We start from the raw sequence: 60,948 nt of genomic DNA on the forward strand, positions 1-60,948 counted from the left end.
TTGGCTTTCAATGAGATCTCATGCCCTAAAGCAGCCTAAAGAAAACAACAGAACAATTAGAAAGGTACAATAATGGACAATTTTATAAGATTTTGTGAATTCAAAACAAGTCTCATTAAAAGTTAACAGAGGCTACCAAATAAAATCCTGAATTTGCATATAATACCCACTTAACTACGTCATCATTATGGAGTTTAATTCTTTGCTTGGAGCAAAGCTCAGAAATGCAGAAAATGCAATAGTATAAACATTTAAAAAGAGAAAGCCAAAAATCTATGTAAGTAGCGACCTTGAGGTGACCAGTAGTACCTGTGGGTCTTTTCCTTTCTTCACGAATCTACGCTGTGTACAGAAACAAAAATAGTTCTGCCATATAAAAATTGCAAGAAATAGAAGAGTTTCCATTTCAAAATGTTAGAAATTCTCAAAACTATAAACACATAATCCAATAAAAATTTCAATACATAATTTTAAATCTAGGTCATTGCATGTTCTGTCACGAATAAATAACAGAGAAAGAAGATGGAGAGAATTTCTAGTATTTCAAGTGCCTTCTTTCATATGGAAAAGAACTATACTTCCTATTGGAACTCCTGTAAAAGTAAAAGTGCCCCAATGGGTCAGAATCAAGTTGCCCCCTGACTACGGCAAGGAATATGGGACAAAGTTTACATTTGTCTTGTATAATACTAGTCTCAAAACATTTTATTTTTTAAAATTAATTATTTTATTTACTAATTTGTTTTTGTTACAGATGTTTCTCATTTTACCCCCATTGACACCCTCCTCCTCTTCCCCCCCTGCCCCATCCCCAGCTTTATTGTCTATGTTCATTGGTCATGCATACATGCATGTAAGTTCAGTGGTTTATCTCCCCCGCACCCCCAAGTCCCCCTCCTCTGAGGCTTGTCAGTCTGTACCCCACCTCTATGTCTCTGGGTTAATTTTGTTCAGCAGTTTTTAGTTCATTATATTCCACAAATAAGTGAGATCATGTGATATTTGTCTTTCTCTGATTGGCTTGTTTCGCTTAGCATAATACTCTCCAGGTCCTTCCATGCCATCTCAAAGGATAAGAGATCTTTCTTTCTTATAGCTGCATTGTATTCCATTGTGTACATGTACCAAAGCTTTTTTAAAAATTTAATTAATTAATTTATTTTTGTTACAGATGTTTCTCCTTTCCCCCACTGATTCCCCCCTCCCCCTCCCTTCCTGCCCTGTCCCCAGCTTTGTTGTCCATGTCCATTGTTCATGCACACATGCATATAAGTTCTGTGGTTTATCTCTCCTCTACTACCCCCTCTTCTGGAGATTGTCAGTCTGTACCTCACTTCCACGTCTCTGGGACTACCTCGTTCCTCAGACTGTTATGTTCATTATATGCAACAAATAAGTGAGATCATATGATACTTGTCTTTCTCTGTTTGGCTTCTTTCACTTAGGATAATACTTTCCAGGTCCCTCCATGTTGTCCCAAAGAATAAAAGATCTTTCTTTCTTACAGCTGCATAGTACTCCACTGTGCATATGTACCACTGCTTTTTTATCCATTCGTCTACTGATGGACATTTGGGCTGTTTCCAGATCTTAGCTATGGTAAATAGTGCTGCTACAAACATGGGGGTATATATATTCTTTCTGATAGGTGTTTCAGGTTTCTTAGGGTATATTCCTAGAAGTGGGATCACTGGGTCAAATGGCAGTTCAATTTTAAACTTTTTGAGGTAATACCATAATGTTTTCCATAGTGACTGCATCAGTCTGCATTCCCACCAGCAGTGTACTAGAGTCCCCTTTTCTCCACACCCTCGCCAACACTTGTTGTTTGATGATTTTTTGATGGTGACCATTCTGACAGGTATGAGGTGATACCTCATTGTTGTTTTAATTTGCATCTCTCTGATTATTAGTGGTGTTGAGCATTTTTTCATATGTCTCTTGGCCATTTGTATGTCCTTTTTGGAGAGGTGTCTATTTAGGTCCTCTGCCCATTTTTTAATTGGGTTCTTTATCTTCTTTTTGTTCAGTTTTATGAGCACTCTATTTTAGAAATTAACCCCTTACTTGATGCATCATTGGCGATTATGGTCTCCCATGTAGTGGGATCCCTTTCTGTTTTGATGGTTGTTTCTTTTGCTGTGCAGAAGCTTTTAAGTTTGATGTAGTCCCGTGTGTTTATTTTTTCCTTTGTGTCTCTTGCCTTAGGTGTTGCATCAGTGAAAATTCTGCTGTGTATGATGTGTGAGATTTTGTTGCCTACATTTTCTTCTAGGATTTTTATGGATTCATGAGTCACATTTAAGTCTTTTATCCATTTTGAGTTTATTCTCATGTATGGTGTAAGTTGGTGTTCTAGCTTCATTTTTTTTTGCAAGTAGCTGTCCAATTTTCCCAACACCATTTATTGAAGAGACTGTCTTGACTCCACTGTATGCTCTTGTCACCTTTGTCAAAACAAAACATTTTAACTGTCTACCTATTAATTCATAAGGCTTCCATAAGTGAAATGTCCATTCACAAATTTATATCATTTTAAAATTCATTTACATTTTCAATCTTTGAGAGTTTTATCTGAATCCCAAACTTGCAGTAGGCTAAAACGATAGTGTTTTCTCTTTCTTTCATGCAAAGATCAACCCAACTCCCCCAGGCCACTATCTTCTATGACATAGAATCTATGTGGTGAGTCACTAATCAAGGAAGTTCAAGTTTGTGACTTTACAATCTCAACATGAAGTCCTCTGTGTGTTACAGCAGAAGGGACAACTGGCAGGTCACACACCAGCTTTTCTGTTTGGGGTAGGAAATGACACACATCACTTCTGCCCAAAGCAAATTGGCCAGAACTAGTCACATAACTCCACCTAACTGGAAGACAGTTTAAATTAAAACATGTAGGGTAGCAGATGAAATGTTTCATGAGCAATAGCTGGTGTCACTTTAACTGCTTTGTCCTCCATTTTCAATGGCATTTCTTTTCATTTATCCTACATTGAGATCCACTATTTACAGTGCCTCATCCCAGGTCTTGTGAGTAATCACCCTCTCTTCACTACTTTAAAGATTTTTATTCTATGTTCCTAAAATTGCAGACATTTTAGTATATACCCCTGGAAAATAGTCAAAAACTTGCTGATTTGAGTTTACAATATCTTCAATAGATCTTTCCTAACTTCCTTTTCTTGATACACAATGATATATACATTCTAGGTTCACCATAACTATGGTATTAAACATGATAAAATAATATGTTCTGTTTTTTCTAATGTCATTTATGATGAAGCTCAAAATTTTATTGAATGTTCTATCTGAAACAAAGCTCCAAGTCTCCACCTATAACACTGTGACCTCATTAGCTTGACTTTCATTCTCTCATTTCAGATTGTATAAATTTTTCCTAAAATACAGTACAAACCCACACTGAAGACATGTTCTACTTTCCTACTTACTCAGCTAGTCTTTTTGGTTTGACCTTCCAGAAAGCAGCCCTGGACTGCACAACAGTAGGCTGGGGATCCTGTACTCTCATTGGAGTAGCCATTGGTGACAAAGGACTGACTATTTCTCCAATAGAGATAATAATGGGCCGAAATATCAACGGAACATCATTCGGTGGTCAGTTGTTTTTTTCTTTTAATTTTCTCTATAGTAGTACTCAAATTCTTATAGTGAAAATTATTGAAAGGAAAGGAATATAACTTGTTTAAATATTGAGTGCCTAGAATACATCTAAAGACTACATAAAAGCAATTCTATTAATTACTCGAAAGTAAACAGAGTTTGAACAGAAGGATAACTGCGATTTGCAATTTGAAGTTCAATTTCTGTGAAAATGAACCAACATAGAGGAACAAAAGGCAACGTGGACCAAACAGAGATAATTTCTTATCTAGAAACAAAAAATAATCTGGAATTTTCCCTATGAAGAAAAATTTTAAAGAAGCATAGAAAATTGAATATGGGAGGGGGTTTAATCTATTTGGAGCAAGCCAGATCTCACCATGTAATTTAATTCCTGCAACAAACACTGATTAAACTACCTGTTCATGTCAAGCCCATGTCTTCATGTAGATTTTTGGCCAAATTACAGGTTGGAAAGGTAGAGATTCTGTACCAAAGCTGGTTACTGATTACAAGAATAAGAAATTCAACCTGGATGCATTGGTGACCCATACCCTGCCTTTTGAGAAAATCAATGAGGCATTTGACCTCATGCATCAAGGAAAAAGGTAAATTACCAAACAGATGGGTAAGTGGTTTGAAAAAGCTTGTTGATGGTTCTATTTTTATTTGATGTTAAAAACAAATCAGTTTTTTTTCTGACCTTTTCCACATCATCAGACATACTTATAGGTACTTAAAAGATGAAGTAGCGGCCATGGGGGGGGGGGGGGGGCGGTAACCAACATCATCTACCTTCCTACTCTGTTTCCATAAGTACACTGCAATACACTTCTAACATACAGTGGTGGTATAAACTGAAGCAACATTTTTTCTTTCACAAACAACTGTCCACTTATTTGGGGGAAGCTCCCTAGAAAGAGGAGTTTCTCTGGTCCCCCTCGCACGATACAAGGTAAGGCAAAAGTAGGTTTACATTTGTCAGCACGTGAAACACAGTTTATTCTTGTATGATCATTTATTAATTATTGTATCCTTTTCCATTCGAACAACTGTCAATCTACTTTCCCCCCACCCTGTATAGTCCTGGTTCTGGAATCATTCTGTTCTGCAATTTGACAAGGAGTGCACACTGCAGGCCCTTCTTAATCAGAATCAGGTGAAAACCACAGAGATGTGAGCGCTGAATGGCAGGTTATCAGATACATAAAGGATGTTCCAACTCTCATTCACTTGCTTTGTCATGTGTTTCCTATAGGACACATCTAAGCCACAATTTTAGATCTATTGTGCTTCCTTAGCATGGACCCTGAGAACTGATTTATAGAAATGTCCCAACTGAGGGATCCTTACCAACTGGAAGTGGGTAAAGCTAGGATCAGTGGCTTTGGTTAAAATAATCAAGCACAGCCTTAGTCAATAGAAGCAAAGAACAAACCATCAGGAACAATGTTGCACAGAGGAGATGCAGGACAAAAAAATCGAAGAAAAGAGAAGATATTACAAAAGAGAGGGGGGAAAAACTAAAATTAAATGAAAGCAAAGAAAAGAGAAGATATTACAAAAGAGAGGGGGGAAAAACTAAAATTAAATGACAGGAGTTGGAAGCAGAGAAGTAATGTCACAAAAGAAGAAAATAAGTCCATGCTGTGAGGACCCAGGCTACTGCATGGGGAAGAAACCTGTGAAAATGTCCCCACTGACGGACATGAACTCCCTAATTTGAAATATGTTAGCTACAACATATCAAAAAGAAGTTCAATAAAAAGAAAAGAAATACACATTATTTTTTAGGCTATGCTAAGTATGTTAGTGCATAAGCCCAACAATGTCTTTCACAATCTTAAAATTCCTGTATGCCTCAAATTAGGAGTTGTTTGTGTTTGTGACCTTGGACCTTGGTGCTCATAGCTCCTCCACAACTATCCATTTGCACCTAGAACTCTCAGATATGGAATATACCCAACAAGAATGCTAAGTGGCAGGCAAATAGAAAATGTTGCATTGCTTTATTAATAACTGGTCAAGTCTCCCATACTCTTAAAAAAGGTCTGGTAATCACTGATAGAATGGAGGCATAGGGGAAACACCTAAATGAGGCCTCCTACTCTCTGGCCCACTGAGAAGACCACCTGACTGCCCACACCGGTGGAAAGGTGGCAACAGAAAAGGCAGGGGATGGGCCTTCCCAGGTATGCTTACTATATGTGTACAGGAAACAATCGAGTACAGGCCCTCTTGCCATACAACTGCACAGAAGTGAGGAAATGGAGGAGAGGAGATGGAGAAGAACATCAATTGGCCTGGTAAGGTGCAGTGACCCGGACTCCTGGTGAGGAAAGGACACAGAGCTTCTCCCTCCACACAGTGGTGCAGTCTCCAGTCCCTGGGTGAAGAAAGCATGCATGCGTGGCAACCCACAGCTCCAGCAGGAAGGTCTGAGATAAAGAATTCTCTGTCCTAGAAGCTTGTCCCCCATTTTGCTAATACATGCTGAAGGACTTATTCAGGAGAAGGAATGTTTGAGTTCTCAGAAAGTAGCATCCCGACACATCAACCTCTTTTACGTCCAATTTGCCCTTGGCTATAGGAGAGCCAAGAGCAGGGACAGCTTCAAGATGAAAACGTCACTACAACAATGGATACACTACTTCTCCACAGCACCGCTAGGCAGCGACGTCCTCAACTGGGGACAAGGAGGGCCCCCAATTCTTCCCCAGCTTATTGGTATTATAAATACAGTATTATTAATGCCAAGAATGGAACAGGATAACAAGATAAAATAAATTAGGCTTACCAAATTGTGTCTATAAAGAAAGATTAAATCAAATCTTGAAATAAATAAACAAAAGTTATTTGTGGGTTTTAGTTAAATTTTTCATGAAAATTATACTGATTTTTAAAAATATATATAATTATTAACAGCATTCGAACAATCCTGATCTTCTGAAGAAACCAGGAACAACTTGGAAGACTGTCTGACTGACTCTGAACCTGTCTGGTTGATTTATAATCTGATATGATGAACCAAGGATCACCATGAATTTCAACAAATATTTACAGCTAACATCTCAACATCAAATATCTATAAAGATCATAGCACTTGTAATATAATACATTAATATTGTGTTAATTAACTGATAACTGATGTATTTATGAATAGAAATATATGATGTTTGGGAATTGTTTAAAACTACTTCTGAAGAAGTGAGAGTAAAGAATAAAGGAGTAAAAAAAAAGTAGGTTGGCTACATGTTCACTATTTTTTAGTTTGGGTGATACATATATAGGGCTTCAGTATACTTTTCAATATGTTTAAAATTTTTCATAATAAAAAATTTTACTAGAAAAAATCACATGTATATGTATAAAAGGTACATATGTCTTTAAGATATATATCACATATATAAAGCTGTTACATAATTTCTGAGTTCCAATAAGCTACAAGCTACTCTTCTTAAATAAGCTGCTAAATAATTTCTTTTGTAACATCTGTTCATTTCTTTTACTTCGCCCCACTTCACCTCTGTGAAGTGTAATCACAAGAAGTAGGATACCAGAAGCTATATCAATAAATAATATGAAATTGAAGATTTTATAAAGGAAAAACATCTATACTCTCAAATTTCCACCTTTATTAGATAATTGCCCTTTTCATCATTGATAATTATTACAACATATAATGTTTAGATCTATACGAAGTTTAATGATCTGTATTTTGCACTAAGTAATCTATTTTCTATAGTCGACTAAAAGTGAAAGCAATGTACTATAATAAAGTAATGTAAGCAAAATATTTTATAGCTACAAGATTTAACAGAAAATAAGATTTATATGAAAAAAGGTGAGAGTTTTCAAACTATTACACTCATAGATCATAGATAGTAGATGAACAGTATACAAATAAGACAGATAATCACTTGGATTAAAGTAACAAAGACTAGTCCTCAGTTTAACATAATTTCTGAAACCTGCCAGTGTTTTAAAAATTGCCCTCTGAGAAAAGATCAGCTTCTCTGGAGCTGTGGCTGCGGAGGGTGGTGACACAGGGGGCAGTTAGAGAAGAGCAGAAATGACAGGCCAGGGACAGAAGGTCACCAAGGCAGAAAGCCCTGGGTGCTTACCAAGTGGAAAAACTGGGCTGGGCCCTTGCCTCCAGGACATTTCTCCCCTAGCGTATCACTAGTCGTGCTGTTTAGATCCCCTGACCTTTCATACCACTTGTTATGTAGTTTGGACCCTCCCCTGACCTTTCCCCACTGGTATATCGATTTAGAATGAGGGGGTAAGAGAATAGCCTCACAGGACTCCCCACACAAGCCCTTGCATAATCACTCCCTTAAACATTCAACCATCAGGGTCATTAGATTCTGGCCCAGATCAAATAATCTAAAGAACAAAGCCTCAGGTCTGTTGACCACTGAGCCAGAGCTTTGATCTAACTAGAGATGACATCCAGGCCTCAGTTGTGTTTCAGCTGCGGGCCCAGAAAAGCAGCAAGGTCAGGCAGGGCAATGCAATGGCTGAATCCAGATCAGCTGCATGTTCAGATTGGCTTCTTTCACTTAGTCATATGCATTTAAGATTCCTCCATGTCTTTTCAGGGCTTGATAGCTCATTCCTTTCTGGCATACAATAGTATTACATTGTTTCAATGAACCAGTTTATTTATCCATTCTTCCTATTGCTCCCAAGTTGTGGCATTTCTGAGTAAAGCTGCTATAAATATCCATGTGCACATTTTGGCAATTATCAATAAAGCTGCTATAAAACTTGTGTGGGCGTAAATTTTTCACTCAGTTGGGTAAATACCAAGGAGCACAATTGCTGGATCATATGGTAAGAATATGATGAGTTTTGTAAGAAACCGCCAAACTGTCTTCCCAAGTGCCTGTACCATTTTGCATTCCTACCAACAATGAAGAGAATTCTGTTGCATTTGGTGGTGGCAAGAACTAGCTGCTAATAGATAACCCCTGCATTGTATAGATAACCATTGCTTTGTGTACACCAAAACTGATTGTTCCCTCAGGCATAACAGCTAACTGCAAATATCTGCTTCTGTACGTGCTTGCTTGCTCGCATACCCTTAACCCAAATTCCTTAACAGGGGCTAAGACAACTCTATAAGCAATGCCCTCCCCTCCCCCCCAGCTCAGGGCTGCTCTCTCCTCTACATAGGATGGGACAGTCGCCGCGCGGCTAATAAAGCTCCCTTAATTTGAACCCAGTTCAGAGTCTGAGTCTGGTCTGTCTCGTTGGTCTACAACAGTGGCATCAGTGTTTTGGATTCTGGCGATTTTAATAGGTGTGTAGTGCTTGCTGTCTTATTGTTGTTTTCATTTGCAACTTCCTAATGACATCTGATGTTGAGTACCTTTTCATATGCTTACTTTATATAGGTAGATAGATAGATAGGTAGGTAGGTAGGTAGATAGATAGATAGATAGACAGACAGAAATGTCTTCCTTGATGAAAAATTTGTTAAATCTTTTGCCCACTTAAAATTGTGTTGCTAGTTCTCTTATTGTTGAATTTTAAGAGTTCTTCATGTATTTGGGACAACAGTTCTCCATCAGATATGCCTTGAAATTTTTTCCCTTTACTTTTTTCCCGTTGGTTGGGATCCTTAATTGAAATATTTTCCTTTATAGCTCTGAATTAACTGGCATCCCACTACAACACTGTTGATGTCATGAGGGTGGCAGCCATCAACATTGCAGCCCACAGACTAGGCAGACCCCAGCATCTCTCCCTCTCTCTCTCTTTTATTAATCCTCACCTGAAGATTTTTATCCATTTATCTTCAGAAAGAGTGGGAGGGGGGGAGAGAGAGAGAGAGGAAGAGAGAGAGAAACATCGATGTGATAGAGCCACATCGACTAATTGCCTCCTGCACGACCCCAACCAGGGCCAGGACGAACTGCAACCAAAGTACGTGCTCTTGACTGGAATCAAACCCGTGACTCTGGTCCACAGGCTGATGCTCTAACCAATGGAAAAAATCGATTAGGGCACTTTTTTTAAAAAAAATATTTTTTTATTGATTTTAAAAAGAGAGGAAGAAAGAAAGAGAGAGAAAGAGAAACATAGAAGTGAGAGCAGAACATCTATCAGTTGCCTCCTGCATGCCCCCTACTGGAGATTGAGCCCACAACCTGGCATTTGCCTTTATCAGGAATCGAACTGGGAAACTTTTGGTGCACTGGACTGCACCCAACCAACATGAGCGACACCAGAGCCAAGGTAAAGGTAACTACCACATTTGTCAGGCAATGTTCACAATCTCATCAAAGGTGATCTTTCCACTGTGCTTAATGATTGTTGTTATTTTTCTTCTTTCTGTCTCCTGGGGGTTCTTTGAGGGCTTTGATGGTCAGGTTAGAGGCAAAAGGCACTACCTCAATCTGGGCCTGTCTGCTCTGAATGGTCAGTTTCACTGTAATCCTCGGGCCCTTTCAATCACCAGTTGCTTTGGCAATATCATCACCAACCTTTGTTGGAGACAGATCCAGAGGGCCAGTCGTGGGGGCCAGGGCAGACGTGACACCAGCTTCTCAACCACTGCACCTCGGCTCTATGACTTTGATCTCATTGGGGTTGACCTTGGAAGGCATAATCTGGAGGCAGCTAGTGTCAGATGACTCTGGATTCTTATCTACCAAAGAAAGTTACACCTAGGCCCTCTCCAAGCCAAAAGCCAAAAGCTCCATCCATTTACTTTTAATCTATTTGTGTCTTTATATTTAAAGTGAGATTCTTTTAGACAACATTATATTTGGGTCTTATATTTTGATTCACACTGAAAATCTCTGTCTTTTATTTGGTGCACTTAGACCACTGACATTTAATGTAATTATTGCTGCCCAGCCTGTGTGTATCAGTGATTGAGGGTGGACCCATGCACCAAGAGGTCACCAGTTCGATTCCAGTCAGGACACATGCCCAGGTTGTGGGCCAGATCCCCAGTGCAGGGCATGCAGGAGGCAGCCAGTCGATGTTCTCTCTCATTGATGTTTTTATCTTTCTCTCCCTCTCCCGTCCTTTCTCTCTAAATTAAAAGAAAATTATTGATATAGTTGGATTACTATTTATCATATTTATTACTGTTTTCTACTTGTTGCCCTTGTTCTTTGTTACCACTTTTGTTTTCCCCTCTTTTTTTCTGCCTTCTCTGGTAATTCCATTTTCTTTTTCTTAGCATATCATTATATTTGTATACTTTTTTTTTTTTAACCCTCACCTGAGAATACATTTCCATTGATTTTTCAGAGAGAGTAGAAGGGAAAGAAGGAGGGAGAGAAAGAAACATTGATGTGAGAGAAACACATCAATGGTTGTCTCCCACAGGACCCTAAATGGGGCCAGGGACCGAACCTGCAACCCAGGTACCTGCCCTTGACTGGGAATTGAACCTGTGACCCTTTAGTGTGCAGGCTGATGCTCTAACCACCGGCCAGGGTCAACTTATTATTTTAAAGTTTCACAATTTCAAAATTGGAAAAATCAGAACAGTGAATACCTCTGTGTCCTTTACCAAATGTACCAATTAATATTTTTTGTCAGGTTTGCTTTCATTCTCTTTCTCTCTCTCTCTATTGCTCTCTCTCTCTATTTCTCTCTCTCTCTCTCTCTCACACACACACACACACCTTTTATGAGCTATATAAAAGGAATTTCAAATATCATAAAGTTCATTTTTCTTCAGCAAGTGTATCCTACGAACAAGGGCATTTCCTAACTGTTACCATCTGTCCTTAAGATAATAATGTTCAGCTTGAAGATTCATAATAGATATTTAGATTTTATGTATCTTCAAGATTTTTCTGACATACGTATGAAAACTATCATAAATAGTGTTTGTTTTCCCTATAACACAGGGACATTCATTGAGGTTAATAAATTAGGCCCTGCCTACCTCACTGGCTGCATCGTTAAAAGGCCTGCTATCTGCAAGGCACTCAAAGAATATAAAAAATGGGGTTCTCTCTCTTTTAAAATAATTTTGGCTATCACTAAGGTCACACATGTTGGTACATTTTTAAAAAATGCCTTACATTGTCTCTTTAAACATTTTATCAATGACTCTAATAGTCTTAAGACCATTAGGGACAAAGTTATACCTTGTTTTTGGTATCTCTTGATTTTTTATACCTCCTATCACAAAACTGGGGACATGAAACCATTCAAATAACTCACTGAACTGAGTATCACCTAATAAATATGTGTTTTTTTTTTAAAGGAATATAAAAAATGCCTTGCCCTCAAGAATGAAAGGTCAAGTGAAAAATTTGGAGAATCAGACAAAATAATGCATATGAAAGTACTTTAAAAAACGTCAACTATGATGTAAATGAAAGTTGTTAACTCTGTTTCTGAATTCTCTTTCTCAAAGAAAATAGGAACTATGAGGTGGAAAAATGTCAAAAAGAAAACACCAGAGGGCGCTGTAGTAGTATTTAGGAAACAAGGACAATCCATGATGTTTGAAGAGACAGTTAATATATCTTAAAACATTGTATTTTTTTCTTCTTAGAAGAATATATTGTGATTGTATTCCATTCTAAAACTGAGTGTCGTTCACCCTATTAACTGGCATTCTTAAAGATGTGTAATGATTTCAAACCAAAGAAATCATTAAAAAAATTAAAGTATAAAGTAAAAACATCTATACTCTCAAATTTCCACCTTTTTTAGATAATTGCCCTTTACATCTTTGATAATTATTACAACATATAATGTTTAGAGCCATACAAAGTTTAATGATCTGTATTTTGCACTAATTGATCTATTTTTTAATTCGACTAAAAGTGAAAAAAACGATGTACTTATAATAAAGTAACGTAAGCAAAATATTTATAGCTACAAGATTGAACAAAAAATAAGATTTATATGAAAAACAAAATGAGAGTTTTCAAACTATTACACTAATAGATCATAAATACTAGATGTTATCTCTAGTTCGATCAAAACTCTGTCTCTGTGGGTGGTCTGCAGACCTGAAGCTTTGTTCCTAAGATTATTTGATCTGGGCCAGAACCTAAGGACACCGATGGCTGAATGTTTAAGGGAGTGATCATGCAAGGGCTTGTGTGGGGAGTCCTGTGAGGCTATTCTCCTACCCCCTCATTCTAAACTGCATGGCAAGTGATATGCCAGTGGGGAAAGGTCAGGGGAGGGTCCAAACCACATAACAAGTGGTATGAAAGGTCAGGGGATCTGAACAGCATGACTAGTGATACGCTAGGGGAGAAATGTCCTGGAGGCAAGGTGCCAGCCCAGTTTTTCCAGTTGGTAAGCACCCAGGGCTTTCTGCCTTGGTGACCTTCTGTCCCTGGCCTGTCATTCCTGCTCTGCTCATGTCTCTCTAACTGCCCCCTGTGTCACCACCTCCGCAGCCACAGCTCCAGAGAAGTTGATCTCTTAGAGAACAATATGCTGTCAACAATTTTTAAAACACTGGTGGGTTTCAGAAATTATGCTAAACAGAGGACTAGTCGTTGTTACTCTGATCCAATTATTATCTGTCTTATTTATAAACTGTTCATCTAGTAACTATGATCTGCTAGTGTAATAGTTTGAAAACTCATTTTGTTTTTCATACAAATATTTTCTGTTAAATCTTGTAGCTATAAATGCTTTGCTTACATTACTTTATTATAAATACGTTTCTTTTTTTCACTTTTAGTTGACTATTGGAAATAGATTACTTAATAGAAAATACGGATCATTAAACTCTAAACATTATATGTTGCAATAATTATCAAAGATAAAAGGGCAATTATCTAATAAAGATGGAAATGTGAGAGTATAGATTTTTTTTGTTTTAAAAAATCTTTAATTTCATATTATTTATTTATATAGCTTTGATATCCTATTAATGGTGATTGTAGTTCACAGAGGTATAGTGGGGCTAAGAGAAAAGAAATGAACAGATATTAAAAAGGAAATTATTTAGCAGCTTAATAGGGTAGCTTATAGCTTATAGGAACTTAGAAATTATATAACAGCATTATATACATATACATAAATATATTAAAGATATATGTATCTTTTGTACATATATATGTGATTTAAAAAATATGTTTGTATTGATTTTTTTAGAGAGAGAGGAAGGGAGAGAGAGAGAGAGAAATACCAGTGTGAGAGAGAAACATTGATTGGCTGCCTCCAGCCCACCCCCTACTGGGGTGGAGCGTGAAACCTGGTCATGTGCCCTGACCGGGATGGAGCTGGGACCTCTCTGTACATGGGAGGACCCACAATCTACTGAGCCATATTGGCTGGGCTATATGATTTTTTTTTTTTAGTAAACATGTTTATTAGGAAAAATTTTAAACATATTCAAAAGTAGAACAGTATATTGAAGCCTCATATATGTATCACCCAACTTAAAATATTGTGAACATGTAGCCAATCTAGTTTTTTAAAAATTTCTTTTTATTGTTGAGAATATTACAGACATCCCCCATTTTCACGCCTTTGCCCCTCTCTACCCACTCCCACCCCTCCTCCCCAGGCCTTCACCACACTATTCTCTGTGTCCAGGGCTATGCATATATGCAAGTAATTTCTTTGGTTAATCTCTTCCCATCCCCAACCTCCCACCACCCTTCCCTCTGAAATGCATCAGTCTGTTCCATGCTTCCATGTCTCTGGATCTATTTATTTTGTTCACTATATTCCACATATCAGTGAAATCATGTGATATCTGTCTTTATCTGACTGGTTTGTTTGTTTGTTTGTTTATTTATTTTTAATCCTCACCCAAGGACATTTTTTTCCATTTTTTTGTTCAGATAGAGTGGGAGGGAGAGAGAGGAAGAGAGAGAGAGAGAAACATCGACGTGAAAGGGACACATCGAGTGGCTGCCACCCACACGACCAACCGAGGTACATGCCCTTAGCGGGAACCAAACCCGGGTCTCTCTGGACTGCAGGCCGACGCTCTAACCGCTGAGCCAAACCGGCCAGGGCCTGACTGGTTTATTCTGCTTAGCATAATAATCTCCAGATCCATCCATGCTGTCTCAAAGGATAAGAGATCCTTCTATTATACAGCTGCATAGTATTCCATTGTGTAAATCTACCATGGCCTTTTATTTTTTAAATCTTTATTGTTGAAAGTATTACAGATATCCCACCTTTTCCCCCTTATTTACCCCCTCCTCCCTGCTCCCACACCCTTCCTGCTTTCCCCAAACTATTATCTGTGTCTTTTTTATTCACTCATCTACTGATGGGCACTTGGGCCATTTCTAGATCTTAGCTATTGTAAATAATGCTGCTATGAACATAGGGGTGCATATATTTTCCCTGATTGGTGTTTCAGAATGTGTATGATATGTTCCCAGCAGTGGGAACTCTGGGTCAAATGGCAGTTTTATTTTTATTTTATTTATTAATTTATTTTTGCTAATCCTCACTGGAGAATATTTTTCCATTGATTTTAAGATAGAGTGGAAGGGAGAGAAAGAGAAAGAGAAACATCAATGTGAGAGAGACACATCAATTGGTTGCGTTTCACACCACCCCGACCGGGACTGAGCATCCAAACTGCAACCCAGGTACATGCCCTTCACTAGAATCCAAGCCTCGATTCTTCGGTCCAAGGGCTGATGCTCTTACTGTTGAGCCAAACTGGCCAGGGTGGCAGTTCCATTTTTAATTGATTGAGGAAATTCCATACTGTTTTCCACAGTGGCTGCACCAGTCTGCATTCCCACCAGCTGTGTTTTAGGGTTCCCTTTTTCCACATCCTCACCAGCACTTGTTGTTTGTTGATTTATTGATGGCAGCCATTCTGGCATGTGTGAGGTGATACCTCATTGTGGTTTTAATTTGCATCTCTCTGATAATTAGTAATGTTGAGCATTTTTTCATATGTCTACTGGCCACCTGTATGTCCACTTTGGAGAAGTGTCTATTCAGGTCCTTTGCCCATTTTTTAACTGAATTGTTTATCTCCCTTTGGTTGAGTTGTATGAGTTCCTTATATATTATAGAAATTAACCCCTTATCAGATGTATCATTGGTGAATATATTCACCCATACTGTGCTTTCCCTTTGCATTTTGAAGATGGTTTCTTTTGCTGTGCAGAAATATTTTAGTTTGGTTGTAGTCCTATTTGTTTACTTTTCTTTTGTTTCTCTTGCCCTAGGAGATGTATTGGTGAAAATTCTGCTATGTGAGATGTCTGAGATTTTATTGCCTATGTTTTCTTCTAGAATTCTTATGGTTTTGCACATATATTTAAGTCAATTATCCATTTTGAGTTTATTCTTTTGTATTGTGTAACTCAATCTAGGTGCCCCCGCCTTCACCTCATTCCTACTTTTCCAAAACTCGTATTAAACCATTCCCAAACATCATATGATTTTATTCATAAATACATCAGTTTTCATAGTTATTTAACACAAGAATATTAATGTATTTTATTACAAGTGCTATGATCTTTATAGATATTTGATGTTGAGATGTTAACTGTAAATATTTGTTGAAATTCATAATGATCCTTGGTTCATCATATCAGATTATAAATTAACCAGACAGATTCAGAGTCAGTCAGATAGTTTTCCAAATTGTTCCTTCAGAAGATCAGGATTGTTCGAATGCTGTTAATAATTATATTTTAAAAAAATCAGTATAATTTTCATGATAAATTTAACCAAAACTCTCAAATAATTTTGTTTATTTATTTCAGGATTTGATTTAATTTTTCTCTTATAGACACATAATTTGGTAAGCCTAATTTATTTAATCTTCCATTCCTGGCATTAATAATACTTTATATATGATGCCAATATGCTGAGGGAGAATTGGGGACCCTCCCTTGGCCGCAGTTGAGGACATAATGATTTTAGGACCAGGACTGTATTGTACCAGAAGGACTTGATGTTATAGTATAGAAACCTCTCTTTCTAGGAAGTAGCCCCAACTAAATTTAGGATTGTCTGTGAAAGAAAAAACATGTATCCGTTTCCACCACCTCTCTATGTTGGAACAATGTATGGCAGTGCAAACTGGGAAACAATAGCAGCAGGGTGGAAAGTGATTCTGTCCCCCAGATAGCCACTATTTCATCTTTTAAGCATCTCTGGTATGTTTGATGATGTGGAAAATGTCAGTAAAGAAACTGTTTAGTTTTTTAACATCAAATAAAACTGGAACCATTATTAAAATTTTTCAAACCACTTACCAATTTTTTTTTTCTTTTTGTAATTTACCTTTTTCCTTGGTGCATTAGGTCAAATGCCTCATTGATTTTGTCAAAAGGCAGTGTGTGGGTCACCAAAGCATCCAGGTTGAATTTCTTATTCTTGTAATCAGTAACCAGTTTTGGGATAGAATCTCTACCTTTCCAACCTGTAATTTGGCCAGAAATCCAAATAAATATTTGGTGTTGACATGAACAGGTAGGTTAATCAGTGTTTGGTGGATGAGTGAACTTATGCGGTCAGATCTGGCTTGCTCCAAGTAGATTAAAGCCTCTCACATCTTCAATTCTCCATACTTTTATCTACTTAAACATTTTCTTCATAGGAACAGTTCAAGATTATTTTTCATTTCTAGATAAGAAATTATCTCTGTTTGACCAAGTTTGCTTACTGTTTCTCTATGTTGGTTCATTTTACTAGAACTTCAATATACAAATTTTAGTTATTCTTCTGTTCAAATGGTTTACTTTCTTTTATTTTCTAAGGTTTATTTTCAAGTAATTACTAAAATAGCTTTTACTTTCTTTTTTTAAAGGTTTACTTTCAAGTAATTAATACAATAGCTTTTCTGTGGTTTTTAGATGTATTCTAGGCACTCAATAGAAACAAGTTATTGTCCTGTCCTTTTCAGTAATCTTCACTATAAGAATTTGAGTACTACTATGGAGAAAATTAAAAGAAAAAAACTGACCACCAAATAATGTTCCATTCATAGTACGGCCCAATATTAGCTCTATTGGAGAAATAGTTGGTCCTTTGTCACCAATGGCTACTCCAATGAGAGTACAGGATCCCCAACCTGCTGTTGTGCAGTCCAGGGCTGCTTTCTGGAAGGTCAACAAAAAAGACTAGCTGAGTAAGTAGGAAAGTAGGACATGTCTTCAGTGTGGGTTTGTACTGTGTTTTAGGGAAAATTTATACAACTCTGCAAGGAGATAATGGAAGTCAAGCTAACGAGGTCATAGTGTTGTAGGTGGAGGCTTGGGGCTTTGCTTCAGATAGAACATTCAATAAAATTTTTGATTTATAAAAAAAAAAATTAAAAAGAAACAGAACATACTATTTCAACCTGTTTTATACCATAGTTATGCTGAACCTAGAATGAATCATTGTATATCAAGAAAAATACACATACATGAAGTTAGGAAAGATCAACAGATGATATTATAAGCTGAAATCAACAAGCTTTTGACTATTTCCAGGGGTGTAGTCTAAAATGTTTGCAATTTCAACTATTTACAATAGCTAAGATCTGGAAACAGCCCAAGTGTCCACCAGTAGACGAATGGATAAAAAAGCTGTGGTACATATACACAATGGAGTACTATGCAGCGGTAAGAAAGAAAGATCTCTTATCCTTTGAGACGACATGGAGGGACCTGGAAAGTATTATCCTAAGTGAAAGAAGCCAAGCAGAAAAAGACAAATACCACATGATCTCACTTATATACGGAATATAATGAACATAACAGTCTGAGGAATACAGTAGACCCAGACACATGGAAGTAGGGCACAGACTGACATCCCTCAGAAGAGGGGGTGGGGGGTGGGAGGGTGGGAAGAGATAAACCACAGAACTTATATGCATGTATGCATGACCAATGGACATGGACAACTAAGCCGGGGACAGGGTGGAGGTGGGGTGGGGTGGGGGGTGCCAATGGGGTAAAAAGGTAAAATATCTGTAACAAAAAAAAAAAAAAATTCATTAAAAATAAAATAAAATAAAATAAAATAAAATAAAATAAAATAAAATAAAATAAAATAAAATAAAATGTTTGCAATTTCAGCCCTGGCCGGTTTGGCTCAGCGGTTAGAGCGTTGACCTGCGGTCCTGAGAGACCCGGGTTCGGTTCCCGCTAAGGGCGCGCACCTCGTTTGCAGTTTGTCCCCGGCCCTCGTCGGTTGTGCGGGTGGCAGCCACTCGATGTGTTCCTTTCGCATCGATGTTTCTCTCTCTCTCTCTCTGTTCCTCTCTCTCCCTCCCACTCTACCTGGACAAAAAAATGAGAAAGTGTCCTCGGGTGAGGATAAAAAAAAAAAGAAAAAATGTTTGCAATTTCAGGGGTATAGAATCAAAATCTTTAAAGGCACAAAGAGAGGGTGATTACTCACTAGACCTAGGATGCGGCACATACTGTAAACTTAGTGAATCTCAAGGTAGGATAAATGAAAAGAAATGCTATTTAAAATAGAGGACAAAACAGTTAAAATGACACTGGCTGCTGCTCATGAAACTTTTCATCTGCTTCCCTAGATTTTATTTTAAAGCTGTCTTGCATTTAGGTGGAGTTATGTGACTAGTTCTGGCCAATGCACTTTGGGCAGAAGTGATGGTGTCATTTCCTACCCCAAACAGAAAAGTCTAGTGTGTGACCCGCCAGCTGTCCCTTCTCCTGATGTGACACAGAGAAGACCTCGTATTGAGATTGTGAAACCACAAACTTGAACTTTCTTGAATGGTGATTCACCACCTTAGAAGACAGTGGCCCTGGAATGTTGCATTGATCTTTGTATTTGAGAAAGAGAAAACATTGTTGTTTTAGCCTACTATAAATTTGGGATGAAGATAAAACTCTCAAAGATTGAAAATGTAAATAAGTTTTAAAAAGATATAGGTTTATAGATGGCCATTCCCCTTAGAAGCCCCATGGTAAATAGACAGTTAAAATGTTTTGAGATTAGTATTATACAAATGTAAACTTTGTCTAATATCCTTGCCATAGTCAGGGGACAATTGATTCTGACCTGTTGGAGCAGTTTTTACTTTTACAGGAGTTCCAATAGGAAGTACAGTTCTTTTTCATCACTGATAATTATATAAAAGAAGGAACTTGAGTACAGGAAATTCTCTCCATCTTCTCTCTCTGTATCTTACTAGTGACAGAACATACAATGACCTAGAACTTTAAGAATGTGTTTTAAATTTTTTATTTAATTATGTATATATTTATTATTTTGAGAATTTCTAACATTTCTAAGCAGAAACTCTTCTACTATTGGCAATTTTTATATGGCAGAATCATTTTTATTTCTGTATATGACTTAGATTCATAAAGAGGGGAAAAGACCACAGGTACTACTGGTCAACTCAAGGGAACTGCTTATACTGATTTTTGTTTTTTTCTTTCTTAATGTTTTTCCAGTTTATTTTTCTGCATTTCTGAGCTTTGCTTCAAGTAAGGAATTAACCTCCATAATGAGGACTTAGTCAAGTGGGTATTATATGCAAATTCAGGATTTTATTTAGCAGCCTCTGTTAACTTTTGATGAGACTTATTTTGAATTGTCAAAATCTTATAAAATTGTGCATTATTGTAGCTTTCTAATTGTTCTGTTGTGTCCTTTAGGTTGCTTTAGAGCATGAGACCTCATTGAAACCAAGTTCATAGCATTACTGAAAACTCCTCTGTAACCCAGATTTAACTTTCTCTAGTTATGAAAACTTTTGATGAAAGAGTAGGTAGCTAGTTCATCTGTTTACAATTAAATAAATTACATCTCTCTCCTTTTTTTTTGGTACGTGCCCCTAGCGGGACCCGAACCTGGAACTCGTTGGTCGGCAAGCCGACGCTCCAACCGCAGAGCTCCGGCCAGGGCATAAATTACATCTCTTAAAATTGGGGTAGTCTAGTGTAATTCTATTCCTTAATTTAAAATACATTTCTTGGTATAATAAATCAGTGAAAAATAGAACTAGCCCAGTTTTAGGTCAGTGGTTCTCAACTTGAGAAACGTGGACACTCTATGGACACCTGGGCCCCTAACTCATGAGAATACCTAAGGTGTGGTCCATTCACTGGCACTAACAGCAACAACTGCCCAGGCATTTATAAAGTAGAGCCAGTGTTGAGAAAATCTGTACCAGGGAAATGAGGTAAATAGGCTGCATTTCAGGGTTTGTAAAACAGTTGAGCTGTGGGGGGAGGGGTGTGTGTGGCGCACGGCGGCGGCAGGTGCCCAGCGCAGGGCTGAGCTCTGAACACGGGGGAGCAGGGCAGGGCAGGGAGCTCGCCATGCAGGGGTCTTCAGCAAGGGCCAACCTTTATCGAGCGCTCATCATCTTCCAGATCCTCTTTCCAACACGTATCCTGTTACAACGGAAGGATTCTGGGAGGAAACACCCAGGCCCGCAGCCTGCTGCTCTCAGCAGCTCTTCCCGGTCTCCACTCTCCTCTGGGGAACTCACGGGTCACTGAGGACCACAGGGAAGGACCAGCAGAGCCTGCTCCAGTCAGAGCCTAGACTTCATGTCCTCGCCTGCCCCAGAGGAGGGAGCCAGGAGCCAGGCTGTGCGAAGGTGTAAATAAAAGGACACAACACACTTCACAGCTTTCACCAATGAAATAAGAAGGAGCTCTAGGCAGATGATGTAGTTGATGAATTCTTTTGTCGTTTCATTCAAAACCAAACAAAACAAACCTCTACTTAGAGGTTTTGAGCAAAGGGCATTAAATGGATATGTGCTGGGTAATAAGCCTGGGCACTCTGGCCAGTTAACTTTTCCATGTGTTGCCTGTGCGGCTGTCTGTCCCTGCTTTCTGGCACTTTCCGGAGTAGGATAATAGACAGGGCTGGCTCCATGGGCCCTGCAGGTCAGGGAGCCCGTCCGGAGAGGAGAAGACATCCGAATGAAAGGAGATTGTAGTGTTTAGGAAGAAGAGATTTACTTTTTAGTTTTGCAGTGTGTGTGTATTTCATGTGTTGAAAATTTCAAATATGTAATTTGGACCTAATTTTGCAGCCCATTTACTGAGGTCTGACGGAGAGAACTGGATTGTGTGTAGGTTGCGGGCCTCTCCCTGCTCTGCCTTTTATGGGAGTGGGAACCTTAGGCTGTAGGATGACACCAGTCACATTCTCTTACTCCTCTTTAAAATTTTACATTTCTAAATTGTCTCAGAATTTCATGTGGAAGAATAAACAGAAATATTAATAACATAAATATTGAATAGTAATCAGTAATATTTATTAATGGATTAAGTATAAATTATAATATACTAAATAATATTGAACATATTATTGGTAAACATTGCTTGTCATATAAATATATAGTTTATGCACATATAAATATATTAAATTAAATATGAAAAGTATAGTCATATATTCATACTGTCAAGGTTTATGAATGTCAATAAGTAGTACTTACTATATACTCTTATAAAAAATGTACATACCATGGTTTCAGATCCACCAGCACAGTCAAATGCAAAATCCACACCCCCATTGGTCATTTCAATGATGGCCTCCTGGATGGGTTTCTGGAGGTCTCTGGGATTGAGGCAGTCAGTAGCTCCAAGGGCTCTGGCCTTTGCAAACTTCTCGCTGTTGATATCAATAGCTATGATTCTGGAAGCTCCTGCAACTTTGCAACCAATTAAAGCAGAAAGGCCGACGCCTCCCAGGCCAAAGATGGCACAAGTAGAACCTGGGGTCACCTGCAGGCAGGAAATTTGTAAGTTAACTTAAAGCAGCTGGTCCCACTTTTTTCAAGGTACAGAGTGAGGTGGGTGCAGGAACAACACATAAGGACTGCCTGTGATAAGACTGAGTGATATACAGCCACGTGGGGAAATGACCAGTGTGACAATGGAAGAGTCACTGACTGAATTTGGAGAATCATTTGAGGGCCATTAGGATCATCAGTTTATAAGGAACAAGCCCAAGTGGAAATCATCTCCTTGTGTTCTTTTCCCTTTAGTGGTAGCAGAGCAAAGTTCTAAAGCTCACACATCACAAAGGGTTCATTGTTTGCCCTTTAGAATAGATCCACAAGTAATTTACTGTCTATATTTCTAATAAGCCTTATTTGTTTGTATTAATGTTACAGAGAATGGGCATCTCTTACTTTATTCGTGATGTTGGGTATGTATATACTAGTTTTTGCTATTTAGGGGAAATAAAAATTTATTTGTATATATTCAGAATATCATTTTATATACACTCTGTACTATTTAGTATAATATTGTGACCTGTGTTTAGTTTATTTCCAAGTAGATTTTTCTAGAGATTTTGTTGAAAAGCTTGCCTGTCTCATTGAAAGTAGAAATGCATTTTCCCCAAATAGCAATGTTGTACTCAGTAGTTGGATTCTCAGGCCAGCTCACAACAATGTATACATTGAAACACTGCACACATTGTGTCATATAACCAGACCCCTGAGTGTAAAACTGCTTTTGATTGCAGTGCTGGGTGGTCACTATAAAATACCCCTTCCCTTTGATTTTCTATCTGTAGAAAACACTGTTATAGTCTATTCTCATACTTCCAAAGATCTCCGTGAAATGTTAATTTGGCAGTAAAGGATATAAGCAAATTAGAAAGATTTAAGGGTGCTGGTAATGATGTGGGAGGTCCCCAATAATTATACAGAGTCGTTGCATCACTTTTCCCCCCAGAAGTAAATTAAGCTTTATAAAGGTCTTGCCTTCTGTTGAGTATTACTAATACTTCCCTTCCCTTTTCTTGCTACTATCAGAGTTATTTTTCTTCTTGAGCATCTCCTGAGGTTGTTTAGCTGTTTCTCAACAGTGGGAAGAACATGTCCTGGGAATTTAGATCAACTTGACTAGATTTAAAAGAAAATATAGCTGAATCACCAGTGTTAATATTTCTTAAGTAAGGTTGAAGTGGGAGAATGTGAGAGTCTGAATGGAGTCCAGAAAAGGAGATACGTGTAGCCCAAAGAGTGATGATTCTTCCTTGAGACTTGAATGCTATCTACAGGAGAATATGCCTTGATTGCCAAGGTCAATAGACTTTAACTCCACCCAACTAACATCGCCTCTCCAGAAGCCTTCAGGTTGTAGTTTGGCTTCCCATACAACTCTTAATTTTTATTAATGAGTGAATGAACAAGTGGTGTTTTAGGGGGAGATTACATGCTGATGGCCAAGAGCAGCACCCCTCTGTGCATCAGGGAGGAAGCAGGAGTGGCCACGTGGAGATGGGTGAGGTCTCTGCAGTTTCCATTGTCTCATGACTCGTACAAAATGAGTACAAAAATAGGGGACACATTTTAACAGGCTGTATTTACATTAGGGTGGTCTACAATATAACATACAAGTATAGGGAAAAAAATGAACATGAATTGGGTACCAACTATATGCCAGCCAGTGAGCCAGCTGTCTTACACATGTAATATGTTTTAATTATTCCCACAGTAATTTGTAGTAAGTATTATTATAGAGAGGTAGGAGCAGAAAGGTTAAATGACTTGCCTCAAATCACAGAGGTGATACACGGCATAGCCAGGTTTGAAGACACTTCTAGCTGCTTTACCATGCTGCCTCCTAATAACTTCTATTTTATAGATTCTGATGACTAACTATTTACCTTGGCCGTGTTGATTGCAGCTCCATAGCCAGTAGAAAACCCACATCCAAGCAGACAGACTCTCTCTAAATTTGCATCATCATCTATTTTGGCAATATTAGTATCTGATACGACAGTGTACTGAGAGAAGGTACTGGTCCCCATGAAATGGTAAACGGGTTTTCCTTTGCAGGTAAACCTGCTGGTTTTGTCTGCCATTACTTCTTGCTGAACAAGAAGATTTTCAAATTCACTAAAGAATTGAAAAAAAAAAAGATACAAAAAGGAGAAAGTAAATGGATCATTGGTTACTCTCCTGGGAAAAAAAAGTTAGGTGTTATGTATTTGTTATGACAATTTTATAGTATGTTGAAATTAAGAAAATGACTTGGGACTTTTGCCCTAATTTTTAATATATATATATGTATATACACACACACACACACACACACACACACATATATATTATATACACATTTTATATATTATATAAATAACATACTTTTAATATTTTATATATAATATACTATAATACATAGTAAATATATAAATTATATATAAAATATAATATAAACAATATGTATAATATAAGATATTATATAATAAATATAATATTCAGGAGTTATCTAAAGATAATAATGATAATAAACTGTTCATTGAATATTTATTATGTCCCAGAAGGTCTTTTAAGGGTATTACATGTTTAAATTCTAAATTTAAAATCTAGCTCTAAGACATATCTATTTGGCCTTGGAACAAATTATTTACTGTGCCTCATTGCATCCCTCCTCCTCTTCTGTAGAAGTAGCAGTTATTCTGAATTTGGCATTTATCATTCCAGTGATGTAATTGTATCTTTACTAATACACATGTAACCATAAACAAGATATCATATTGTTTTGTATGTGACACCTTACTAAATATATCTGTCAGCAACTTCTTTCCCATAACGTTATTTGTATGAGATCACAGTGGTCCCCTCTTATCCCTGTGGGATGTGTTCCAAGACCACCAGTGGATGCCTGAAACCTTGGATAGTTCTGAACCCTATATATACTATGTTTTCCCCTATACATACATACCTTTTCACTTAAAGGAAGCACTTCACAGATTCTCGTAGTGTATCTGAATTGCCAGCATCACTACTGTTATGCTTGGGCCATAATTAGGTAGGGTAAGAATGATTTGAACACAAGCGCTGAGATACTGTGATAGTGGATCTAATAACCAAGACCATTACTATGTGACTAACAGGCAAGGAGCACTTACGCTGGACAGAGAGATGATTCACTTTCGGGGTGGGATGAGGCAGGATGAAGTAAGATTTCATCCCACTACTCAGAATGGCATGCAATTTAAAACTATAAATTGTTTATTTCTGGGTTTTTCCCTTTAATATTTTGGGACCACAGTTTACCATGGGTAATTGAAACTTTGGAAAGTGAAACCATGGATAAGGGGGACTGTAGTATTCTGTGTTGATACATGTAGATCAAGTTTAGCCATTTTCATAATTATATAGTATCTAGTGTGTTGTTACATAGTAATTTGTTAATCCAATGATTTTCAACCTGTGTGCCATGGTACACTGGTGTGCTGTAGGAATTTTTAAAACATGCAATACCTGACTATTTAGTCAGGGTTACTGACCTCGTTCCCCTTAGCTTCTCAAATAAAAAAATGGCAACAGCCAACACAATAGCTGTTTGGTGTGAATGAATCCAAATACACCTACTTTTATTGTCAGATCAGCCAGGAATACCTATTTATGTGTGCCGCAGAACTGTAGTTATTAGTTTATGTGTGCCATGATATGAAAAAGGTTGAAAATCGTTCTGTTGATGTGTTCTTTAATTAATGGACATTTGTGCTATTTTCAATTGTTTGCCATTATAAACAATGTTGCAATAAACTTTGTAGCACATGTCTTCTTGAGTGATTTTGTAAGTTTCTTGAACACACCTGAGTAGAATTGGTGAATAGAAAGTAGGCACCTCTTCAACTTCATTTAGGTATTGCCAATGTACGTACTGTCTAAAATATTTGTACCAATTTATATGCTTACTAACAGTATACAAAGCTTACCTGAGTTTTGCACAGAAATTTGTGAGTGGACTCAGACAGAACTTGCACTTTTGACATTGAGGCATGTAGAGTGGAATTACTTTGTCACCTGGAAAAAATGACCGTATGTCAGATGGTGCCCATAAATGTTACCTATAAATAGTTTCTACTGGATGAATCAGTGGAAATCCCATTCTTTATGGTGTACATTTTATGCTCAGCACAAAGTATAGGTGGCTAGAGCATTTTGTCAGTCTACGAGATGGCTGATTTCCCCAAGCATTACATACACTTTTTCTTGTTTTCTCTGCTGGGCAGACAAGCAACAAATCTGTATGATCCCATCAGGTGAAAATTCCTACCTGAGATTCTGCTGTCCTGGCAGTTTTCTACATCATGACTATTTTTTATTACATTTCTAAACACCTGTGTGGAAATAGAACATCCTTATATACAGGAGAGTTGGACAGTGACAGGCTAGATATGGAGAGTAAACTTTGCACCATCATCGTGTTTCATTATTTGTTTTACTCTCAGATTCCACATTTTCGACTTTTTATTCAATTCTTATTTAAAAATGGTTTCACCATGGCTAGTTTGGATCAGTGGTAGACTGTCGGGCCTCTGACCAATTGGTCTTGAGTTCAATTCCCGCCTAGGGCACATACTTCAGTTGCGGGTCCTCCCCAGCCCTGACCAGGGTCGTGCGGGAGGCAACCAGTCGATGTGTTTCTCACGTCAATGTTTCTCTCTCTCTCTCTCTCTCCCTCCTACTCTATCTGAATTAAAAACTAAACAATAAAAATGGATTCTATCCTTTGATGACCAAGGTCTAATAATAACTAACATTTGTTCAACATTTGGTATCTGCTAGACACCATTCTACCTGCTTACTTGTATTGTCTCATCTAATTCTCAGAACCACCATTTGAGATGGGAACTATTATTGTCCCCACTTTATTTTATCTTATTTTTTTGTTGAGAGTATTACAGATATACGCCACCCCCATTGACTCCCTCCTCTTCACTCCAACCTCCCTTCCTGCCTTACCATATTATTGTCTGTTTCCACTGGTTATGCATATATGCAAATAAATTCTTTGGTTTATCTCTTCCCACCCCATGTTCCCCTTTTCTAAAGCATTTCTCCTTTAGAAAGCAGAAATCTGACTTACAGAAAAGTGACTTAACTGGCTAAGGTCACACAGCCAGAGCTGAAAGTACATTGGCCAGACTCCTTCATGGATGCAAAACTTTCAGGAGTGATTGGTTTTTATGATCTTGTTTGGAATGAAAGACACTAATATACCTCAAAGTTTGGATCATTCCCATTAAAGAAAGAAAGAAGAAAATGGTATTCCTGTCTGACAAGTGAGGATGACATAGTCCATATTCCATTATCTGGTGGATCTGTTATGAAATCTGAAGTAAGTAATTTCAGTCATTGGTATATTTCATTTACATATTATTTTTTATCTTTTAAACCTCTCGAGAAATACTTAAGCTAACATTGGCATATGTGTAATATTTCTCACTTAAGTTACCTATACAATGAGCTACCTCATTATTTGAATTCTTTATAATATTTAATTAGTTTTCTGTTTTATTTAGAGGAGGTTGTTATAAGTTGTCATTTCTGCCTCCACAGAAGCTTCGGTTTAATCTCACTTTGCAACTTGGCTTCATAGGACAGTTTCTGTGCTATATGTAAATAAAGTGACCATAGCCCCACATTTTACTAGACAATAGTGATTTCAAGTATTTTGTCTCATTGTTCAGCTGTGACAGATTGTGTTTCTCACTTTTGCTTTGCAAAAGATGGTCCCCTTAAATAGAGATTGATTATGGCCCGCAAAGCCAGGAATATATCAGGAATTATCTCTGAGATATCCTGACATTTCCACTTATTGGAATCAGAAAATAAAATACCTGGTTTGCAGTTGGTCACTCCTGGCCCAACACTTTCCACGATTCCTGCCCCCTCATGGCCAAGGATCACTGGGAAATTGGCCTCCATAAATTTAGGATGGATAATATGGGCATCAGTATGGCACAGGGCAGTGGCGATTATCTGCAAAGCAACCGCATACTTGAGTCGTTTCTGTAATGTATCATTGGGGTTATTAGTGAATAATTTTAGGATAATTTCATTATCATCGTGAGACGTAACAATACTTTTAGAGTTCAACACAAAAACAAATAATACTTTGAAAAAAACCTAATAAAAATATATTAGAATATATCCTTTTCTTCTTATACCTTTGTTTTCTGTCTTTTACTGTCATTGGAAAATTATAAAAGAGATAAAATTGGCAGTTACTGTCTCCAGAAGAGGAGAAATCAAAATCATAAGGAAAATATAAACAAAGTCTAATAGGCAGGGGGCATGGGAAGAACAGAGGTTTCTAGGACTTGTTCAAATTTTGTTGAAATGACATGAAATGAAATTGAGGTAGTAAAAATTTTATAGTTAAAAGTTGAGATATCAAGTAAAAGATTATCTAAATTAATTACTGCTGTATCTTTGTATTCTTCTTCTTCTTCGTCTTCTTCAAGATTCTGCTCGTGAGGGTATCCCATCCATTCTCCTGTTCAATGAATGTGGTGGTTGGAGGGAAGACACAAACCTGGCCAGCCAGCTCTGGGGACAGTGGAGAATTATCCCCACTTGCTGTCTAGGATCTGTCTGCGCAGTGTGGGCTCTTCCCCCTGCTCACCCACTCCTGGTCCCTCACCCGGGCACCAAGGCCCTATGCTGCTCAGGGCAGCACTTCAGTTTTTCCACTCCCTTGTTTCAAACCACATTCTCTGTCTTCCAATATTTTCCAGTAATTGGCAACTGGAAAAACAAAATGAAAACCTAACTAAATCTAACCCAATGTGAATTTCTTAAGGTTAATGATTGATGTTAAAGTACTTTAGTTAAAATGTAAGCTCATTATCAATAACTACGGATAAATAATGATTAATTGACCCCTCCTGGGGATAAGGCTTGTTTTTATCTGAACCGGGAATATAATCCCCACGCTGAGAACTCCAGGGGTTCCGGCCTGACCGGACAGAAGCTCAGACTGTCCTAGTGCCTTGTCTGTCTTGCCCTGGGAAAGGCCCCACTCACCTGAATTCGAACTTCATGTGCCTTCGGGGGAGCTACCTCTACCTCTTCTATGCGGAGGGGCTTGTCTGCTTCCCAGGCTATGGCTGCTTTGCATTTGATAACCTGGGAGAGAGAGGGGGAGGGGGAGGCACAGAGGGAAGAGGAGAGGTGGGGGAGGAGTGGAGAAAACATGGGAGAGAGAAAGAGAATAATATGGGAAACAGATGAAAAAGCATGTTGATACTATAATTTCATGAAAGGAGTTATAGAGTTTGTGGCTGGATTTTATGTATAAATTTATTACTTTAAAGAATAGTGATATTCATTGAAAATAAGAGTTTATGATCTACACTATAGTCATTGCACTTTTAATTTTTGAAAAGAAAATGTGCATTACAGTTTGCCCTAATACAATGCCTTGATTTTTTTCTCCCCATCGCCAACAGAGAGGATACACTTATAGCATTTTGACAGGGTAGGTGGCCAATAAGTATTCGTTGACTGAACAGTTTGTGATCACCTCTGCATTACCTGAGTGTCTATTGCTAGCCCATAGATGTGTTTTTACAGGTTTGCTGTCATAGTATGATGCTCCCTGGGACCAGAAGCTACTGACCTCACCAGGGCCCTTGTGACAGCTCCCAGCACTGTCCCAATCCCCTAAAGCAAAGTCTGCATTTGAACAAGAGCCAGGTGATTCTTGTGCCCACAAACATTTCAGAAGTGAGGCTTAAATATGATGAAATTTATCAGTAGCATATAAATTAAATAAAAATGTGGTCTCTTTGCAAGAATTTGGATAAAAATGTATAAAAAGAAATTAAGCAGTACTCTAAATTAATTTCATAAGTTAAGCAGGATTCTACACTTAAAATTTTATTTAATCTGTTGACATATTTTCACTTTTAAATGTGAGTAACATTGAAAGAAAGTAGAAAGAAAGAAACAAACCTATAATTTTCCATTCAAATGCTACAATTTTGCTTTTTCCTAGTCTTTGATAACATGAATACATATTTTTATAGTAGTTATATAGTTTTAAACTATATTTTAAAATATCACTAGTCTTAGTTACAAATGCAATATATATTAATTATGAGAAATTTCAAAATACAAATAAGAACAAAAGAAATAAAATATGCCTGTAATTTTATGAGGTAAATTCTTTGAGTTATCACCAAATGGGATTTTATTATATGTGATATTTTTCTTTGTTTGTTTTCTTAATAGCTTTGTTGAGATATGATTCACATACCATACAACTTACCCATTTAAAGTATATATTTCAGTGGTTTTTAGTATATTCACAAATAATGGGCAACTGTCACCACAATCAATTTTGAAATATTTTCATCACCTCAAGGTTATTTACTTAAGACTTTTTTAAAAAAAATCTTTATTGTTTAATGTAGAATGTATTACAGATGTTCCTCATTTTTCCCCCATTGACCCCCTCCTCCCCACTCCCGCCCCCCTCCCACCTTTTCCCACACTATTGTCTGTGTCCATTGGTTATGCATATAAGTTCTTTAGTTTATTTCTTCCCACCCCCAACACCCTTCCCTTTAAGGTTTGTCAGTCTAGCAGTGAAGTTGTACTCTTAGTCCCTTCACCTTTTTCACCCATTCCCTCAAGCCCCCTCCCATCTGGCAACCAACAAAATGTTCTCTGTATCTATGAGAATGTTTCTGTTCTACCTGTTCATTGTGTTTGTAGATTCCATTGTTGATAGATATGTATACATTGCCATGTTGTTTGTTCATATATTTTATCTTTTTCTTCAAAAAGACCCTTCATCATTTCATACAATAACAGTTTCGTGGTGATGAACTCTTTTAACTTTTTAAGTTTCATATAAAGAAACTCTTTATATGGCCATGGATTCTAAATGACAGCTTTGCAGGATAGAGTAATCTTGGTTGTAGGTTCTTGCTTTTCATCACTCTGAATATTTCTTGCCACTGCCTTCTGGCCTGCAAAGTTTCTTTTGAGAAATCAGCTGACAGCCTTATGGGAACTCCCTTGTAGGTAACTAGCTGCCTTTCTCTTGCTGCTTTTAAGATTCTCTCTTTGTCTTGAAACTTTTGCATTTTGATGATGATGTGTCTTGGTGTGGGCCTCTTGGGGTTCATCTTGTTTGCGACTCTCTGTGCTTCCTGGACTTGTATGTCTGTTTCCTTCACCAAGTTAGGGAAGTTTTCTGCCATTATTGTTTCAAACAGGTTTTCAATTTCTTGTTCTCGCTCTTCTCCTTCTGGCACCCCCAAGATGCGAATGTTGGCATGCTTGAAGTTGTCCCAGAGGCTCCTTACACTATCCTCATTTTTTTGGATTCTTTTTTTCTTTTTGCTGTTCTGATTAGGCATTTTTGTGCTTCCTTATATTCCAAATCGATAGTTTGCTTCTTTGATTTAAGTACTCTATTATTGAATCTGTGTAAATTATTCTTTATTTCAGTTAATGCCTCCTTCATTTCTGACTGTGCATCCATCATTTCTGAGTGGTTCTTTTTTATGCTCTTGAGGCCCTCACTAAGTTCACTGAGGTTCTCACTAAGTTCATTGAGCATCCTTATAAGCAGTATTTTGAACTCAGCATCTGTTAGGTTGCTTATCTCCATTTCGCTTAGTTCTTTTCCTGAGGTTTTGTTCTGTTCTTTCATTTGGGACCTGTTTCTTTGTCTCCCCATTTTGGCTGCCTCCCCATGTTTGTTTCTGTGCATTACTTAATGAGAGGTATGGGGCTAGCTGAGACCAGATGCTGCTCATTTGAAAGAATTTAGGAAAAACCTGAAACAGGATCCAAGACAGGCCAATCTTAAGGTTAAGCAAGTGGCAACAGCTTGGGGGGCCCTGAAAGTTGGGTGGGGCGGGGCCTCAGGGAGTCAGCAGGGCGGGGCTACCAGTGTGAGCCAGGTTGCTGGAGTCCCAGGTATGGCGACTGTCTGCCGCCCCAGGGAAGGGCTCACCAAAGGAACAAAGGCCTCTGACAGCACATTTGTCCGGGAGAAAGCCCCCTCTCCAGCCCTCGCTCCAGTGCCAAACAGCTGAGTTCTTCCCTGTGTGTCTCTGGTGCCCCTCAAGCTGCCTCCCCTCCGAGCTTAGAGGGAGAGAGTCCGATGAGTCCGTGCGCGGGCCCTGTAGGGAGCTGCCTGGGGCTCCAGCCGCATCAGCTTTCCTGAGCCTCAGTTCCTGCTGGTTTTTCCAGCCAGAAGTTATGGGGACTTCTCTTCCTGGCACTGGAACCCTGAGCGGGGCACCTAGTGTGGGACGGGGACCCCTCAGTCCTCAGGAAGGACCTTCCCAGCCGAGGTGTCCTCCTGATTTTTATCCGCCACACGTGGGTGTGGGACCAGCCCGTCCGTCTCCGCCCCTCCTACCAGTCTGGATGTGGCTGCTGCTGTAATTCCGTAGTTGTAGGACTTCCATTCAGCTTGATTTCAGGCAGTTTTGAATGATGGTTGTTCTGTAGTTTAGTTGTAACTTTGATGTGGTTGTGGGAGGACGCGATACCGCATTTACCTACGCTACCATCTTGACCGGAAGTCTGTATGTGATATTTTTAATCTACTTTTTCTGCTTATTAATACACTATGACCATTTTCCACATTCTCTCTAACAATAATTTTAGAAAATGCTAATTCTATTTTATGGTTATAGCAGTTACCCAAACGTTTTTTGTTTTTTCTCACCATTATAAATAATATTTAATTTTATATCCTAGTGGTAAGCATTATGGCAAATCTAAAGTAATTTTTTACAGTAAATTACTAGAGATGCTTTTGATCAACTTTAAATGGATGCCTTCTGAGAGTCACTTAAATCGAAGCTTCTGAAGGAAGCTTCTTCTAGCAAATATATACAAAAAAGAAGAATTGAACAAAGACATAGTGCATTTGCTTACTTTGCCCTGGGTGCCCATTATTCTTTGGGAAACTTGCCTCGGAGGCTTCTCTCGGATTTAAGAAGTTCTTCCCCTTCTGTCCAGGATGCTCTCTGTAAACTGGATTGAACTCTCATGGAATAAATACCACCCTGCTCGTCTATGCTCCGATCACTCTCCTGTCCTGTTGCTGGAATCCACATCTCCGCCCATACACACCACGTGATTTGTGCTATCCTACTTGAGCTGCAAACAACCTTTGCTCCCAGCCATTATTTGGAGAAGGTTTTTGTTTACTTGTTTTATTTCCTTTTACTGCTAAATATTAGATAATAGATAAAAGCTTATGAAACATGTATTAATGTGTTAATACAAAATTATAAAGGATATTGCCACTGCTTCAGAATTTTTTATCTACCCATCCTTTCCTTCACAACCCTAATAAATTTTCTTTGCATTTCTTCATGATTTATGCTCCTGTGTGAGTATTGTTCAGATTTACTTAATAAAATCTTTATATGAATGAAATCTTAGTGCATGTCTTTTTTCATGTTTTTTTTCTGTCAACTCCATGTTTGTGAGATTCACCCACATTGCTTGTGGTTGTTTATTTTCATGATCATTTATTTTCCTTTTCTTTTTTTTTTTTTAATTTTAATTTTTTAAAATTTATTTTTGTTACAGATGTGTCTCATTTTTTCTTCATTGACATACTCCTCCTGATCATCACCCCCCCACCCTGTCCTCAGCATTGTTGTCTATGTCCATTGGTTACGCATACATGTATGTAAGTTCTGTGGTTTCTCTCTCTCCACCAACCCCTGACAATCTCTCCTGAAGTTTGCCAGTCTGCACCCTACTTCTATGTTTCTGGGTCTATTTTGTTCATCAGTTTGTTTTTTTTCATTATATTACACAAATAAAAGATCATGTGATATTTGTCTTTCTCTGATTGGCTTGTTTTGCTTAGAATAGTACTCTTCAGGTCCCTCACTGTCCTCTCAAAGAATGAGAGATCTTTCTTTCTTACAGCTGCATAGTACTCCATTGTGTATATGTACCATTGCTTTTTTATCCATTCGTCTACTGATGGACACTTGGGCTGTTTCCAGATCTTAGCTATTGTAAATAGTGCTGCTATGAACATGGGGTACATATATTCTTTCTGATTGGTGTTTCACGCTTCTTAGGATATATTCCTAGAAGCGGGATCACTGGGACAAATGGAAGTTCAATTTTTGATTTTTTGAGGTAACATCATATTCATATTGTTTTCCATAGTGGCTGCACAATCTGCATTCCCACCAGCAGTGTATTAGAGTCCCCTTTTCTTCACACCCTCGCCAACACTTGTTGTTTGATGATTTGTTGATGGTGGCCATTCGGACAGGTGTGAGGTGATACCTCATTGTTGTTTTAATTTGCATCTCTCTGATGATTAGTGATGTTGAGCATTTCTTCATATGTCTCTTGGCCATTTGTATGTCCTGTTTGGAGAAGTGTCTATTCAGCTCCTCTGACCATTTTTTAATTGGGTTCTCTGTCTTCCTTTTGTTGAGTTGTATGAGCACTCTATATATATTGGAAATTAACCCCTTATCTGATGTATTATTGGCAATGATGTTCTCCCATAGAGTGGCTAGCCTTTCTGTTTTGATGATTGTATCTTTCATTGTGGAGAAGCTTTTTAGTTTGATGTAGTCCCATGTGTTCATTTTCTCCTTTGTTTCTATTGCCTTAGGTGATGTATCAGTGAAAATTCTGCTGCGTATGATTTCTGAAATTTTGTTGACTACAGTTTCTTGTAGGATTTTTATGGATTCATGAGTCACATTTAAGTCTTTTATCCATTTTGAGTTTATTCTTGTGTATGGTGTAAATTGATGGTCTAGCTTCATTTTTTCTTTTTTTGCATGTAGCTGTCCAATTTTCCCAACACCATTTATTAAGAGGCTGTCTCTACTCCACTGTATGCTCTTACCACCTTTGTCAAATATTAATTGAGCATATTGCATTGGGTCCATTTCTGGGTTCTCTGTTCTGTTCCACTGGTCTATATGCCTGTTCTTGTGCCAGTACCAGGCTTTTCTGATTACAGTGTATTACCTGAAATCTGGTAATGTGATTCCTCCAACTTTGTTTTTTTTTCAAGATTGCTGTGGTTATTCGAGGTCTTTTTTGGTTCCATATGAACTTTTGAAGTACTTGTTCTAATTCTGTGAAGTATGCCATTGGTATTTTGATGGGGATTGCATTGAATCTATAGATTGCTTTGGGTAGTATGGACATTTTAATGATATTAATTCTTCCTATCCATGAACAAGGTATGTGCCTCCACTTTTTTATATTTTCCTCTATTTCTTTTTTTCAATGACCTGTAGTTTTCTGTGAAAAGGTCCTTTACTTCTCTCATTAAGTTTATTCCTAAGTTATCTTAATTTTTTTGCTGCGATGGTAAATGGGATTGTTTTTTTAGTTTGTCTTTGTGTGAGTTCATCATTGGTGTATAAGAATGCTGTCGATTTCTTGACATTAATTTTGTAGCCTGCTACTTTTCCAATTTATTTATTAATCTAGTAAATTTTTGATGGAGTCTTTGGGGTTTTCTGCATATAGTATCATGTCATCTGTGAATAATGACAGTTTCACTTCCTCCTTTCCAATTTGAGTCCCCTTTATTTTTTTCTTCCTGTCTGATTGCTGTGGCTAAGACTTCCAGTACTATGTTAAATAAGAGTGGCAAAAGTGGCCATCCCTGTCTTGTTCCTGTTCTTAAGTGAAATGCCTTTAGTTTTTGCCCACTGAATATGATGTTGGCTGTAGGTTTTTCATATATGGCCTTTATTATGTCGAGATATGCTCCCTGTATTCCCAGATTGCTGAGTGTTTTTATCATAAATGGATGCTAGATTTTGTCGAATACTTTTTCAGCATCTATTGATATGATCATATAATTTTTATCTTTCATTTTGTTTATGTGGTGTATCACATTTATTGATTTGCGAATATTGTACCAGCCTTGCATCCCTGGGATGAATCCCACTTGATCATGGTGAATAATTTTTTTGATGTATTGCTGGATTCGATTTGCTAGTATTTTGTTCAGAATTTTGGCATCTATGTTCATCAAGAATATTGGCCTATAGTTTTCTTTTTTTGTAGTGGCTTTTTCTGGTTTTGGAATTAGACTTATGCTGGCTTCATAAAACGAGTTTGGAAGTCTTCCTTCTTGAATGTTTTGAAATAGTTTGGGGAGAATGGTTGTTAGTTCTTCTTTGAATGTGGTAAAACTCCCCTGTGAAGCCATCCGGGCCTGGGCTTTTGTTTGCTGGGAGAGTCTTGATTACATCTTCAATTTCTTTTGTTGTTATTGGTCTGTTCAAGTTTTCTATCTCTTCTCGGTTCAGTTTTTGGAGCCTATGTGTGTCTAGAAATTTGTTCATTTTGCTTAGATTGTCGAATTTGTTGCTGTATAACTGTTCATAATATTTGCTAATGAATCTTTGTATTTCTGTGGTGTCAGTTATTGTTTCTCCTCTTTCATTACTGATTTTGGGTATTTGGGTTCTCTCTCTCTGTTTCTTGGTGAGCCCATCAATCTTGTTTATCTTTTCAAAGAACCAGCTCTTTGTTTCATTGATCTTTGAATTGTTTTTTTTTTTTTTTTTTTGGTCTCCATGTAATTTATTTCTGCTCTTACCTTTACTATTTCTTTTTTCCTACTTGCTCTGGGTTTTTCTTTTTGAATACTTTCTAGTTATTTAAGTTGTAGGGTTAGAAAACTAATTAGGAAATTTTTTGTTTTTTGAGGTAGGCCTGTAGTGATATGAACTTCCCTCTCAGGACTGCTTTCACTGCATGTCATAGATTTTGTGTTGTTGTGTGTTCATTTTCATTGGTTTCCAGAAAGTTTTTAATTTCTTCCTTGATCTCCATGGCAACCCATTCATTTTTCAATAACATGCTATTTAGCCTCCATTTTTTCAAATGTCTTTGCATGTTCTTGTTGCAATTGATTTCTAGTTGCATGCCATTGTGATCTGAGAAGATGCTTGATATTATTTCAATCTTCTTGAACTTGTAGAGACTTAGTTTGTGCCCTAACATGTGGTCTATCTTTGAGAATGTTCCATGTGCACTTGAGAAGAATGTGAATTCTGTAGTTTTGGGGTGTAATTCTCTGTAGATATCTATTAAATCCATTTGATCTAGAGCTTCATTTAGAGCCTGTGTTTCCTTGTTAATTTTTTGTTTAGAAGATCTATCCAGTGATGTCAGTGAGGTACTGAAGACCTCTGATATGGTTGTATTGCTGTTGATTTCTCCTTTGAAGTCCGTCAAAAGATTTTTAGTATATTTTGATGCTCCTATATTGGGTGCATATATGCTTATCAAGGTTATATCTTTTTGTTGGATAGATCCTTTCAATATTGCGTAGTGGCTTCTTTGTCTGTAGTTATGGCCTTCATTTTGAAATCTACTTTATCAGATATGAGTATTGCTACCCCAGTTCTTTTTTGGCTTCCCGTTTGCTTGGAAGATTTTTTCCATCTCTTCTCTTTCAATCTATGTGAGTCTTTTGTTGTGAGGTGGGTCTCTTGTAAACAACATATATGTGAGTCATGCTTTCTTATCCAATCAGCTACTCTGTGTCTTTCTATTGGAGCATTTAAACCATTCACATTTAAGGTGATAATTGATATGTACTTATTTATTGCCATTTTTGTTTAGTGTGGTTATATTTTTCTTCCTATTTTTTCTATTAATTACAGCAGTACTTTTAGCATATCTTCCAGTGCTGGTTTGGTGTTAATGTATTCCCTTAACCTTTTTTTTTTGTCTGGAAAGCTCTTTATTTGACCTTCTATTTTGAATGATAGCCTTGCTGGATAGAGTAGTCTTGGATTTAGATCCTTGTTTTTCATGACCTTGATTACTTCATGCCACTCCCTTCTGGCTTGTATGTTTCTGTTGAGAAGTCAGCTGAGAGCCTTATGTGGGTTTCCTGTAGGTAACCTGTTGCTTATCTCATGCTGCCTTTACAATTCTCTCTTTGTCTTTAATTTTTGGCATTTTAATTACTATGTGTCTTGGTGTGGGCCTGTTTTGGTTCTTCTTATTTGGGACTCTCTGTGCTTCTTGAACCTGATTGCCTTCTTTTTTCACCAAGTTAGGGAAGTTTTCTGTCACTGTTTCTTCAAATATATTCTCTAACACCTGCCCATTTTTTTTCTCTTCGGGGACTCGTATGATGCGAATGTTATTACTTTTCCAGTTGTCCCTCAGTTCTCTTAAGCTGTCTTCCTGTTTTTTAATTGTTTTTCCTTTTGGTTTTCTGATTGGTTGATTTTTTTCTACCCTGTCTTCTAATTCACTGATCCAGTCCTCGGCTTCCTCTACTCTGCTGATTAGTCCTTCCATTGTGTTATTAATTTCTGCTATGTCATTCTTCATTTCCACTTTGTTGGTTTTCAGTGTTTCTGTATCTTTACTCATGGTGCTGATATCCTTACTCTTGCTGTTGAGCTTCCCCAAGATCATGGCTCTGAACTCTACCTCTGATAATTTGCTAAGCTGCATTACATTGATCTCATCTTTGATAGAGTTCTCTTATTATTTCATTTGGGATTTATTTTTGTGTTTCACCATTTTTCTATCTCTGTTGGTTTTGGAGCCTGCCAAATTTTCCCTGTGGGTGTGGGTGTTCTGCTGTTTGTGGCTCCCTCTACTGGGTTTAGATGAGCCTGGGTGGGCCCATGTTAAACACCATTGCTGTGTCTTACTTTCCTGGGTACATTTGCAAGCCCAGGAAAGGTTCATTTATCCTCTAGCTTTTTCCTGGAGGCTAGTAGTCTCAGTTACTCAGTGCCTTGGAATGTAGTCCTCGCGTTATGCATAAGTGAATATCCATAGGTGGGATAGATGCTGGTTATTAATGAGCCTCAATTTGCATTTTTTTGCCTCACCTGGGAAAGATTGAATCTCTGGGGGAGGAGGGCTGCTGCTTTTCCCCACAGCTGGGGGAAGGGGCACACTGACCCCCGTCCTTTGTGGCCACAACTCAGCAAAAACTCTGAGTGCTCTGCAAATCCTGGGTGTTCCCACAGAGCTCCACCCCAGTCTGCCCTCCCTCTGCTGTAGCCCCCAGGTGAATGGCTGTGGCTATTTTACTGCTCTCTCCTGGCCCTCTGCACTGTGGAGTGGGCTTGGTCTTTATTCCCTAAGGACGCTGCTCACAGCTAAGACTGCTTCTGTCCATGGGCTCCCAGCCTGCTACCCTCTTATGCCTCTGCAGATCCTGCTAGTGTCCCTGGTTATATGGTCCTGTCCTGCTGCTTTTCTGTTGCTTTTTTCTGAAGATTTGTCTTTATTTAAGTTGTAATTCTTGTTTGTTCCTGGGAGATCCTCTGTGTAGCTTCTATTCACTCTGCCTCCATTTTCACATCCTCTAAGCCTATCTTGTATGCAGCTGGGTCACACAGGTCTTTCTGGTGCCCCTGCACCCTGCAAGTCCTGTGGGTAACTGGATCGCACAGTCCCTTTGGGGACCTGGCTCTTTGCCTATGTCTATGGGTTGCTGGGTCACACAGGTCTCTCTGGTGCTTCAGCACCCTGCAGGTCCTGCTGGTAATTGGACGGCACAGTGCCTGCTGGATGGCACAAGCCTCTCTGGTGCCCCCCGCACCCTGCAGTTCCCACAGGAGAGTAGCTGGATAGCACCAGTCTCTCTTGGGCTCTGGCTTCCCACTGCTCTTGTGGGCTACTGGACTCTACATGCCTCTGTGGAGCCCCAGGTCCCGCTGCTGGTGGCTGAGTTGTGCTGCTGCCCAGGGGGGCTCAACTCCTGCTCAGCTTTTGCTGTAGTTTTTGCGGGTGGGTCTCAGCTGCTAGTCTGTGCTTCTGTTGCCTGGGGATGGATGTCTGCTCCCCAGCCTCTGTTTCTGTGGGTATATCTCGACTCTGATGGGCTGATACTATGGGGGATGGTACTGGATTCTTGGCTGTCTGCGGCTTCTGCAACCATTACCTTGGGAGCTCCACCACTGTGCAATAATCTGTGTTGACAGTGTCCGATGGTGCCAGGTGCACTGGTGGCTCAGGTTGCTGGGCCCCAGCTACTCCCACTGCCTCCTCCCAGGGAAGACCCGGGATCTTCCAAGGTGGTGGGACCTCCCTGTGTCGCAGGGAGAAGCACCCTGAAGGGCAGCTTACTGTGGTAGCCGGCTGCTCCGTCCACAGCACAGGAACCTTCTGCTCCCCGGCTCTGCCCTGCTCGGGTTTGGTCGTCCACCTTCACGTCCACTCACACTCTCTTACACACTCGTTCACTCTCTCACACTCACCCTCCTTCCGGCCCTGCCCGCCGCCATCTTTTTAAGACAGTGTTTCTTAAGTTATCCATGGTGAAATATGACTTTTGTGTTTATTTCTAATCCATCATGGACTTATACATTTTTTGTAAAATGAAATAAAAATTAATGGATAGCAAAATGAAAAGGGGGTGTGGGATCTGGGACGAGGGTTTCAATGAGGGGAAAAAGGAGGAACATCTGTAATATGTTCAATAATAAAGATAAATAAAATAAATGAAATAAGAAATTAAAAAAATGAAATGGGAAATAAACCAAAACCATACAAATTGCAAGTCCCAATTTTTATTATTAAATTCAAGACATAAAAGAACTCTGCCAGTGTGCTACAGAGTTTCTAAATGCTTACTCTCAATTATTTAAAAATTTTTTAATTAAAATATTTTGTTTGATAAACATGACTTGTTATAATTTATAAATTTAATGTGTACCGTGTGTTACTTTGATAAATTTAAATACTTTAATATAATTGTCATTGAAGCAGTATTTCTCTATCTTGGTACTTACTTTGTCAAGGACTGAGAGCAAATAAACGTGAGTTAAGTTCTGTTACTATGACCATTTTATTGCTATAGAGACTGAGATTCAGAGAATTTAAGTAGTACAGTTGAACCTTGAGCAACGTGGATTTGAGTTGTGTAGGTCCGTTTATTTGTGGATTTTTTTTTTATCCTCACCCGAGGACATTTTCCCATTTATCTTCAGATAGAGTTGGAGGAAGAGAGAAGAAGGAGAAGGAGAAGGAGAAGAAAGAGAGAGAGACACAGAGACAGAGAGAGAGAAACATTAACATGAAAGGGACACGTCTAGTGGCTGCCTCCCGCTTGACCTCAACCAAGACTGGGGATGAATCGCAACCGAGGTACATGCCCTTGACCGGAATTGAACTCATGACTCATTGATCTATGAGCCAACATGCTCTAACCTCTGACCCAAACTGGTCAGGGTAGGGTTTTCTTTAATAAATATCTGTACTGTTTTTTTAAAAAAAGTCTCTGGACCTACATTGTTCACCATCCATATTTTGAGTAGCTTGTTTAGCCTCTTGCTGAGACTCTTGCCACATATTTATGGGAAGTGTTTATATTTGGAAACCTTATGTACTTACTGTATGCATTTATGTGTGTGTGCATGGGGTAGTGGTATTGTTCTCTCTCCTCCTTACCTCTTTTTATATCCATTACTTCCATGTGGGTGAAACCCTTAGCAACACTTTCCAACAACACGTCACTGCCAAGTTCTTTGGGAATGCAAAGGGCCTAGCACATGCTGGACCTCTAGTTGCTCGTTGCTGGACACAGCAGTCTCTGTTAGAGCTTTCTCTCTCTCTTTTTTTTCCACTTTGTTCTATTTTATTTTTAAAGGGGGTGCTATCAACATTTAGATAATGGACAGGAACGACTACTGTGAACATAATAGGTGCATATACTTGATTTTGAATTTAGAACTCTGATCTCCCCTTTCAAACCTTATTTTCCTGCCATTACTTTAAAATTAAGAGGAACTGTTGAATAGTATGTAAATTATATGTTTGTACCCACCATCTTTCTTCTCTTCCTTCTTTGCATTTATTTTTACCAAGTAAGTAACCAGTGATGTCCTCTCAGGGCATTCCTGTTGAGAGTAAGACTTTGCCATGGGCTCCCTAGGCAATTTCTAAAGTTTCCCTAGCTCCTTGCTCTATAAAGCCAGAATGAACTGACCTTTGGAAAATGGTGGACATTCTCCAACTCCTGTGGATTTTATTTCCTATATATCTCACAAATCTGTCCACTTCTATTCATTTCTGCTACTGCCAATCTAGTTTGAGGCACTGGCCTTTCTCACCTGCACCGCTGTAAATGGTAACTGTCAATAATGCTATAACCAGGCACCTGGATGCATGCCACGTGCCCATAGATGGCTTCTACATTGCATGGGCACATTTTGATGTATTACTGTTTGAGTGATAGCCCTGAATGTAATTATTCTTGTCTTCAGGTAAAAATCTGAAAATACTTAAAGTTTCTCATTATGCAGGCAAGAGATGTGGGCTCTTGTCCTCCCTGGACGCAGGGCTCCTACTGTGGGTCTGGGGCTCAGGTGAGCCCTGTCCAGGGAAGTGCAGTGCCCGGGAATGGAAAAAGGGATTTTAGTTTGTGGTTGGAACAGGACACTTAACTGTGACCAGCAACAGCAGTGGATGGGCATACAGTGATGTGGGTGGTCACTGGTACTCGTGTAATATTTTTGGCTGTGTATCACAGAAAGGAGAAAAAGTCTGCATTTGTGATCAGATTAGAGAGAGTTTTGCAATGAACTACAACATAAAGAGACATTAAAAGTTGCTTAAAGAACTGCGTTTTATTGGAGCAGAAGGTAGGTGCTGTTTACAGCAAACATTTTGGGGCAAACTCAGACCTCCCAAGACCTGAAGGCTTCTCCAAGTTCTCCCTGTGAGTAAGGTTAATTCTCAAGGCAGAACAGGAGCATGCCTCGGCCGCCCTCAGGGAACAGAAGAGCAGAGTCGGACATGGGCAATGCAGCTCAGACTTGGGAAGATGGAGGAGGAGTGCTGCTTCCTTGTTGGCAGAGCGTCCCCGAGAGGGTGTGCTCTGCCCTGAGCCCTCTGTCTGTCCAAGTGCTCTTTATGATGATTGACGAGGAGGCGGCCAGCAGGGGCAGACCCCTGCCCCTTCTCTGATTCTGATGAAGACAGCAGGTTGAATAAAACCAATATACAAGCCATTTTCTATTTCTAGGTTTGAGGGGGAAAGGCACTAAGGACAACTGTGTTTGTACCAAATGTTGAGAGTAAACTACATGTCAGGTGCAAAAACAAATTGTGAATTGGCATTTAAGTTAATCATTTTTTCCTTGCATGCTTATCTATCAGGACTTGACATGTTCTGCTGAAGGCTACTGGTGGAACCCCCTTGAGGGGGCGCTGCTGCTCCCACTGGGGGTGCAGTTTGGAAGAGAAAGAATATGTTCAATGGCATCTATCTCCTCTTTTTGTAGGAGGCAGACACCCTGAAGGGAAGACAGGATGCTCACCTCATGATACTTCCTCTCAATTTGGGAATCAGAGTCTCATGAGAGCCCTCTGACACATGTGGTTGTCATGATGGCAGAGAGAGGCTGGGGATGTAGCTCAGTTTTCTGGCTGATCTTAAATCATGAAACTACTGGACTCAGGTAAATATATCACCTCCTATTTCCTGGTCTCTCAAGGTCTGCCAAGATCTGTGGCCCATGGGACCCCTGTCTGATTCAGTAGCTCCAGATCTAGGGGAACCCTGGCTGGAGCAAAAGAGACGTAAACTAGGAAGGGAGCTCCTGGTGTGTGTATTGGGAGAGAGAGTTAGAAAGAGACTCTGTGTCTAGGGAAGAGGGAAGAAGTCATATACCAAGAGGGCTCAATCTTAACCCAGATTCTAGGAGAATTAAGGATTAGGGCAGAGAGGTGGGGGCCTGGGTAGAGAGGGATTGGATGCCACAAACAACTACTGGATGTTGTCTTTCTCTCCTCCGTTTCTTGGAGGAAAGAATCCAGGACACACATTAGTGGAGAACTACACAACCCTCCCCTCTTTCCTTGGAGTTTTGTGTGATACCACAGCTGCATCCTCGAGAGCGTGGAGCTTGGTAATTAATATGATCCTCTCAAGCCCTTTTTTCTTTCTGCTGAATTCTAAACGGTTTGGTTATGGAGCCAGGTAATATGAACTGCTGAGAGCTAAATTGTCCTGGCCAGTGAAAGAAGAACTTGAAGTTCCTTTGGCAATCTGTGAGAGAAGAGGTGAGTGCCATAGAAACATAGTAAGTGGCGGTTTGAGGCCGGGTTATATAAGAGGAAGGCCTAGTGACGTTTCTCTAGGGTGAGTGATGTTTGGAATAAAGTACTTAATGTTTAACTGGGATTTATTTAAGTTGATGGAATAACCCCCCTTCCTCATCAACTTGCTTCAGCCTGAATGGTCAATAAACTCATGAATGGTGAGCTTTGTTTCTTTGGTGTGAAATGAGCAGCACTTCTTGGGGGTGAGAGACAGCGTGTGCAAAAAATTATGGGCCCAGAGAGAAAGACAATGATGAAAACTGGAGTATCTTGGGGTGACTGTTTGAAAAGTTTGGACTTGAATGACTCAAATCAGCTTTCATCTAGCTCTAACAGGGAAGATGTTTCTGGTGAGACTGGGTCATATAAGACCAATTTTGATGAGGTGGTAAGAGCAGAAGTCAGATCTGAGCCCACTACTGAATGAATCAAAGGCAAGAGAATAGAAACTACACTGTATGGAAAATTCTTCTGAGTCATGGAAATTACACAGAATGCAGTTAGTTTGGTGGACTGTGCTGCAGATCTTGCGTTCACTTCGTTTTACTTAAAGGAACAGGACGCAGCGGATGCTAAAAAAAAAAGAAAAAAAAAAAAGAAAATAAATAGAAACATTTCCAAAGCAACATTTGTGTTTTGGATTCCAAATTTTTACGCTGTAGACCAGTAAGTGAGTGAGATTTTCTTATGTGAAAAATGGGGAGATTAAATCTGTGACAAGATTTTTCAAAATGACACACAGCTCCAGGGGCGAGGAACACAGGCCTGTGCCCGCCTGAGGAAGGCCAGGGCCCAGTTTATGGCTGGTGGGCGGTTCGTGGGCCAAAGACGTGTCAGAATTTGGAATTCTAGAGATAATTTGCCTCTTTGAAATAGAATGACCACGATGGCCTCTTTATAAACTATAAACTTAAACTTGAGCTAAAATTTTATGAGCTAACCTCATTAGTTAATGTGTCATATAAAAATGCCCAATTGGAAATAAAATGCGAATCGAAAGGGTAGATGAGCATTTAAATATTTTCAGGATAACATTTTTTAATAAACTTGGACTAAAATAAAGAGGAGAAGAGGTGCTTTACAAATTCCTGAAAACTTCTTCAGTTGTCTGCATGTGGCCATGACTCCCCTTCCCGTCTGCCCGGACTCACAAACACCCCTTCCCTCCGCCCCAGACACCGAGACGTAAACATTACTGGAGGAACTTACCATTTTCCGGTTTTCATGAGTTCAACTGCTTCATTGATTTTATCAAGATTCAGAGTATGGGTAATTAGAGGATCTAGATTAAACTTCTTTGCCATATAATCGGAAACCAGTTTGGAGACGTTCTCTCTGCTTTTCCAGCCTGGAAGTAGGACAGATCAACAACAGATTTTATTTGTGAGACTCACTCTACAGGATGGGCCATGCAGGGTAACTACTGGAGGGGTTGGCTTTGACTGAGGAAATCTAAGGATTTCCCCACAAACTTGTCTCAGTCCTCAGGAGATTGCCTGTCTCAACCATATACCCTGTATCAAAGGCTGCTCTTCTGAAAGTCCGGAGAACTCTGGTATAAAAGAGAATTTACTTAAAGCAACTGGGCTGTGGACCTTGTCTTAGATGTTCTTTGTGTCAGGTTGCACTGTCTGGGGAGCCGTAAATCCACATCTAATGTATAACAAAGGCCAAAGTCTTGGGAACCATGAACAGAAGCAATTCAAAGGTTAGAAACAGGACATTCTGTGTGTGTGTGTGTGTGTGTGTGTGTGTGTGTGTGTGTGTGTTGATCTGCAGTTCCATGAAAGAGCCAAATATCTTAAGGGAAGAGAAGCATTTTCACCATGGTAGTGATCTCAGTGACAGCTTTTGGAAAAAAGAATGTGTACAAATCAAGATAAGAATGAAATGTACCTTCTGGAAGTAAGACTTGCACAGGGAAAAATGGGGTCCACCAGGGGAACAGAAACAGCATTGCATTTTCCCTGTTTTCATAATTTTTCAGAAATGCCATTTTTACATTTAGGGTTGTGCAAGCCACCACCCAGAAGTGGTGGCCTGTTGTTTCTGGGAAGGGTGAGTGTGATGTAATTGTGCAAGGCGGCCAGTGTCCTGGTAGCATGTTCTGCGACAGGATCTTGGCAGTTACTTGCCACGTTCTCTAGTCTTCCCAGTTATTCTCAAATTACCTAAAACTATTCTAATGGATATATTTTGCATCTAAGTTGGTTTCTGTTATATGTACTCAAGAATTCTAATGCGATGTATGTCATGACATGAAGGGATGGTGTATTTTTCTATTTTTTCAAAAACTGAGATATCATTGACATATAACATTGTATTAGTTTTCAGTGTACACCACAATTATTTGATGTATGTGTATATTGTGAAATAATTACTATTAAACTAAGGTTAGTTAACATTCATCATGACACATAGGAACAATTTCTTTTTTCTTGTGGTGACAACTTTAAGATCTACTGTCTGTGTTTTTATTTTTTGATTGGTGATCTGATAAAGCATTTTCATATCTATTCAAGGAACACTTTCACTTGTTTTTTGTTTCTTCTTTCAACCAAATAATCTAAGAAGGCTCCAGGAGCACAGACTAGGCTAGGCAGTGTTTCTTAACATTTTGGTGGGGAAATTCTTCACTGTGTACATTGTAGGAAGTTTAGCAGGCCTCTTCAACACCCATGACACGCTACCCTTAATTAAAAACTACTGAACCAGAGAAAGGAATTAATGTAATGATCATTATACGAATGTTTAAGTGGTGGGTGACATAGTTTATGAGGATTACTTAAAATATTGGTGATATTATTTTACAAGAGTTAGCTGAGTATATGTATTTGGAATCAACAGTTATGGTCTAAACACAATAGAGGGAAACAACAATGGGTATGCCCAATTATCCCAGATAGAGGAACTGACAATCACAGTTGAAACTGGATTCTTACTTTTTTCCCTGGCTTTGTCATTTATCTACTTTTTTGTAAATGGATAGGGTAAGACTTCTAACACCCATAAGAATACACCACCACAGCTAATTTGGAAACCACAGCTAGCTCACTAGTCCAAATAATGCAGATAGCTCCTAATTCTCATCTCTTTTGCCCAAGAATTCAGTTTGCCTAAAATCTCTGGCTAAATAAATACATTTCTTCTTAAATATCAGATTACTTGCTTATAAGCCCAGGACTCTAAGAATATTTATTTAATTTACCTTCTTTATACTTTTCATAAAAGACTTCTAAAGTGTGTAACATTTCTAACACAAATTTTAAAAATGGAAAATCAAACTATTTTATGATTTTTTTCTTGCAAAAAAAATAAATCTCATTTGCTTTTTATCAGTAGTATTTCTTTTCAATCATGAATCCATTATGTTTAATGTCTTTGAGTTGGTATAATGACAACTCAGTTGTTTCAGATAATATTAACGTTACTGAACAATGACTACAAATGGTTCAATATATCTTCCAAAGAACCCCAGTTGGCAGGTATATAGCTCAATTGAAGTATACTTATTAATTGCAAAATTGCCTTCCTTTTTCAATTTAGAATTTGCATTAAACTTTGAACAGTTGTTTCCTCACCAATCAATTTTTTAAAGTCTCTTCCCTGTCTCTGCATGAGAAAAAGCTTACCAAGAAGCAACTGTAGACATCCAGTACCCATCCCCTTATTTTGGATATTTATGTGTTGAAACAAAAACTGTAGTCTAAAGCTCCTGTTTTATGTGCCTTCTCAAGTATTTATAATACATTTCTCTAGTATCCCACTTTCATACCCCTACAAATCCCCACTCTTCCCTGCTTCATCCATACCTCCAAAAACAGATCCCTTCAAACAACGTCCTGAGAAGAACAAGAGGCCATCGATGCTGAGCTGGACACCATGACCCAAGAGCCCAACAATCACGCAGACCCCATGGCTCTCGTGGCAGGAAGCCAGGGCAGCTGCCTTTGTAAAGCAATGAAAGACAATGCAGGGGTTAAATGATATACTTCAGAGTCAGAGGTAGGGATTTATGTCTCAATCCCAGTTTGATGGCTCAACAGTCTGGTCTGTGACCTTCTTTTCTGGTTCTCTCTGTCCTCATTTGAAATAACAATTTATAACGATATGCTGAAACGTAAGCAAGACATTGTGTGCTGCCAAGTATACATGGTATCTGGCATTTTAGATTCAACAGATGGAAATTTAAAAATGGAAATACTAATAGCACCCATGGGAGTAATAATACTATCACCGCTACTACAGCTGCTGCTGGTACTACTACTAATTTGTACAGGAACCATTACTGATACTGATGGTTAGAGTTAACATTTGTTTTAGACATCTGAGAGTACAATTGGATATTTGTATAGCATCATGTATTAACAAAGCAATCCACTAATGTTCCCATTAGTTATTTTTTTTTTATTATTATTTTTTTTATTCTCACCTGAGGACATTTTTCCTTTTTTTGTTCAGATAGAGTGGGAGGGAGAGAGAAGGAGAGAGAGAAACATGGGCGTGGAAGGGACTCATCGAGTGGCTGCCACCCACACGACCGACCAGGGCCGGGGACAAACAGCAACCGAGGTATGCGCCCTTAGCGGGAACCGAACCCAGGTCTCTCAGGACCGCAGGCCGACGCTCTAACCGCTGAGCCAAACCGGCCAGGGCCCATTAGTTATTTTTAAAGGCTATTTCTCAGAGCCAGACTGTCTGTGGGAAAGACTGTGAGAAAGGTTGCCTATATTTTTTAACAGAGGAGAAAATTTATGTGTAGTGAAGAGTGAAAAGACTTTGGAAGCTAAAGAAAGGACCTAGGATGGAAGAGACATTTCTTGGGTTTCCATTCCGGTGACTAGAAGATGGAGCCATGCAACACAATAGTACATTGTTTCTACAAATCCCCCAGGGTAGCAAGTCTCACATTGTGAAATAACTTCTTCTCCATTCAGATTCTTTTATATAACAATGGTTAGTCAGAAAAACATCACCTGTTTTCTTTATTTTGAAATGACCCTATTTAAGCAAGATTGGTAAATATTTTCCTTGGAAGCTTATCTCAGATCCAACCTGAAAGAATTTGCTGAAAGTGTGAAGCTCATTGCTTTATGGGATTATTAATCGGATATTGTCCTTATCCTACCTACATCTTCTGGCTTAGAAATGAAGTTATTAGGCTTCTGCTTGTTATGAAATAATCGAGTGAAAATTCTTTACAAAGTCTTTTTGTCCTGCCTATTGGAAGCTGCTTATTTGAAGGAATGGAATGATGGAACAGAGGGAGGAGAAAACTCAGTATCTGGGGGTAATGAACAGATTTTTAGGAGTGGACAGAAGGTATCAGGTGGGATGTCATGGGCACAGGAAAATTAAATAGAAGAGTGTAGAGGAAATTTTAGAATTTTCATTCAAGGAAAATCTACAGTGATGATTGGAAGAAATATTGGTAATTTTCACTTCAGAGGATCACGTACCACCATTTCTGGGTTTCCAATGACCTCAAAGCAAAACTCCACACCCGCACCTGTCATTTCAACTAAAACTTTTTGGATGGGTTTCTTGAAGTCCTGTGGGCTGATGCACTCAGTGGCACCCAATTCCTTTGCCTTCTCAAATTTGTCTTTGTTGATGTCCACCCCGATGATCCTGGCTGCTCCGGCCGCTTTACAGCCCATGACAACAGACAGGCCGACTCCTCCGAGGCCAAACACTGCACAGGTGGAGCCTGGCGTCACCTGAGCACACGAAAGCATAAAACAGAAGGAAAGAGAACATGTACTTTTACACAGTTGGAAAGACCAAGTCTGTATATACTTTTTTGAGACATAGGTGAAGGATATTTCCAAATAAAACAGATTTTAACCATAGTTTCTCAATATGGGATAATTTTTGCCAGAGGAGCAAAAAACAATTACCTGCATATAGAAAGTTTCAACTCTCTATATTATACAGAAATTAGCATGAGTAGAAGCAGTTTAATGAACTTTCATTGAATCTGAAGACTTGTCACAGTATTTATTTACTTTTATTTATTTTTGTTAATCCTCACCCTAGGGTGTTTTTCCATCAATTTTTAAATAGCATAGAAGCAAGAGAGAGAGAGAGAGAGAGAGAGAGAGAGAGAGAGAGAGAGAGACATCCATGTGAGAGAGACACATCGATTGGTTGCCTCTCTCACAACCCTGACCAGGGCTGGGGATTGAACTTGCAACCCAGGTATGTGCCCTTGACCTGGAATTGAACCCGCGACCATTTGATCTGAGGGCCGATGCTCTAACTGTTGAGCAAAACTGATCAGGGCACAGTATTTATTTAATTTCAGATATTTGTGAGTTCTTTAAAACCATGCCCATCTTCCTCCAACTCTTTATTTTTCTTTTCTTGTGAATATCTGTAAACTTTACATTACTTACAATGTCAATGCCTTATGAAGGCAAAGGGTTATTTTTTATTGGATTCCAAATGAGACTAATGACAACTGAATCCGATTCATGCTATCTCTCTGTATAGTATAGGGACTAATGGAAATTGGGAAAAATAAAGAACTAAAATTCAACAGCCAGTTAAAGAATAGAGTTGTGCAGAATTGGGTGATGTTCCAATAATAATAATAATAAGAAGAATAACAGCGATTCATTTGATCAGAGTGGGGTTACTTGACCAATCTGTTTTATATAGCAACACCCCTTTCGTCAGTTGGTCTTTCTACTTTCCTTTCCTTTTATGAGCACCACCCGATGCATTATACAACAGAATAGAAGCTCAGTGAGTTTCATTAGCTGCTGAATCCCTCACCCAGAATACTGAATGACTCCATAAATGTTTGTTGAATGGAAAAAAAAAGAATGAACTGGAATATGGAAGGACACATCGTCATTTTGTGTTGTGTTTGTGTTGTGTTTAACTCCCAGGAATTCCTGATGTCTCCACTTGCAAATGGAGTCCAGACCCAATTTGTCATTTACTAATGACTAAGAGGGAATGGGCAAGATGTTGAAGAGGAGGGTATGGGTTGACTAGACAGATAGTAAAGAACTCAGGATGTTTAGAGGCAGGCTTGTGATTCTTCCTCAGGTTGTATGATCATGGCCCAGATGCATGAGGACTTTCAACACCATATACCAAGAATTCCATTTATAATGAGTATAAATGCTTCTCACCTTGGCAGTGTTGATTGCAGCACCATACCCAGTGGAAAACCCACAGCTAATGAGGCATACTTTCTCCAGAGGAGCACCTGCATCAATCTTGGCAACTGAGATTTCTCTTATCACTGTGTATTCAGAGAAGGTGCTTGCATTTGCAAACTGATATATTGGTTTTCCCTTGTAGGTAAACCTACTGGTACCATCAGGCATCAGGCCGGTATATGACTGTCTTTTATAGACCAAAAAACAAACAATTTTATATTTAGAATTAGAAAGCTTTGATTTCTTCAAAGACATTGAATTAATTTTTCAAAAAGAAGATATGAGTAAAAACTTACTTGAGTTGTACACAATAATTGTCTTCAGAATTAAGGCAAGAGGCACACTCTCCACACTGTGGTAGAAACAGTGTGATAACTTTATCACCTAAGAAAACAAAGTCATTTAATAAAATGTTATCTTTGAAAGTAAAGAGAGAGCTGTTTCTCAAGACCTAAATGGCAAGGTACTCAAGAAAATATTATTACTGAGAGTCATTTCCACATTTAACTGTGTTGATATGAAACATGTACCAAAAGAGAGAATGTCTTTGACCTGTGGGTCTAGCCCTGAGCTTGGCTGCTGAATCCAAAGGAGCTGGCCCCAGATTTGCCTCCTTGTAAGTTTCTTTTGAAACTGTAGATGCTTTAATCACATAGCCATTAAGCCAAATCTTATCTTTCATTTTTCCACACTACCTTCTGCTATCAGGAATTAGATTTAAAATAACATGGATGTCACATGCTCACAACATAAGCTTCTGGATTAGGGAGAAATGATTGTCTGTGTGTCGTCCTGTGTATTTCACATCTGTTTTCTCCTTGGCCATGGAGACCAAAGGTAGGTATATTCTCTAGTAATAGTCAATGTACAAGGAGAAGATTAGAATAACTTGCCTGTGGCGGACGTTCTGACCACCCCATTGTCTATCACTGTAAACTAGAGCAATTTATTTCATATTCTTAGTTTAAAATTTTGTAGGACTTAGGTTCTTTTTGTTTTCTTTATTTTTGGTTTTTAAATAGTAACACAGACATATGGTAAGAACTTAAACTGTACAAACGTGAAGATTAGCCTCTAGTCTCTATCCCCCCACCTCACGGGGACAATTATTCTTCTCAGGGTCCATGGTATCTTTCAGAGATATAACACCTTTAAAAATACAATGGCTAGCATACTATTTACCCTTGTTTTTTTTTTTATCCTCACCCAAGGACATTTTTTTAAATTTTTTTGTTCAGATAGAGCAGGAGGGAGAGAGAAGAAGAGAGAGAGAGAGAAAAACATCGACATGAAAGGTACACATTGAGTGGCTGCCACCCGCATGACCCAACCAGGGCCAGGGACAAACTGCAACCGAGGTAAGTGCGCTTAGCAGGAACCGAAGCTGGGTGTCTCTGGATCACAGGCCGATGCTCTAACAGCTGGGCCAAACCGGCCAGGGCTACCCTTGGTTTTTAACTTAACAATATATCTTGGAGATTTCTCATTTTAGTACATATAGAACTCTATCATTTTGTTTAATAGTTACATAGTATTCTATTGTATAGATATATCATAATTTATTTGACTGGTCCCCTGGACATTGACAGATATTTTGATTATTTCCTGTCTTCTAAAAAATATATATTTTCTTTCTGACATGATAAATAACAATGCAGTGAATATTTTGTGCACACATGGGCGATGGTAGGCAGAATTTCTAAAATGGCCCCCCAAAGATGCCTAGTCCTAATCCCCAGAAACTGAATATGTTGTTACCATGCCTGTGAATATGTTACATGGAAAGAGGGGCTTTTCAGATGTAATTAAGGTTACTAATCAATTGACATCAAAATAGGGAGTATCCTGGATTGTTAAGGCAGACCCAAGGAAATCACATGAGCTCTTGAAAGGGGACGAGAGGAAAGCAGAAGAGAAAGACAAAACAATTCAAAGCATGGGAAGGATCTGATGTGCATTGTTGCTTTGAGTCTGGAAGGGGTGAAGGAGCCACACAGGAAGGAATGTGAGTAGCTTCAAGGAGCTGAGAGCAGCTCCAGCTGACAGCCAGTCAGTCCTACAACCTCAAGGAATTAGATTCTCCAGAATCTTCAGATAAGAACCCAGCTGGCCAACACTTTGATTTTGACCTTGTGAGACCCCATGCAGAGAACCCAGTCAGACCACCCAGACTTTTCATGTACAGAAACTGAGATAATAAATTTGTTTTAAGCTGCTAACTCTGCAGTGATTTTTGTTTTCATCAGCAATAAAAAGCTAAAATATGGGTATACTGTATCTATGGAACAATTTTCTAGATTGAAGGTATGGGTCCAAAATAGGTGCATATAAATGATGTTCCACATTGCCAAATTTAAAGTTGTTTACTTTTCAAATAATAAAGTATGAAGGAGTTCGTTGCCTACACTCTTGTCAGCCTTATATATTATCAAACTTTAAAATCTTTTCTAATTTGTTATGTAAACAGTGTTTTACCAATGCATTTAAAATTTTTATTTATTTAATATGTTTGAGGTTGGGCACCTTTTTACAAAAGCATTTGTATGTGTATATATATGTATTTTTTTCTCCCCCCAATATAGATTTTCTTTTCCCATTATTCTACTGGGCTGTTTATTTCATTTATTTTTTTATTGCTTTTAAATAATTCTTTATATATTAAGGAAATTTGCCCATTTTCTCATTTTCTTATTTGTTTGTTGATTTGGGGGAAGGTATTTCTTTTTGTAAATTCTCACCTAAAGATATGTTTTTATTGATTTTTAGAGAGAGAGGAAGAGAGATAGAGATAGAGATACAGAGAGAGAGAGAGAGAGAGAGAGAGAGAGAGAGAGAAACATCGATGTGTAAGAAAAACATCAATTGGTTGCCTCCTGTACTTGCCCAGACTGGGAATCGAACCCACAACCTAGATATGTGCTCTGACCGGGAATTAAATCCACAACTTTTTGGTGTACAGGATGATGTTCCAACCGGCTGAACCACCTGGCCAGGGCTGGGAGGGTATTTTTTATAAACAGAATTTTAAAAGTTTTTATGTTGTTAAATTGATATATTCTTTACATCTGTTTTTTTTTTTTTAATTGATTACAATTTTCTTCTCTTCTCTGAAGTAATGCACTCTTCTGTTATGGTTTTTATAGCACTTCTGTGGTTTCACTTTTCACATTTAATTTTTGGATTCATAGAGCATTATTTTTTTAATATAAAGAATGCAATAGCAACTAAACTCTTTTTCCCCTCAGATGACTATCAAGTTGTTTCAATGTCATTTATTGAACAATCATGTTTTCCTACTCAAATGTGAAAGGCAAACCTAATCCTGCACTTAATTCCTATATATATTTGATCCAGTTCTGGGTTCCTTCTCTATTTGGTTGCTGTAACATTTTTGACTATCATATGCTTCATTTAAATACATTGTTCAACAGTTTACCTCTTTTTGTAAATTTTTGTCTCATTTATACTTTCAGGTTCTATTTCAGTGAACTCTATTTTGTATTCTTTTTTTTATATTTATTTATTTATTAATTTGTTTTTGTTACAGATGTTTCTCATTTTTCCCCCACTGATACCCTCCTCCCCTTCCCCAGGGCCTCATCCCCAGCTTTGTTGTCTATGTTCATTGGTCATGCATCCATGCATGTAAGTTAATGCAAAGAATGTAACACACTGCGTATTTTTGTGTAACTTACAGTTATTCCTTTTTAAGACATGTGCAACATTTCACCTTTTATTTCACTTGATCTTGTATTTTCCTAATGTAGGTTCCAAGTTGCTGCTATTTCCTAACTCCAGGTGCCAGTTCATACCTGCTCTCACGGTGCTCACTCCTTCTCCCACACTCTCGACTATCCCAGCCCCTTCGTGGCCCATGATGACGGGATACTGAAACTGATTCTCCAACATTTTCATCTCTGTGCCACAGAGCCCTGTGGCCATGATCTGTAGGGAAGGCAAAGAGTAGTATAGTGTTCTGTCTCAGATAAAGGTATTTTAGAATTGTTCATGCTTTAAATCTTTTTGTTAGTTTGGTATGCTGCATTAATATTAATGCATTCTTAATTAGTTTTATTTCTAGATAAGTGTCAATAATTTGTTTAAAGGCATCAATATTTTTCTTTTTCTTTTTTTTTTTAGAGTGGAAAATGTTTCTTTTTAAAAATTAATTAATTAATTTTTGTTACAGATGTTCCCCCCCCCCCCAGATTCCCCCCTTCCCCTCCCTCCCCGCCCTGTCCCCAGCATTGAAATCTGTTGAAATTCACTCGTGTGAAAGGGGGATTGTTGGAAGAACACTGTAAAGGTGCTTACAACACAACTGTAGAAGTGCAGTCAGGCCTCATGGACCTAGACAGCCATCAAGCAGATTTCGTCTTCATCTCTGTACTCTGATTCAATGTGTGCATAGAGCAGAATTTTCCTACTATTGTCTGAAGACAGGCTTTTTCTTATTTCTCATCATCTTATGGTTGAAAATGCTACCAGCTCTGAGTCCTTCCAGCCTCTCCAGTGCCCACCATCGCCTGCTTTACTCAGTCTCTGTTCTTGTTCAAATTCATGGGTGAGAGAGTCCTGTTTGTAGCTTGTCAGATAATAGTTGTATACCTTTGAGTCAGGGTCTAAATCTGGCTGCGTGAGTGGTGACCCTGGGGGTAGGAGTGAATGGGGACGGCCACATGGCCTGTTGAGAAGACTCTGAGAAGAGGCCATGGATTGCACAGGTAATGTAGAAAATGGTACTCTCTTTGTCATCCATTACAAAGAGTACTTATTCATCATTATTAAAATTAAATAATAACAATGAAGTCAGGTGAACAATGTTCTGGTCTGGTGGCCCCCTGTTAGCACCACCTGGGGGAGATTTAGACTCTCATGACCATACTGCACCCAAGATCAATCAAATCACAAATTCTGAATGTCTGGGGGTGGGACTCAGTTATCAGCATTTTTCCAAACTCCCAGGTGCTTCCAAATGTGTAACCAAGATTGAGGAAAATTGTTGACGTCTGTGTTCTCACTCCACTTAGCTGTGTGACCACAGTCATTACACCTCAGTGGAGTTAAATCTTCTCACCTGTAAAATACCAGGTATTTCTAACCTGACTTTCTAGGATTTAGACTTGATTTATCTGTAATCAAATACATTATTCACACATCACATTTCAAAATAACTTAAATAGCCCTGGCCGGTTTGGCTCAGCGGTTAGAGCGTCGGCCTGCGGTCCAGGGAGACCCGGGTTCGGTTCCCGCTAAGGGCACGTACCTCAGTTGCAGTTTGTCCCCGGCCCTGGCTGGGTCCTGTGGGTGGCAACCACTTGATGTGTCCCTTTCACATTGATGTTTCTCTCTTTCTTTCTCCCTTCCACTATATCTGAACAAAAGGTGGAAAAATGTCCTCGGGTGAGGATAAAACAAACAAACAAACAAAAAACAAAATAACTTAAATACATGAAAAATGTCATGAATAAATTTTACAGATTAAAATATAGCCCAGGGGTAGAAACTTCTTTGAATCAGTATTCAGTCCTACAGCTGTGAATAAATCTCCTGTGGGCATTTAGCCGATGCCACACTTCTCTAACCTTTTCTCTGGCTGTATTTAAGGGCAGATGGAAATGTTTAATGAAAAAGAAATAGAAGAGAATGGTAGTTTTCTTTCTGAATTTAATTGTGAAAAAAATGTATAACTTAGAGTGAACAGGTCTGATTTTGGGTGTGGAAATACTTTTTTTTTTTTACCTTTATGCGAACTTCCTTTGCTTTTGGGGGGGCCACTTCTATCTCCTCAATGGAAAATGGTTCCCCAGCCTTCCAGAGTACGGCTGCTCTGCACTTGATAACCTGGAAAGGGAATATGGGCAGAAAGGAAACTCTTTAGTCTTGGGAGATGGATTCCTATAGCAATGATTATTAGATTATTATATTACTAATAATATTAGTCCAGTTCTTCCATATGCAAGCAAAAAAAGTCATTGCTTAGATATCGTCTGTGTTTAGCTTCTTTTCTTTTTATCCTCATCTGAGGACATTTTTCCATTTTTTGTTCAGACAGAGTGGGAGGGAGAGAGAGGAAGAGAGAGAGAGAAACATCGACGTGAAAGGGACACGTCGAGTGGTTGCCACCCACACGACCAACCAGGGCCGGGGACAAACTGCAATCGAGGTACATGCCCTTAGCGGGAACCGAACCCGGGTCTCTCCGGACCACAGGCCGACGCTCTAACCGCTGAGCCAAACCGGCCAGGGCTGTGTTTAGCTTCTTGAACCCCAGTCCAACTTCTTGTACTATCATCTCTTTATTCGAATTATTTTTGCATAATGCCGTGCAATCAAGAACATAGATGTCATATTTTTGATCTTACCACGAATGAAGTTGTCCAGTGGCTGTTTCAAGATTGGAATGGTATTGCAGTATGGGAGTTATTTGTGATCCTAGGTATGTGATCCTAGAATCAGTTTTGGGGCGGAGGGGTATGTTATAGAGCAGGGAATGGAGAACATCTAGTTGCGGCCATTCATCAAATGGTACAGGTCATGGGCAGGTTGAGGTTGGAGAGGTTGTTGGTAGCAAGGTAGTTAGTGTTATAACCCAGTAATTCTCCATCTGCTAGAAGAAGGAATCTCTCCCGGGTTCCTTGAGCCCAAGATGTTTTTGCAAAAATTCTGGAAGAGATGGATCAGCCATGACCATGAGCTTAACTAATCAGGAGATGCCAGACGGGACGATGAGGCATTCAAGGCTAGAGTTTAGTAAATGTTAAGAAATATAAAACAAACAACTTGTACAGTTACTAACAGCTGATATCTGCTTCTGTACACGTAGCTTGCTTGCTCTGCTAAACTCTTGAGTAACCCCTGTCCTATATAAGCAACCCTCCCCCTGAGCTCGGGGCTGCAGTTCTCCTCTGTGTAGGTTGGCTGCAGTCCCTGCGCAGGTAATAAAGCTCCTAATAGTCAAAATTACTTGATGTCTGAGTGAGGATGACTCTCCTGGGTTACAACAGTTAGTTCTTAGGGGTTCTGATTTCACCCCATCACTGTTCTCACTATAAATCCCCTTCCTATGTGATCTCACCTATTTTTATAGATTTCACCACCACCTTTATGTAGATGAGTTTGACAATTTTTATCTATGTACAGACTTGTCTCTAAGCTTTAGACTCATTTATTCTTCTGCTATTTGAATGTCCTCAGGTATCTTAAACTCAACATGGACACATCATTATTTCTTTCTCCTGTCCCCACCTCTTCCTGTCAGTGGTGGACATTACATACGATCTGCCCCTCCCTCTGCCTTCTCTATTCCAATGAGTAGCCATATAATCTATTTACTCACCCAAGAAAGGAATGTGGGAAGTAGCCTTAATTTTTATCTCTTCACCTCTATAAGCTAAAACTTTTTGGAATCTGTTGCCTCCTCTCCATTCCTGCCTCTACTGTGTGGTTCAGTCTTTACCTCACCTTTTACCTGGCTTGGGTTCATCCATTCTCTATATCATTGCCATCCAAACTGTAACCCTGATCATGCTAATCCCCTATCTAAAAATGATACGGGTGCCAATTGTTTATCGGGTTCTGTTGACACGATCTTTGTGATCTTCTTCCTACCCATCACTACAGGCTTATTTCTTGTCATAACTTGCCTTTGACTTTACCTTCCTGGCACAAAAAATATTCCGGAGATTCTCATATGAGATATTTTTCTTATTCCTATGTTTTTCCTTCAGGCTAGGTGTCCCCTTCTCTGGGAAGCCTAGCCAGGTTAGGAGAATTTCCTCTCTCTCTTTTACTACCCTTGCCCACTCTCTCTTTTTTAGTAGTATAAGGCAGTTTATTTTTAGAGGATGAGTTTTATACCCTGCTGGTTTAACAAAGCGGGGCATTATTGTAAGGCAGTGGTACTGTAAGTATGGTCCCAGACCCGCAGTGTCAATATTTGCATATTTGTCAGAAATGCAAATTAGTGGGCCTTATCCCCAAACATACTGACTTCGTTATTCTGGAAGTGGGTGGGGGGCACCAGCAGCAAGTTCTCTCTCCAGGGTGTTGGTATAGGAAACCCTTGCACACTCTTATATAATTACTCTGTCCCTCTGTGAGATCTTTGAAGGAGAGGATGTTTCTTCAACTCTGGAAAGTTTGATATAGGGCTTGATATACTGCACATGAAAGAAATGAAAACATAAAGGAAAGCTAAAACACATAAAGAGAGTAAAAGGGAAAAGGGGAGAGGAACTAAGATTAAGACAGTCTTCACCTTTAACAGTACAGAGACTAATTGGGTAATGAGACAAGCACACAAACTGATAAAAACATGAGAAGACATAGACAAGCACACAAACTGATAAAATCATGAGAAGACATAAAGAAAACTGTACTTACTTTCCCTGTAGTATTCATGATGACTTTCTTTGTATTTTTCTTGCCACAAATGAGTATATTGAAAAAGATTCTGGTTGCAACGTTCACTGTGGAAAGTCCAAGAGAACATAGGTCACTGGTTGATCAAGAGTCTGGGCCCTGTACTTCTTGTGTAATCTTATAATTGACATGCCTGGCACTCAGATTGTTTTGTTTATCTGAAACAGATTTAGCTCAGTGAGAGTGCAAAAAAATATTTTTCCTCAATCATATAAAATATAATTAGTATTGGCCCTGGCTGCTTTGGCTGAGTGGTTAAAGCATCAGCCCTCAGACCAATGAGTTGCGGGTTTGATTCTGGTCAAGGGCACTTACCCTGGTTGGGTCATGTGGGGGGCAACCAGTCAATGTGTCTCTCTTGCATCAATATTTCTCTTTCTCTCTTCCTCCCTCCCACTCTGATGAGAAATGGAAAAGTATCCTCTGGTGCGGATTAAAAAAAAATATATATATATAATTAGCACTGCAAAATTAATTTGAATTCAGAGTGAATGCTTTTTTAGTCCAAGTGCAGAGGAACTGGACTGAATCTTCTAACAATCATTAGTGTTAATATGTACTGTGTTGAGTTTTAAATTTGGTCTTTTAAATGTACAAGTTTAAAATTTCTAGTAGTGTGTATAAAATTGTTTTTTTTTATCTTATTTTTCAAATGTGGAAATGATCATCTGTCTCTAAACTTAAATAATCCTTTTTATTTTCCAAATGTGTGTCTCATTGTTGAAGAATTAGGATGTTACTAGACAGTTTTATCTAGTAATTTAGCAGAAGCTCCTCATGTCTTGGTAAACTGAGCTAAGAAAGTAAAACCAGTTTGCATAAGAAGCCTCTCAATCAGGATTTAGATTGGAGAAAATCTCTTTATGTCAACTAAGAGAGTCCTGACCAAGACCCAGGACCCTGGTGAACAGTGGGGACAAGGAAATGCATTTCCAATGAAAGGTAACATCAATGGGCAGG

General features: G+C 38.8%; 3 protein-coding genes across 3 annotated transcripts in view; 1 reads left to right on the forward strand and 2 right to left on the reverse strand.

Annotated features, from left to right (window-relative positions):
- Positions 1 to 6,655, forward strand: part of LOC118629548 (all-trans-retinol dehydrogenase [NAD(+)] ADH4-like) — a 19,746-nt gene extending 13,091 nt beyond the window's left edge. The window contains exons 7-9 of the mRNA XM_036260959.1: positions 3,483 to 3,618; positions 4,094 to 4,232; positions 6,550 to 6,655. Of these exons, the coding sequence (XP_036116852.1) occupies positions 3,483 to 3,618; positions 4,094 to 4,232; positions 6,550 to 6,574 (300 nt within the window). The 3' untranslated portion in view covers positions 6,575 to 6,655. The remainder of the gene's footprint in view (positions 1 to 3,482; positions 3,619 to 4,093; positions 4,233 to 6,549) is intronic.
- Positions 6,656 to 16,214: 9,559 nt separating this feature from the next.
- On the reverse strand, positions 16,215 to 33,238 carry LOC118630665 (all-trans-retinol dehydrogenase [NAD(+)] ADH4-like). Its single transcript, XM_036262604.1, has 9 exons — positions 33,221 to 33,238; positions 29,339 to 29,440; positions 28,150 to 28,291; positions 26,242 to 26,329; positions 24,178 to 24,409; positions 22,020 to 22,280; positions 17,534 to 17,669; positions 16,852 to 16,990; positions 16,215 to 16,239 (listed from the first exon to the last, which is right to left on the reverse strand). The coding sequence occupies exons 1-9, from the start codon at positions 33,236 to 33,238 to the stop codon at positions 16,215 to 16,217; spliced, it is 1,143 nt and encodes a 380-aa protein (XP_036118497.1).
- Positions 33,239 to 44,489: 11,251 nt separating this feature from the next.
- On the reverse strand, positions 44,490 to 60,004 carry ADH6 (alcohol dehydrogenase 6 (class V)). The gene is made up of 9 exons (XM_036259865.1): positions 59,950 to 60,004; positions 57,307 to 57,408; positions 55,377 to 55,509; positions 51,861 to 51,948; positions 51,535 to 51,751; positions 49,849 to 50,109; positions 48,202 to 48,337; positions 45,599 to 45,737; positions 44,490 to 44,961 (listed from the first exon to the last, which is right to left on the reverse strand). Exons 1-9 carry the CDS (start codon positions 59,965 to 59,967, stop codon positions 44,937 to 44,939), a joined length of 1,119 nt encoding a protein of 372 aa, XP_036115758.1. The 5' UTR covers positions 59,968 to 60,004; the 3' UTR covers positions 44,490 to 44,936.
- Between the last annotated feature and the right edge of the window lie 944 nt (positions 60,005 to 60,948).

Source organism: Molossus molossus, unplaced genomic scaffold, assembly GCF_014108415.1.
Source record: "Molossus molossus isolate mMolMol1 unplaced genomic scaffold, mMolMol1.p scaffold_m16_p_1, whole genome shotgun sequence".
Classification (NCBI taxonomy): domain Eukaryota; kingdom Metazoa; phylum Chordata; class Mammalia; order Chiroptera; family Molossidae; genus Molossus; species Molossus molossus.

Bases quoted from the DNA above. Each gene is read 5' to 3' on its own strand.
- ADH6 (XM_036259865.1), bottom strand. The intron at 50,110-51,534 runs GTGAGAAGCATT...TCGTGTGCTCAG, and splicing joins CTGCAATCAACACTGCCAAG to GTGACGCCAGGCTCCACCTG. The intron at 44,962-45,598 runs GTAAGTTCCTCC...TTTTTTTTTTAG, and splicing joins CTCATGAAAACCGGAAAATG to CATCCGCTGCGTCCTGTTCC.
- LOC118630665 (XM_036262604.1), bottom strand. The intron at 26,330-28,149 runs GTATTTTATTTT...CATTTTTTCCAG, and splicing joins AGTGACCAACTGCAAACCAG to GTGACAAAGTAATTCCACTC. The intron at 16,240-16,851 runs GTAAATTACAAA...AATTATTAACAG, and splicing joins CTAATGCACCAAGGAAAAAG to CATTCGAACAATCCTGATCT.